Source organism: Oryzias latipes, chromosome 19 (assembly GCF_053564925.1).
Source record: "Oryzias latipes strain Hd-rR chromosome 19, Olatipes_Hd-rR_3.1".
NCBI lineage: Eukaryota > Metazoa > Chordata > Actinopteri > Beloniformes > Adrianichthyidae > Oryzias > Oryzias latipes.
The window spans coordinates 15,320,434-15,377,945 of NC_136255.1; the positions used below are offsets into that span (position 1 = coordinate 15,320,434).

Consider the following 57,512-nt stretch of genomic DNA (forward strand, 5'->3'; position numbering starts at 1 on the left):
TAATTGAGCTTTACTTAACCCTTGTGCTATCTTAGATGACCCCACCCTTACATTGACGTGTTCTCCCTACCATGGCAAAGGTGGATAAAGGGTAAGAAGATTTCATGTAATCCATGGACACCAGTGAAGATCATAAATCATTGAAGAAAAAAGGTTCAGAGCACTGTCTAGTGGGTCTAGATGACCCAACTCACAATATTAAAGAGCCTAAGATAGCACAAGGGTTACAGTGGGACCAGATGTAAAGATGTTTATGGAAATTCATATTATGTATGTGTGCTAAATAAACCATTGCCCCCTGCTGGCTGATTCCGTTGTGCAACTCAGAAAAGCAACAAATCTTGACAATGCAGATGTGACAATAAGATTTGTCTAAAATATATTTTTTCTCCTAGGTATAATTATTACATTCAGATAAGATAAAGGAGTGTGTGTGAAAACAGCACCCATATTTTTGAAAAAAAAAATGATTTCACAGACAACCAGAGCATTTTTAGGTCAATTTAATATTGCAACTCGCATTTTAAAGACAGCGTCTAAAAATGGATAGACCACCCACAGAGAAAGCAAAGGCAATGAGCTGCGGTTGGAACAGACCTTCATCACTATTCAGAAATTTACCACATAGACAGAAAATAAGTCCAGTGAAAAAGTCTTAAGATAGTCTGCTTAATGCAAGTCACATCCCTCACAAATACTTAATGTACAAGTAACTAAAAGACCAGAAATGATCATTTCAGCTTCCTGCTGAATAGCAACTTTCAGGTTAGCACTTTGTCATGTAGCATTTACATACAGCCAAAAATGAAAAATAATTTAATATGAGTACCAGATGGAGTCATTAACTATAAAGAAATACACATAAATTATGTTAAACATTCAAATACTTTCCAAAATAAGTATTTTCTTGATTTTTATCAACAGAATGGAAAAAAACAAACCTTAGTTTTTAAAAATATTAGGAATAAGGAGAACATTTGTTCTATTGTTGTTTTTCTGGCTCAAAGCAGGCACTAAGACACCATAATTATGTGATGTGGCTTTCAAAATCACTTTTGTAGGCCTTTCTCTCTGCTTCAAACTTATCATTCCAGGATTTAACAACTAAGAAAATTATACAAATTTGTGAAAAATCTCTATTACGACCAAACCAGTAAAAAGGTTCTCTTTAGCATAAAAGGTCTCTGTGATGTGCTTTTGGGTGTACAGTCATTTTTAGCAAAAATACATCCTGCTGTCTACAGAAAAAAGGTAGATTTTAGTCCTAACATCTCAATGTTGAATGTTTTTCTTACAAATGCATCTTATAAAGTTGATTTAATGGGCTTTCATCTCTGTTTCTGAACATTGAACAGACATCTGCCTGAACCTGTTGTCCAAAACTCAACTCAGTCTTTAATGTTTAATTCACAAACACATTATGCTTGAAATTATTAAATAACTCTGACAAGTTTTCTGTTAGAGCATCACATTCATGTTGGGCTTGATTCTTGATAAACGTGAACAAAGAATTAAGCCTCAGTGTCTCCTTTAATGTCAGAAGCAATCAAAAGAGCAAGAGTTTTTTTTTTTAGGTTTTTTTCTTTTTTACAAATGAGAAATAAAAATCTTAACCTTAATATAATATTTTGCAAGCAAGAGAGGAATGTCACTGTCAATACATAAATACATTTACAATACCTACAACTTTTAAAAATATGTTGTCACTCCAAAATAACACTTAGATAAACATTTAAGATACAACATATACAATAAAAGTAAAATTAGAGACAAACTGTAACACATTGTGACATGGGCATTTAATATACATTTGGTAACATATACATTATTATTTTAACTTTTTTTCTTCATCATCTTATATACTGTAGCTGGAGTTAATGGTTGGACAAGTGCATAGCAAAATAGAAGATCATTTGGCCAAGTTAAAGAGCCACAAAGAAGACGGACAAAACTGCTTTAGAAAAGAACATTTAAAAAGATCTTTTAAGGCAAATCTCATTTAAAATTGGCATAGTCTGAAAAAATGTCAACAAAGTCTTGTACCACCCTGTAGCAGAAATCATATTGCTCCTGCAGGAAAAAAAAAAAACAGAGGGAGAGATAAGATGATAGGCAATGAAATAAAAAATTCGGAATTTTTCGGTTTACAGGAGAAAGCTTACCACAGTTTGGACCATATGAGGTCTCTGCATGCGTAAACTCTTCACAGTCTGAAACACGTCCATCAGGCCTTCTGCTTTGACTCGTTCCAAGATATTACTCAGTGCAATGAACGTACCTGTTCGCCCTGCACCCGCACTGCAGCGCGAAAAAAAAACTTTCAGGAACAAAAGGTACTCAACTCTCAGACATATGCTGTTTAATATAAGGAGCCGCTACCTGCAGTGTACGACAATGGGATGGTTCCCAGACTGCTGTTGCTGTTTCTGCACGGAGGCGATGATGTCAATCATGCCTTTCCCCTCGGCAGGGATGCCGACCTCTGGCCACCCATGGAAATGAAAGTGCCTGATCGTCCTCGTCTGCTTCTCCTGTGAGAAGAAATGTCCTAATAAGTGAAATTATGACACCAATGGAGGATCATTTATCAGCAGTCCAAGAAAAGGAGGCGAGCTTTCAGTGCTTGATCTGTGCGACTGATGATAGTTGGACTTTCTGGGAGGCAGGGATGTACTGCCAAGTTCCAGAAAAACTGATGTGGGTCTAAGGTAATAAAATACACATGGGATGGGAGTCTCTCATGTCAAAACTATTTATCAGAAGCCAAAAATATTTTAAGCAAAAACTTTCTATTAGTTTGGGAAAATTCCTGTAAAGACCTTAACAACAGAAACAGTTCCACGAATTATAATTTACTTTGAATGTATAAGTAGGACATGTACACAGATGAATGAAAAGTGTTGATTTGGAGACAGCGCTGTTGTTAGAAGCCAATACTATTATACTAATGATGGTATGATAACGAGCTGTTCTATGTGTCACCTAAATGTAAAAACGGACCAGTTTAAAGTATTTTCACGGACCAGACTTTAAGACTTAGGAGGGAAATAAAACAAAACTAATTCATAGGACATTAATAAAAAACGCTACTTCATAAAAATAATAACAGAACTAAATCCACTGTGTTTCAGCAGTGTCTTTGTATCATTACAGAGCCCATGTTACACCAAAAACTGTGACCTGTCAGATGTGCTGAATCCTTCCGCCCCCTTCACCTGTGAGAGCTACAGCTTTAATGTTAATGATGTATAACATAAAAACTAATATATATATATATTTTTTCATTTCAATTTCGGCTCAATGTGTGGAGGTATTACAGTTATTTACCAGTCTAAACTACCAAAAGGAATTCAGAATATTTTCCTTTAGTTTCTAGCTTATCCACAGGATATTTTGTCAATTCTATGCATGTTCTGCAAAATTTGAAAACCTTAGAATGTATTTGTAAAATCAATGTTATGTCTTTAATTGGAACTGATCAAGAAATTTAGCATTCTGCTTATTTATGCTTTTTTTTTAAACTTGAAAGCTTTTGCTTTAATCGTGTTCCTTCAGTGCATCTGTTATGTTTAAAGTATGATAGGAAATTAACATTTAAATCTAAACCAACTGCTGATGGTTACACATTTCTCTTATGAGTAGAGTGTTCAAATTTGACAAATAGTTATTTGGATTATATTATGATATATTTTGTTATCGTCTGATATGAAAAAAACTATATTGTTATATAAAAAATTCTATATCACCCAGCCTTACTGACAGATAGGGCAAGGATTTGCTTACCGGAACAAAGGTGAGTACCAGGTCTCGTAGGCTAAAGGTTTCACACAGAGTGTCTCCCTTCAGCTCCACAATGTAATTTCCATAGGTGACCGAGTCATCTGTGGGCCAGTACTGGAAACATTTGTCCTGCAAAAGACACACAAAAGAGCCCAGAGAAGCTTATTTTTAAAGACGCTTTGTCTAAAATATATATTTTTTAAAAAGGTAATGGAGGTATTGGAAATTACAGCTCACCTGCTCCCTCTCCTGGAGCTCAGTGAGCATGACAATGGAGTGACATTTCCACTCCCACACCATCCTCCAAAAGTCCTCCACAGTGTGAGACAGAGGGCCCTGTGTGGCGATGAAGTAGTCCTTCTGTCTGTATCCCTAATTCACCACAAAAAATGTATTCATTTAGTCATTAAATGTATACAAACTCCTAAATATCTAAAAACTTCAACAAGAAAAACTTACATCTATAAATGATGCATTGATATAATCTGTGAACTCCTGACCTCGTCTCATTGAGAGTATAACTCTATTGAAGTCATCTAAAGTGGACAAAAAGCATAAAAACATGCACATGATGGACATTTTCCATAAAGTGACTAACAAAAAAAACAGTTCCTAAATCCCTTACACGGAATTATTTGAAGAACTCGGTTCTTCTTCATGTTGGCAGGGAGATTCCCCGTTCTCATGTTCTCCTTCATTATTCGCATGTTGGTCAGTTTCTGAGTAGAAATCAAAAAAAGAATTGCCCATGTGTTAGGTTTGAATGTAAACTGACCTTTGCTCAAACAAATCATATAATTAGCTTGTCTGAATTTTTTAATTTTTACAGCAATACTTAATTTTTTCTAGACGTATTCTGTTATTCATCTGTAACTGTGAAAGGCAAATGATCAGCAGTTTTCAATTCCTGCTTAAATGAACTAATTTTGTAAGTAAAAAATATCAAAAATCATTTTGGAGAAACAGAATAAAAATAACTACTTATTCCACAAAACAGTATTTCCAAGTAAATGGTATTTCCTCAAAAAAAAAACCCACATGACATCAAATTGGGACATGATAAATTGTGAAACTAAGAGGCTTTATTAGCATCTCCTATACGTGCGAATCACTTCAACTAATCCCAGTGTGGAATCTAAATTCGTACTTTAAATTCTTCCTCCAGGCCGACCCGGTCACCGTCTGCAAAGGTGTTGTGCAGTTTGTGCAGATGTCCTTCTAGAGTGGACACGTCCAACTCTGTGTCTCCATAGAGGTAGTATTCAAGCAGGGCCTGGTAGACAAATGAGTACTGCATCTGCAGAGAGATTATTTGATGGGCACATTTGTGTCAAATACAACGGGATTATCAGTGATTCAGGAAGAAAACAGTCAAACCCTGACTCACATCTGTCTGGATGAGCTGCGACCGCTGCTCTCGTATCCTAGAAACGAAGCCAAACACGTCGACTTTCTGCTCGGCGTGCATCATGTCAATCATTGCATCTATGACAATAAAGGTTCCTGTTCTCCCAACACCGGCGCTGGAGACACGCAAACAAAGAGCACACAGAGTAAGCACATTGCTCAGCTAATACCTAAAAATATTGGACGGCAAGAGGCAAAAAAAAGGAACCTCTGTGCTTGAAAACATATGTTTCGTCATAGTAAGCCAAAATATTTGTTTGCTAAGGAACACTCTTGAGGAAATCAGAGGATTCCAGTTAACACACATTCAGTTTTGTGAGCCCAGCATTTTGTACCTGCAATGGACCACAATAGGCCCAGAAAAGGGCGGATTCACTGCCTTGACCTTTTTGAGGAACTTTAGCATGCCGATGGGGGAGAAAGGAACACCGAAGTCCGGCCAGCTGGTAAAGTGAAGCTGAGTGACCAGACGCGGAGTCTTAGCGGCCTCGCTGGCTTGCTGCACAAACACAAAAGGGAAGGCAGAGTTTTACCTCATTTCTGAATGTTGTTAAATAAAAAATAATAATAATTTCTGTGAAGAGAGAATTATAAATTTTAAGCTCATGGGAAGCTTGAACATACATATTGTACACAGAACTTTCGAATGGTGTAGTCCACCAGGACAGTGAAGTCTTCAACGGCCACCCTCACATTCCCATAAGTCCAACACCCCTGATCTGGCCAGTATTGGTAACACTTGTCCTGCAGAGAAACAACATACAGAAATCATAAACTAAAAAAAAAACAAGCTTTTCATAACATATTCAATGACTTTTTATAGAATAAAATAAATAGCAGTAATGCACAGGTTCAGCAAAGCTGACATGCCCATGCTTGTGCTTCAATTTCACAGCCAATCAGTCTCCTTTAGGAGTGAGAGAGGGCTGAAAACACTCAATAAGGAGCTCTGCTGGGTGATTACCACACTGCTTTTGAGGACTTAATTACACATTACACAGCCATTGATTTCAACCCATTCACACACTGATTTTAAATGGCCGCCAGTCCTCCTCTTATTGATCCTTTTCCACTTTTCTCCTTCTCTTTTTCTTCGGTCCTGATTCACAACAGAACCGTTGTAATTACAGCAAAGCAGCAGGTGTTAGCAGAGATTAGAGGTGGAGGATGAGGAGTTGAAGTGATACCACTACTAGACTCCTGTTATCAAAATCGAATTTGTGAAGCTGTATTGTGTATCAGGAGGGGAGGTGACCTTACAATATATGATTTTGTAAAAAAAAAAATCTGTAAACTGCAAAAAGCTTAGTGAACAAAAAAACAATGCACCTCTTTTCTTTCTTTTAAATTTGTCAGCATGACAACAGTTGCCACCTTCTGCTCCCAAACCATCCTCCAGAAATCGGCAACGGTGTCTTCCTTTGGACCTAAAATGACAAATAAACCAACAAAAAAATAAGGAATAAATATAGCTTTTTCTTTTTAATAAAACATAAATGAAAATTACATTTTTTCTTCAGAAATACCAATTAAGTTTACCTTGTGCAGCTATGAATTTGTTTTTTTCAGTGTAACCCTAGTAAAAAATAAAAGTCAATAAATGAAAACAATTTCACTAAATATTTACGACAAAATATGAGTGTCAAACTTTGTAAAATGTGCTCAATTATTTCTACAAATGCTGTCAGAATCCTAGACAATAAAGAAAGAACTCACATCAACAAAAGAGGCATTCACATAGTCTGAACAGGGGTTTCCATCCAGTTGACTCAGCACCACTCTGGAATTATCATCTATAATTAAACACAACAGTAAATGTCAATATGAAATATAACAAAATGCTAGTTTTGTGAAAAGCAAAGACCAGAAAAAATACTGAAAAACCCTGACCAAATAGTTGAACTTATTTGTCCTTTTTTTCTATTACTGAGAGATAGGAGGATTTTTTTTTTCACACATCACAGGAAGCTGCATACAGTAGCGCAGCAGACGGGCTTATAGCAAAGGCAACACAAGTTTTGTTTATTTTGACCCTAAAGTATATAAATATTTGCAGAGGTCTTTCGCACTATCATGCTTATTTTCAGTGACTGAAAATAAGTCCTAACTAACCCATAAATAAAAATATGCAGTGACACATAACTGTTTTTAAATTATATAACTATTTGATTTCATTTAGTTTTAGACCCTTAAGTCAATGCTTACAATTATTAAAACATGAAAATGTTGTAATCGCAGAGGGTAAAAAGGCAAACAGATGACCAAAGTGCATGTGAACTGTAACCTGGGGGAGGTGTAAAAACCATTTTGCTTGTACAGGAAACTGTGCTTGGTTTGACTCGAGACCAAAGTTGTGCAAAAACGAAAGTAAACTCACAGGGAAGGATGTTGGGGTATCGGTTTTTCTCCTTGTTTTCATTCTTGTTGGCTTCCTCATATGTCCCTTGGACACTACCTGACGGTAACGACTGCAAGACAAAGTTTCACGCTTTAGACAGGACACCTTATTAGCAGCGAACAACAACTGAATAAATAATTTTGATCATTCATGTACTTCCTCTACTATCTGTGGACCAGTCATCCATCAAAGTAAAACAGTTTCGACTTCCTTTTTGTATACTGACGAACAGTTCAAACCGATTCAAACTTTTAAGCGATTAAAATAAGCAACAAGACATGCATTATTTTGAGTATCTGCTTCACACCGGACACAAATAGAAGAAAGGTACTTTTTTATTTGGTAGTGTGAATGACAACAGTATGTGTCATGGAATAAATGGCGCCTCTTGCTCATGTGAATTTCCTTGATAAAAATGAACACATATTGTACATATTGTATCATGACTACGTACCATGTAAAATCAGCAAGATAATAACTTGTTGTTACATCAAAAACACTTTTATTCTTTTCTACATCATATTCGACGTTGGAGTATGGAGTAATATAAGGTGTAAAATTGATTTCTGCTTATTTTTCTATTTGGTAATAAATGTTACTATAAATCAATGCTTCAATACTAACAAAATGGAAACAAGAGTAACACACACCTCAACCCATAATGTAAAAATTTCTCAAACTCCAACTTCTAATACTACTTTTAAAACTTTGTACAAGTTTATATCAAATTTTAAAAACGAAGCAAAAGAGATAAACTTACAATGTACTCCTCCCTGAAGAGTTTTCCATCATCAGCTGAACGGAGTCTGTACTCTTCCTCGAGTTGCTCAACTGGGATGGGGGTGTAGGTCTTTGAGGATGATTGGGATCTTGGCAGAAGGACCACCGTTTGTTGTTCTGTTGAGATTTAATGGTAATGACATCACTTCTGCTGCTTTCTTGGTGTGGTTGACATGGATGAGTTGTTGTTTGTATTCACATAAATATATACATCAGTGTCGTACTGACCTGCTAATTAACCGCCAACTCAAATAATCAATTACTTGTAGTTTTACTATATTTATAAAGCCAATGTCTGTACAACACTGCCCTAAATGCATTCAACCGATTTCAAAGCATTTTTATTAATTGATATGAAGCAGGATAATAGAATTTTCACTACTGTTACTCTCATTTTCGTTTGATTTTCCCTTCCTTCATATGTTTATTTTAAAACATAGCTATTTCAAACACTCTTCTTTCAGGCTGTGACCTCAAGAGCCACAGTCTTGGTTTTCTTTCCAACCTCTTGGTACTTCTTCTTGGCAAAAAAAGACCTGATCAAGTAAACTATAGGTAAGGCAAGAATGTATGGCAACCCAGATGCTCTTGAGACCTGGAGTTTGACCCCCCTCCACTGTTTGCTTGGCTGGTAGTTTTAACTATAGAACCCAATCCTAAATGCAATTACATTTGTGCTCTGATTGGGATTCACTCAGTTACAATCACACCAGTTTGGGTTAGAGATTCAGAAACTTCTACACTGCATGATGGCACTTTGGTACATGCTTGCCCACACCTGTGAAGCATTTAAAGGTCACAAGCAGGAACCCCAGGGCAGAAACCCTTTCCATCACCCTTCAGAGGCACTTTGTTAATGCTCACAACAGTCCGGAAAAATGCAGAAGGTGTTAGTACCACTTAGCTACTTATACCACCACCCTGTATACCTGACCTTTTGGTATAGTGATGCATAACGACTCTGGACTGTCTCCAGTCTCTAAAACACAGCAAATACAGCACCACATCACATCAATTAGAACAGGAAGGAACACAATCAGATTTTGCCTTGGGCTTGCTTTAGAAAAGTAGAATTTTTTAGTATTATTTAAAAATATATATTTTTTGCTCCTCCCAAATAATATTTAAACATAACCAAGAATTACCGAGATCTTACATTACATGATCACTCTGTTAAAGGACATATAGATCCTTCCAAAAATTCTGTTTTCCATTTATGAATCACCACAAATAAGTAAACCTCACAAATCTAGAGTGTAAATCAAACCCTATAAAAGACAAATTGCTTCAGCTTCAGAGATTAAGAAAAACGTTCTCGGATCACTCCAAAGTATCTGAGAATCAACAGCAGCCCCTCCTAGTTCTTTAACATTTTCTGCATAGCCTTTATTAATCTTGACACTAATTAGGTCTCTTTTACTTTTTTTTAGTGTTTATAAGTAAGAACTGCTTTGCTTTTTGCAAACTAACAGTAGCTTTACTTGGAGAACAAGCAAAAACAAAAGGCATAGACGATTGTGATGATGGCTTCTACAGTTTTTTTTTTTTTTTTTTTTTCATGTGAGCTTCAGGAAATCTCGCATAAGACCGCCTGCAGATGCAACAATTTCTCAGACAATATGTAAGTTGTCTTACCTTGTTCCTCCGAGATGCCATTTGGTACTTTCTTGTCAACTGCTGTGACAACTACTTTCCTTTGGTTTTTTAACCTTAAAATGCAAAAGAAAACACAAGTTACAAAATAACAATACAAAAATATTTATTAGGGATACAACACGCTTTCTACGAAAGGACGACATTGATCTTTCCTACCATCTGAAACTTGAGGTGGTTTTTTTCATTAGTTGATGTCCTTAAAGGTAGTGTAAAAGTCAAAATATGACACACAACTGGAACTTTACTCCCTTAAGTTGCCTGCGAAGCTCTACATTCACCGCCTGCCCCGTTCTCACTGAACATGCGAGGGAGTCAGCTTGCCGAGCTTCCTAGCTGGGCCCCGCCTCGGTGACTAAAAGGAGGAAGTGTTTGTCACCCACAGCTCTGCCCCGGAGGCTGGTTTAGCACAAGTCGGCAAAAACGCACATGGTGCAAAAATGAAGTAACTGAGACTGTCCCGGGTTTCTTTTATTTTTTTCATTTATTTGTTGTTGTTCCTTTTTTTTTTTTTACCTGAGGAAATACCAGACCAGCAGTGCAATGATGATCAGCAGCAAGAGCACGACCAGCACAGTGGGAAGGATGTGGTGGTTGGAGGATGTAACATCTTCTGAGGAATAAAATCAAGGGGGAGGGAGAGGTCAGGGAGTAACGCCAACAAAGAGGCAGGAAGAACGGGCAAGGCCAGCAATATACACACATGCAAATGCCTAGCTGCTATCCAGTGTGCAATGCACAAACTGATTAAATAAATACTTGGCAAAACCAAATACCTTCTGAGTTCTTTTCAGACCACAGAGCCAATTTATTAACTCGCCTCAGCAGTATTTTGTCAACACAGATAAGCATCATCCTTATTTCTTTAGTCGGCATATTATATGTAACAGAAAATTAGAGGCTCTAAAGATAGAGATTTGGCTTGAAGTAAGTTACAAAGTTAGTTATTAGATCTGGTTATGAAAGTTTGCAATAAGCTGTAAATTACTGGGCAGGGCTGCTGAGCTTCATTGTGATCTGGTAATAACAAAGCTGTAGAAAAGGCTATTATTATGCAGGTGCATTCACAGCAGAAGATATGCTCTAATCATATCTCTGCAAAAAGGGATGACTGCAAGGAGCAGGAATTTGTTGTTGTCACGCGTTCTGCAGTCAGGCTCACATGTCGAAGTGAAACTGGCCTTGTCCTTACCTTTTGTTTGGTTGCCATTGCTTGTCGAATTGGATGTTGTTGTGGCTACCACCAGAAACACAAGAGGCACCATTGTGTCTGCGGGAAAACAAAATGAAGGAGGATATTAAATTTAGAAGCAGGCATTTCTGCAATCAAGATGCACGAGAAGACGGTGGCCGGATAATATCTCTATTCAGGGTGTACAAAAGCGTTTGACAGATCTGACGCATGCTCGCTCGTTCATGACTGGAGTTTTCAGGAATGCGCTCCTCGGTGCAAAGTTCACAAGGACACAATGGAACAACACACTCATATCCTGGCCATTTATTAGTGCAGTCATAAATCTCAAGCGCAGTTCTGAACATGTCCATTTGATGGCGCAATGCTTTCGTTTTTGAACAATTGGGCTGCTTATAATAGTATGTTTTACATCAAAGAAGAAAAGAAAAATAGGTTAAAACATTTAAAACTGATTGCTAATTTAAATTGTAGCCATTTATTTTATTGAAGCGCGATTTTAATTACTATTTGAGAAATGCTTTAACTACCTGTGTTCATATTATTATCAGTAAGGAAAAAAAGTAATCACTAAGTTCGCCTGATCCAGCTGATAGCAGCTGTTTTCCTTCAGCTATTTCAGTAGCAATGCCATGCCGGAACACACAGGATTTCCAGGATATTGCTTGTGTAAGATTTTGGAGTGTTTTGCTTTGGAAGTCTGAAAACACCAGCACAGCACAAATACTAGCAAAACTATTCTAAAAATAAGCATTCAAACTAATTTCAGCTGTTAAACACATCTTTTCTTTTTCAGTTTTTCTTTCCTTTCCTTCAATTACACAGAAACACTCACACAAATCCCCATCATTTGAATCGACTTTAATGAGAGTGGTCATCTTGTCATTTTTAGAGCAGTTTTCAGTTGTTCACTCCTTAAATCGAGTTTTAACAGCTCTGCTGTTTGCAGCTTTAAACACTGTTTCTTCTGAAGAATTCAAGGAGCTGGAATGCACCAACAGCGACCACTGAAAAGGTTGCAGGTGTGCTAGCGTGGGTGTCTGCTAGATTGCAGCTGCAGAGGAAAGAAAGCCGAGGCCAAGAGCTTAGTCAATGAAGATACTGTTCAAGCGTCCACGTTGTGCCGCAGTGTCCTGCTCCGCGTCCAAGCGGGACACCGGGGGAATGTGCAGGCAGCCAACCAAAGACAGCCATTGCAGCAGAGAGAGAAGGAGCAGAAGGTCCAGCTCAATAATAGTTCCAGGAGCGATTAATAAACCCTGACATGTCAGGACCAAACCATGTGGGAATGACTGATGAGGGAATTCTAATGAGAAGATAGGAGGAGCACCTCTCCCTGCTGTGCTTTATCTCCTCCTTTGCTGCTAAAATGTGACCAGCTTGCAAGAGAGTGTGAGCATCCTTAAGGCAGGACTATTTGTGTTGTGGTTTATGTGAACATTTGGAATTCCAAATGTTTGTTTGGTTTTTAATGCATGCAACAACTCAACATCCAGCCCAGCGCTTATAGCTTGGCCTATGGCTAAATCTTGCAGCTTAGATTTGTTGCTTTTTAAGCATCTCCCAGATCTTTACCTTCTCCGCCACTGGAGATACCACTCCGCCATGTTTCTCTGGTTTCCTGCCTGCCTTTTTGAGCGCCTCTGAGAATATCTCTTACTTTCCTCCCTTTGTCCAGCACTCTTTCATTCTTTTGGAAATCCTTTGGTGCAGTTTCCTTCAGCAACATAAATCAGTCTAGACGACTTTTCTTGCATCTTTTAATTTTTGCCTTCATTTAAATGGGTCAGACTTGACTACAACAGCTATCACTGCATTGTGAGAGCTCTCATCTATTGTCCTCCCTCCATTTAACACTCAGCAGCTAGTCACCGAGCATTAGGCTAGACATAATGAAAATGGGTCATGGGACATGTCAGGCAGGATGGAGCTCTAGGGCGACCCTATTTTCCGGTAGAAGTCCTTTGCAAGAACCTTTATGGATGGACATTTGTCTTAACCAACTAGACAGCCAATTTTATTTTCTTGTAGTAAAAGTGACATGGGTTACCCAACTAGAAAGACAGCTCTGTGACTCCGGTAAAGTTTTAGTATGTACTACAAACTAAAAGAATCAACTATAGTGACAGGAAATGCACTTCCATTCCAACTGATTATGTAATAAAGAACAAAGTAATGACAAGAATGACAGTAACCATTACAACCATTACCAAACTTTCATACATGTCCGTCTCCATTTACTCCAACATAATGCACCTCCTTTACAATAAAAATAACTACCCTAGTAGCCAAGTTTCATGACCTTATCCCATTTTTATCATTGCATTGTATATTTATGATAACTTTTACCAAAGGTGAATTTTGGAAACTGTTGGATGGTTTTTTTCTTCTTCTTTTTTTTGGAGCATGAATATTGGCACAGGACTACATCTGTTAAGGGTGTACCCCACCTTCAACCAAATGTAGTTGGGAAGGCTCCAGCAACCCCATGACCCCAAAAGGGATTAAGTGGGTTCGGAAAATTGATGGATATTGGCACAAACGAGGTGAAAGATGGCAGACGAAGTCTCAGCTTTACCATGATTTTGTCAGGACTGGTTATGTGCCTTTTTGTCCTTTCTTAAAAAAAAAATAAAAAAAAGTCAGGATTTAGTGATGTCATTTCCACTAAAAATAGCAACAACTGTAAAACTATAAAAATGTTTACCAGTTTTATTCAAATGTTTTGTGTAATCACAACTGCAATATAACTGATAATGTGCCAAGTCTTTAATTTCTACTACCATGTGTGCTAAAATTTCATAAAAGTAGAATTAAAAACCAGGAAACTAATTTTCAAATTCAAATTTCCTTTAAAAATACCAAATTAGTTAAAATTAATTAAGCATTCAATTACTTAATTAAAAAATACTACATGTTTCTAGTACATTGCTGTAAATAGAATTATCCCGTTTGATTAATTGATACAATTTCAAATATCATATTTCTTCTATCACTCTGTAAAAAAAAAAAAAAAATTATTATGAGAAGCGTCTTCAACCAGTGTCCTTCAAATAATTTGTAAAGTTTCATAATTTGACACAACACAGGGCCGTCTGAATCCTCCCTGTTGAAAAAAATATTATTAAACTTTGATCTCTGGGCCCTTGGGAAGCAATGAATCATCAAAGCATACACAGTTAGGAGGAGGAAAAATATCGGCATGATATCAGAAAAATAGCTCCATATAGTGTGTATTGTGTAAATGGTACAAAGGTCAAAAAGATTTTGAGATACTTATCAGGTTTTTTTCCCCTTATTTGTCCGAAATTTACAAGATAGATAATACATTCATTCATTCATTCATCTTCTTTCGTTTGGCCCTTTCAGGGTCACGGGGCTGCCGGGGCCTATCCCGGCCACTTATGGGTAAAGGCAGGGGACACCCTGGACAGGTTGCCAGTCCGTCGCAGGGTCACACATATCACACACCCATGCACACTCACACTCACACCTGGGGACAATCTGTAATTTTTTTTTCTTCAAATTTTTTTTTTAATAATGTCATGAACATGACACAAGGTTCACTTATTGGCGCTTTAAATCATAATTTTCATGCCCAAACGTCAGCAGCTCTGGTGTTTTCTGATGGAGGTTCAGCACCCAGCTGGCTCTACGAGTCACAGCCCGGTCTGCACTGATTACAGTCTGCCTCCTGTAAATACCTGGATATCTCACAGCAGGCACACCACAATGTGGACATGCACAGGTAGCACATTTCATTTCACAAGAGGGCCACAGGAAATTCTTTATCTACAGTTCACATATAGAAAAAAGTGTACATTCGTAAGGAATTTTTTGTGTGTTTTGATTTGGAGGATAAGTTAATCTTGAAGATACTGATGTTTTGAGGTATTTCTGTTTTTTAATTTAGTTTTTTTTTGGTTTTTTGTTAAAAAAGTCACAACTTGCTTCTTTTTCACACTTTTTAGACTGGAAGCATCAAATAAAACAACCTTTTTTGGAACTAAAAGAAAAGAAAGGGAAATTGCACTGCAACTCTGTTTGCTCACATGCTGACGTAAACACATATTTCACTGCTCATCGCCACGGCGATGGCCTTTTTCAGAGTGTTTTACAGATCACTCTGATCCATCAGGTCTCTAAACTAGAATCTACTGCTGTGAGTTTCTGCAGAACTTTGACCCACTTTGCCAACAACATTTTGGCTGATGCTCCGTGCATGAGCCGCTGCACAGCTGCCCTGCTACACTCGTTCTTTCCTGAGCCCGCTACGAAGCACTGCAATCCGCGTTTTTATACGTTAACAACAAAACAAGCTGCTTTTTGCTGAGATCTTGTACTTGTTTTGTGCGGTGTAGAGCTGCTCAAAAAGGCCGAGTGCTGCCAACTAGAGGTCTAGGGTTCAGTGGAAAGCAAGAATCAGCCGCTGAAGGACGTTCACAAATAGTTACATTATTGTAATGACAGCATTTTAAATCTATACAAATTCGCCAAATCAATATCATATATCGTCGAATTTGATTTTTTCCTTCTAAAATTAACCATCTTTGGCAGAAACGGTGCACTGTCAGTCCCACTGAGCACTGATTGTGTCCTATCCAACTGTCCTTTCATTAGGGCTGTAACGAGTATCCGAGTACTCAGATACTCCCAATTTGCTCCTGAAAATACAAGTACAAATATTCGTGACGTCCAAGATTTCTGCTTTGCGATCTTTATAAATCTAGTAGAGTGTAGTAAAAATACAATTAAGGAAAAATGAATGCAGAAAAATGTTGGATTTTAAGTTAACAACCTCAAAATAAGCCAAATGTACAGCGTTACTGTCACCAGAAATAAACAACTCTTCAAAATAGTGTTGTTGAACCTTCCCTTTTTCAAAGTAAAACTAGCGAGTGTCTTGTGTAGGTGAAACAAATGAGACTGAAGTTCCGCTTAGTGACAAAGGTTCTGAAAAAAATGAAAGTGCTGTAACACAAGATCTTTAGCTCCAGTGTTAACATACATAGTGGTATCACAATGCTAACTTGTAGTTAGTCCAAAGACTTTATCATGCTTATAAGGTTGGGTAGTTGTGCAAGAATGTTTGATTAAAAACACAGAATTAATTAAGCTAAAGGTCACAAATCCGGAAGTGTAGAAGTTCGACCCATTCTATTTGATAACCTTTACCTTGTGGAAATGCAAGGCAAATAACCAGAGGTAGTCAAAACAATCCAGTGCTGCAGCATCCTGTCAGATCTCATTAAATCATTTGAAAGAAATAAGGTGCCGGGTCAAGAGAGAATTCAGTTTTGGCCAGTTCCAACAAGGTCACCACACTTGTTTTGGTCGTCCTCAAACCACACTTCCAGGTTTCTGCAGGGGTTACACAGAGATGCAAAACCTGAGCCAGGTCAGCTATTTTAAGGAGACTGCACTAAATTCACAGACTTGACTAAGGAAATAGTGCTGTGATGTCCATCTGCTCCAGCAGATGTTGCATGCCGTGCAACCCACTTGGACAAATATTCCGTTTTGCCCTTTTTTGAACTAATATGACCGTTCCTGCTGGCTCTTCTTTGAGACTAAAATCCATAACAGGACTTCTGAGTGGATAACAGTGCAGACCTTGTGGACACAGGTTTCTTTTATAAATCCACAAAAGCAAAGAAAACTGCTCCAGTTTGTTTAATACATCTAATGTGGATGCATTCAACCTTTAAAAAAACACACCAAATTTTTGATGTGCCACTATTTAATAAGTCAGCTTCCATGGTAACAGAAACAGCAGTGCTGTCACCAACATAACACTTGTGAGATACACAAGAAATCAGTGTTCCCGTAAAATTCACTTAAAGTCTTTAGATGCACTTGTTTGAAAAGCACCAAAGTTAAAAAATATTTGTTTATTAAAGCACCAGATAGACTTGAACTGCTTACATCACATGCAAATTTCAGAAAAGATGTGCAACACATTTTTTAATGTATTATTTGTTTTAATTTTAGTATTAAAACCAGTTAAAGGGCCAAGTCAATATTTTCAAATAGATTCTGAAATTTATTTTAGATTGTGTTTAAAAGAACTTTATCAGGCAGTTTTTATTATTATACCTAGGCTTTTAAAAATCTGTTTAATTAAATCAAGGGGAAATTCAAAATATTAACACAGAAGTTACATGAACTATTGTTTAAGGCTTTCAGTGTTACAATATGTTTTTAACTGGAACTTTTCCATATTGGGTTAAACCTGGGAGAAATGCACAAGTCAAGGTCGCCAATGTCTCAAGCTAAAGTTAACAGGGTGCAGCTGCTGGTGGCAAAAGGTTAGTGCTTGATTTTATTAACAGTTATGTCAGACTCAACACTTACTGTGACCTTCAGTATGTGTACACAACTTTTTCTTTTTGTTAGAGCGATAAATCCACATGAGTTAAAGTTTAAAAAAGAAAGAAAAAACTCCTTTAAAGAAGCTGTAGGTCACTTCAGCAAGTGATATTGGCCGCTCTAAATAATTGTTCTTTTTAAGATGAAATTTTAGGATATAGGTTATTTGAACGTACTAAATTATTTTCTGTAACCATGTGATATATTTTTCCATTAAATATCAAAAATATATATTAAAAGACTTTTAAAAGTAATGCAGCAGTGCAATTCCACTTTAGTCCAGTTACAAATCCTGATTTTGAGTACAGCTCATCCCCACATTAATACTGTGACCAAACAAACCAAACTATTGCAGAGCTAAAGGAAAAAATACATAAATTAACAGCAGAGATAAAACAAAAGGAAACACTCCTAGAAAGCGCTTTCAGAGTAGCTTCCAAACAATCGAGAGTGATCATTGAGCTGTCAGCTGCCCAGGACACTCTTCCCATGGACTCTTCAGAATGTGCTCTGCCTTTTTCCTGCTCCACACTAAAGAACCATCCATCCTGGACTGATGAGGACAGATGAGGCAGACATTGCCTCCCCAGCTTGCACTGTACAACCAGTTTGCTGTTCTAGCGGATGACATGGCAGCCATCTCTACTCCTGGGGGGCTTGGCGTGGTGCAGCATGATCCATCTTCCACCATGTCGGTTTTGATGTTTGGCCCCCCCACTGGTGCAGAGAGCAGTGACATTTGGGGTCCAAAGACAGCTGATGCTGCGGCTCCATCCTCCTCTTCCAGGTCCAGGATGAGGGAACGATCCACTAAAACATCCCAGATGGTACGTGGTGACACCGTCCCTACCCACTGGAGGATTAAGCTCCTCCAGGATGCAGTGGCCAGCCGGTCTTTCGGCCTCCAGGACCAGCCGCCACTGGTTCAGCCTGGAACTCCACTATTCCGCCCAACCACCCTGATTGTTCACGACTCCAGAACCAGAAATAATAGGTACATCAACGCCATTACCAGTTGCTTCCCTGGGGCTAAGGTGAAGGATCTTCTTCAAAAGCTCCCTGATGTTCTGCCCTCCCTCCCAACCAGCATCATTTGGATTGTAGTTCACTTTGGAACCAATGACACAAAACGTCAACAATCCGAAGTCACAAAAACAGAATTAAGGGAACCTTTCATTCGTTAATCTGACACTGGAAAAATAGTTTTTATGTCTGGACCTATTGCCACACTTACTCGAGGATCTACATGTTTCAGCAGGATCCTCTTCCTCCACACCTAGCTGCTGTCCACCTCAAAGATTGGTTTGATTGGCAATTTTAACCACACTAAATCTCTGTCCCTCCCTTAGGCCCCCTACATAGGTTGTCTTCCAAACCTTAAATAACACCAACCATGTGTCCCATACATCCATCATATCAAACCGATCCAGTATTCATGTCATCTCAGATCACTCGCGTGAGTTTTTAACTGTTAAAGGTTTTGTCAGAAAGTTAGAGGGTGTCTACACCCTGACATGGTCGCAAACTTCATCTCACATCTGGAACCCAACCAAACAAAAACTCTAAGTTCATCTGTTGATTTATCTGTCCAAAATTTCAATAAGAACCTTATATCGATTTTGTACAAAGTTGCTCCTTTAAAAATAAAAACACTTAAAACCAAAGCACCTCCTCCTTGGAGAACAGAAGAAACCAAGAGACTTAAGAGAATCTCCAGGAGTGCAAAACGAAACTGGCGCAAAACAAAACTAACAATTCATTACAAAATCGTCAAAGAAAAACTACCACAATACAACAACTTTATTAAACATGCAAAACAGTAATACTATTCAAAATTAATAGCAGACAATTACTCTAAACCAAATTTTCTTTTTTCCAACATTGACTGACTAATCAATCCAATCTCTTCCAGCCCATGTTCTGTTCTCAGCAGTTCAAAATGTGAAGAGTTCGCAGCCCACTTCACTGACAAGATAAATAACATTAGATTTTATATCACCCACCGACCACGAACGGTTCATTCTGTGGCATTCCCTTTGGTTTGTGAAAAGACACTAGAGAATTTCCCTTAAATTGACACTGCAAAGCTTAGGAAAGTTTTCCAACTTAAAACTAAAACCTGTTCTCTCAATCCCATCCCCACCTCACCTTTTATGTCAGTCAGCTCATCCTGTGAGGAAAAAGAGCATCTAGACATAACTTTGGATTGATAGCAGCTCAGACGAGATTTTGTTGTTGGATAATTGGTTTCCCTCTGATGAAAACTATGATCATTTCAGAAAATATTTGTATATATTTAATTTTTTCCTAGTTAAAGAAAATTGCTAATCAGAAAAGATTTCTGAACTTTAAACCTATGACCTCTCCACTAAACCTACATTTGAATCAACAAAACTAAGATAATATCCAATATAAATCAGCATGCGCCATTTTTGAATAATAATTCTCTAAAGCAAACGAATACGTCAATATTTACTGCTAGACGCAATATTCCCGTCTTTTCACAAGAAGTTCAAATGTAGAGAGGTGTTGACATCATAAAAAGGAACAAGCCATAATTCGAATGAAACATGTACCTCCAAATGTTATAAATTTAATTGTGCTAAAATATCCATCAAGTTCATGGGATTACTTGAAAAAGACAGCTCTATCTAGAGCAGTAGCTTGAATATCAATGATCAAAGCTAGGTTATCATGACCAGAATAATCGGGTCAGACTCTGCAGTATTTCACACCAAGACCAACACAGAAAAGCAGCTGCAGCACAGCGCTCCCTCTCATGTGCTGTTTCCTCGCCCTCTGTGCTCACAGCATTGTCATTAATCAATTCTTGCCTCCTTCCCAGTGCACCCAGACGCTGTGGCAATGGTAATGACCTTGGGGACCTGCTGATACCTCTCCACAGTGTCAGCCCTCCACCTCTGTGTGAACAAATATAGCATCTCCCATGGAGATCTGAGCTCGCTGCCTGACAAAACAAAACGTGTACTTGCTGCTGGTCTTGATAGCAGTTATGAGTCAACCAGAGGAGGCATTTTCTGAGTGAAATATTGAAGAAAATGCTCAGTTGGTCAAAGCTCCATACCACGGTCAGTTCTTCACTGAGAAATAAAAACCCACGAAAAACCATGGAGAGAAGGAGCTATGGCTTGGTGATTAATCGATTGATTCGACTTTGTTGTTTTAAACTATTTATTTTGGGGAAAATCGAGATTTTATCTTCCCGGCGCTGTGCTCTCTTGCGCTTCCGTTGTTCGGAGTACAGTGAGTCCACTGGTCTCTCGCAAAGCGCGGATGTGAAAACAGCAGCAAGCAAAGAGAAGCTACTTCCACGAGGCTGAGGCACGCGCTGCGAGAAAAGCCCCCAGACGAGGCAGTTAAATGCAATCAAATTACTGCATACATTTTTTTTATAAAACTGTGTTTTATAAATCTATTAAGAGGCACTTTGTATGAGACTTTATTAGAAAGGCTTTTGTAACATTACAGAGCCAGTGTGTACAATATGTGTTATAGATATGGGGCCACTAGTGATGATGACGTCACACTACAGTAACAACACTTAGACAAACTACTAATAAGCTGTCAGAATTCCCATACTAATCCCCAACTACTAAAAAACTACGGTATATAAAGGGGGACTATGTAGTACCCTGGATTTTAAAAACAATTCAGTCACCATGCCTACTACTACTTTTTTTTAAGGGCCAATATGATGTCAACAATTTCACAAAGTGAGAATCTAACTGATAAAAGCGTTTTGGGACGACTATTTATGAATCAACTGTCTTCTGAAGATGAAGACGTTGATTGTTTATAAGAAAAATAAATTTAAATCGATTTTATTTTTCAGAGACTTCTAGGAAATTTCTCGGGCGCTCTGTTTCGGAATTGTAGATTTGGACAGCTCTACAAAATGGATAATGCACTATATAATGCACTATATAGTGTGCTATTTAGTGAGTAGTGAAGGAATTCAGACGTAGTCATATTGTACATACACAGACATTGAGCTGAAAAAAAGCCCTTGTGAGATTTCTGCATCTTTACTGTCAATGGCAAGAATCCCAAACTGTTTTTTGTTATGTTTTCATGCTAAAATGTATAAACTGGAGGCAATATTATGGGAAAAATTTTGATTTTTCTGTCAATCTGCTCCTCTTTTAGTAATCTGCCCTTGTTTTCTCAGCAGGTTTGAATTTGACTTTACAGTTGATTCAGACTACAGGTGGCTGGAACCCCTCTTCTCATGGGGGCGTTGGTCAGCAGGAAAACAGAAACAACTCATTTGTGATTGAAAATAAACATTTCATAGACCGCATGAAAACACTAAGAGCAGAGAGCAAAGATTGATTAGAAATACAGGAGTTCCTTCATTATGTTGTGACTCCCTCTCTGATTGCATTTACCATAATTTCATATTTTTAAATAAAACCTGTCATTTTTCTTTGCTAAATAATAGAATAATTTGATAGGTAGATTTTTTAATCTACCAGCCAAATTGGCCAGGGAGGCAAAAATTAGATTTTGGTCACTGGGGTTGTGACTTTAAACTTAGAGCATCAAACCACACGCTGCAAAACCGTTTCAAGGCTGTTGCTACCAAACATGCTCTGCTGAGTGCGTTTTATTTTCTCTTTATGAGATGCTGAAGCTAGTGGTAGCTCACAAAACATCTGCTGCATTGTTTTGCAAACATTTTACAGTTTGTATTTAGTTTAGCTTTGTGTTAGAGCTAATTTCCAAATGAGATGTTAATGAGATAAAATAATTTTTGTTAAATATATTCCATCATCTGCATTTTTTGTTAAAGAAAGTAAAAGCAGGGAGAAGAAAATTGATTAAATTTAAAAAAAAAGATTTGGAATGAAAAAATTTGAGATTTAATTTTTTGGCCCTAGTAAGAGCTTTTATCTGCTGTTTTTAAAAATACACATGACAAGATCACAAGTGATAAGTCATAATCCTTTGAAAACATTTAGTCAGTTTAACCAGCTTTCATTTAGTTGCACTGCATGAAAACCACAGCTGCCACCATCAAGAAATGCTGCATGTGTGTGGGCTCATTGTATCTTCAGAATGCTAAAAATACCATTATTAATTAAAAGAAAAAAGTTTTTTTCTCATCCTGAGACACAGATAGATAAATCTGAAAACAATTGCTGTTCTAAGTTACTTTCCCTGAAACATAAAAGTACCATCTTTTAGAACAGGCATGACGAAAGTCCAGCCCATGGGCCAAATGTGGCCCATGTTCAATTTTTCACCGGTCCACTTGCTCCTTTCATAAACTCAATAATATGCGGTCGCTGGCATGTTCTAAAAACTTCTTTTTTTTTTTTTTATAGTACATTTTTCAATTTACAGACATTTACAGTCACTTCTAAAAACTTCTAAAAACTGTATATACGATTTATTTTTTGTTGTTGGCTAAATTGCATTTTAAGTCATTGTAAGCCTGTGGCAATATTGTCATGTCTGTGACACTTTCTAGCTTATTACTGAAATGTTAACAGCAGATAAAAAAGAAAAGTTGACAGTACGGGCCGCCGCTTCCAGGACAAGTGGTAGTTGGCATATTTTTTCTGTGAAGTATGAAACAACTGTGTGTGCCTAATATCCCAAGAGACTATTTTGAAGGAGTTCTAGATCAAGAGGAACTACCAGACATCCACTAAAACACTAACTGGGAATGAATGGTGCAGAAAAGTCATTTAGGTAATGATGTATTTAGATCTATTTGCTTCCTATGTATTGAAATGAAAATTATGCCATTGCAGTAAAATGTTCAATAATTAATTTACAATTAATGTTATTAAAATAATACAAAGAATTTCATACCAAATGGTTGAGCCTCTTATCATTTCATCTAATCCAATCTGGCCTTCTTTGCAGAAACTTTGGATACCCCTGTTATAGAAGGTTGATGAAAAGCCATCAGGCTCTTCCACACGTGCTTTGCGTATGTGTGTGAGGGTGTCACAACATCCATCTTTCTCCCTTCTTTTGACCGCTGGGAATCACCTCCATTTATCTTCCTTAAAAATTCAAAGGTGGGACAATTACAGGTCAGACTCGAGAGATAGCAGGAGCAGTTTTTGGCAGCTGGACTCAAAATGACAGGGTGTGCATTGGCTCACATCTCATTATGGCTCGGCACTCCAACATTATCTTAAAGTTACTATAAATAGATGGCAGAAGAGAAAAAAGATTAAGAGAAAAGCAATTGTGAGAGGCAGAAGAAAATGACAACAGAAAGAAATGGTAACATAGAGGTTCCTCAAAATAGCTTCTTTCCCAAGGCAATAACCATGCTAAACTCCAAAATGCACAGATAAAATCTGCCACAGCACATTTCAATGTAAATGTTTATATATGTATATCTGCTATTTAAGCATTTGTCCCATGAAAACTGTCAACTCTTTCCTACCTCCATGCTGTTTTGCAAATCTGACATGTTTATATCTGTACATACCACTGCACACAATTATGGACATTTTTATATTTGCCCATTTCATATTTTGCATTTTTGCACACTTCCATTGTACACTTTGTATCTATTGTGCATATTGATATTTTTTATATTTTACTTGCTAGATCTTGTCTTAGCACTGTAAATGACGATGACTTCAGTTTTATTGTCCATGTGGACAGTGACAATAAGGGCACATCTGTCTATATACTGTGCTAATCATTTGGGGTTGTTTAAATTGTTCCACTTGAATTCAAATGTCAAAAACTCCTGGCATTCTGGCCATATAATCATCCATTATGGGAACAAACAGAAAGAAGGTGCTCAACTTAGCTGAGATGTTGTCTTGTTTGTTTTATTGTACAAAAGATTATAAGGCACTTTAGTTGTTTACAAATCCTTCTGTCCACTCACTGTCTAATTAATCTGATGGGTGATTCAACAAAATAAAAGACCTGATCAAGATGTTAAATGGTAAATGGCGTGTACTTATATAGCACTTTTCTACCTTAAATAAAGACCCAAAGCACTTTCAGCCACAGTCCCTTTTACTCATGAACACACACATTCACACAGCAGGAGCAATATGGGGGTCAGGGTTTTGCCCAAGGACACTTTAACACATGGCCAGGCAACCTGTGAATCTGCGACCTTCCAATCAGAATTTACCACTGCACCACAAAGTCAAAGAATAATGGTTTGAATACAGACTATTTTTGAAATGTAGTCTTTGTGGTAATATGTTTTCATTATTGATGATTTCAGTCCATCAAATGATGGGTCAAATGCAGGGAACAAATTTGACACACTTAAAGTGAGACAACTTATTAGATCTTCACTTTAACATACAATAGTTCCCAAATACCAACTTTTTTGAGGAAAATGCATCATTTTCACAAGTGTGCTTGCTCATCCTTGTGATTTCAAGCACTTATGAAATGTTCAGATTTCAAAAGCAAGTCACTAAACATCAGGACTGAGTCACTCTGACAAACTGGTGATCTTCTGTCCACCGGGGACTGCTGAAGGGGAGATCCCAGATGTTTCCTGTAGGGCACGATGTACTGCTTGATTTGTGAACCTCCTGTTTTTGTGCCTCATTCTCAGGGAATTTTGAGGGAACTTTCAGTGACAGCAGGCCTCCCTAAATAAACATATTAAACTATTGCTTCTTCTGGCAAAAACTGATTTAAAGGAGACTACCTCTGAACCTTTTTACAGGTGTGGGCTTATTTCCATATTTGTGTTGTTAGCGTTCATCACATTCCTTAACTCAGACAAGTCTACATTTAGAAGAGTGGTCTTACTCTTTTACTTTGATAAAATCCCACTGCAATCATCCTTTGATCTATTGTAAAAGCCTTCCTAGTTGTCTTTTAATTGATTAAATGATTTTGTCATTTTTACCAAAAATCAAAAAACTTCTAGAACATAGTTTCTGCAGAGCGGCAGTAGTTTATAGAAATTCACTTGAGTTGAATCCACCATTGAGTTGTGGGCAGGACCATTGACCCTCCCCTTTCTAATCATTCAACTGTTTACACTTTCTCCCACTAGCACACCCCCAACATAACATTACCGGTGCTACAAAAAAGGTGAGCAATGTTGGAGCTATCCAGCTGTACAGTTTTGAGCCAGATGCCAGTTCGGACGAGGAAAACAAACATGGATGTAGTCGTCTACAAGTAAATCAATCAGTCAATCTTTATTTATATGGCGCTTTAACATCTGCCAGACATCCAAAGTGCTGCACAAGTATAAATACACTAAAACCATAGGTAAAATTCAAAGAAGCACAGTAAAACGATAACAATAAAATCATCAATAAAGGAAAACACTAAAAAAACCTGCCTAATTATCATTCTCTCTGGTGAGGATCTGGCAGACATCACTGACAGGGGAAGACGATTCCAGAGTTTAGGAGCGGCCACTGAAAACGCTCTGTCCCCTTTGGTCACAAGTCGAGTCCTTGGAACCACTGAGAGCATCTGGTCTACAGATCGCAGAGCTCTACGAGGACGATGGCTCTGCAGGAGCTCAGAAAGATAAGGAGGTGCCAGACCATGTAAACATTTAAAAAACAAGAATAAGATTTTGAAATCAATTCTAAAAGAAACAGGCAGCCAGTGCAGAGAGCGCAGTATTGGTGTGATGTGATCACGCCGTCTGGTCCCCGTTATTAGTCAGGCAGCTGAATTCTGAATGCATCAGAATGGAATGAATTTACAATGTTGGTAACAGACGTAAATACACCTTACAAGTGTGAGGTTAGAGGGCATTAAACCCATTCCTGTAGAATCATATATTATGTTTCACAAGGACAGACATACCATGCAACTGAGAATCCCATCATATTGCTTAATTGCAGTGCCACTCCCTGTAAACATTTAAGTAACAATGTTTTCTATTGTGCTTGTTTGAGTTGGAATTTAAGGGAGCTAACAGAGAAAACATACATTGGGATCTGCAAAGTGGGAAACAGGATCTAACCCCAAAAAACTCCTTTTATTACGAGGTGGAAGGTAGGGGTGGGCAGCAGTGGAGAAACAAGCGATCTCACCCCTGCGGGAGAACAAAAAGCCGCTTGGTTCAGAAAGAGGGAGAAAGAGAAGAGTAGGAGGAAAAGAAATGAGGGACTGGAGGGGACAAAAGCCCTTGGTGTGCTGATGAGGAGCCAGCCTCCACTGCCCTGCAAGCATGTCTCCTCTGCAGACTCAAACCAGTAAACCTTCCTCTTTGAAAGGAGTCTGATAAAGTGTCTTCTGAATCATGACTTGTCCCCAGACTGTCTGCAGGGGAACCTTACTTCTACACTGCTCCAGTTGCCATGGCAAAAAACAGCCTTTTTACAGAGGAGGTTATTTATCTTCTCAAATGCCGGCTCCCTTTTATTCTGCTTTATCTCACTCCTAGCGGGATAAAAAAAAAATTAGAAAAACAAAACGTCTTTTATAGCCTGGTTCATTTTCACAGACAGCCGATTTGAGAGGCACCTGAGAAAAATGTAGGAGGCCGAAATAAACATGGGCCACAAGTCTCAACATATATATTTTTAAAACCTCTTTCTCAGGATCACAACCCATGCAGAACACTCTACCGACAACACTATGGTGTTTAACATTGTTGTTGGTCTGCAAGAACATGAGTCATTCAGTGGGGTTTTGGACACCATAGTAAGCTTCATTGTCCTCCATTCTAAGCATGCTTGTTACACAAATGAGGAAAATCCACAGACCCACACACCACAGAGCTAATGGCCAAACCAGAGAGCTTGTTTCTCTGTTTAAAAAGGAAGTGCAACATCCAGCTATCAGACAGCTGCACAGACATTGCATGAGGCAAATGGACAATCTGGAGAAGACCTTTCTGTTGTTAACAGCTTTTGACCTGGGCATGGAAGCAGGTTTGTGGCTGGAGCCGGAAAACCACATCTGGCTGACTTAATCAAAAAAAGATTACAAGAAGTTCACAACTAACAAAATATAAAGGGATAATTGAAAATTCATTCATTTTTTCATTCATTCATCTTCTTTACCGTTTTATTCCCTTTTGGGGTCACGGGGTTGCCGGAGCCTATCCCGGCCCCATGTTTTGGCATGCAAAAAAAACAATGAATGAATTATAAAGTTTTCATTAACAAATTTACTAATAGAAACAATTCGTCATATTTAGTATTATTTAAAGACAAATGCTAATGTGGCCTCAATTATTCTTAAAATTTATGATAAAATCAACTATTTTTCATGGCTAACATTTATTAGGTCACACTCCCCAAAAAAGCGACTGTCCTCCAGCGAATACATAGGCCGTGCACGCCTGTATTTGTGTGTTTCTGCAATGTAAGCACACGCTGTCCTCCATCTGCCGTTTGATAGAGGCCCTTTCCTTTCCTGCGCCGGCAGCCAAGCAGCTAGCTTTCCTTCACTGCTCCAAGACGGCCACACAACCCTCACAAACACACTAAAGACATGTAGACAGACAAACTAACGGGCGCATGACAAAATCTAAACCACAGATTTAACACGTAAAGATATTCCACTCTGCTTTACAAGTTTCTCTCAATTCAAACTATGTTTGCCTGCAAACATTTCCTGGATGCTTACCTCATTGTCACATGCTTTCATCACTAAACGGCTTGGGAATGACTAAAATAAGCCTAATGATTAACTGAGTTACAAGAATAAGTTAAAACCACCGGATTTCCTTCCTTAAAATTTGTAGTGGCTGTAGAAAAATTCCCCACCAAGTAAAGTCAAAGTGGATCTTTATGCCTTACATTTATGGCCCAAATGTTTGTTTTATGACATCATCTTGATTCTTTGTTCAAATGAGAAAAAATCATTTACAAAAATACAAATAAAAAATTCCTATAGTCCAGCAGATAAATAAAAAAAACTAAACAATCAAATCCTGAAAAGATCTGCCGATTTGTATGCATAATAGCCCGGCAGCTGTTGTAAAACAACCATTAACTCAAATAGAGCCTGGCCTGCAAAGTTACAGCATCCTTTTAATAAACAGCATAGCAGGGAGGAGAGACTATGACGAGAGCCGAGGATGATTAAGGAAATGAACAGATGGGAGTTCAAGAAGAGGAGGACACCAGAAGAATATATACTGTCTGTTTGTTGCAAAAAGTAACCTTAAGGAGAGGTAAAGTAGTAAAAAAAAGGGATTTTGGTTACTTCCCCCCTGGGATAAATACTGCATTTTATAATAAAAAGAACCGGATATCCACAATACAGCTGAGCTATGACTGAAGCTAACAATGATCTATTCCTGAGCTTTCTTTCCCTCTCCCATGGTGCCTAAAGCAGTGCACGTTTCTCTGTTATAGCCTGCCTGCAGTGCAAAGCAGCAGAAAGTATAGCTCATATGAAGCAAATTAAGATTAATATCAGTCAAACCTGCAAATGTACCTGGAGCTCAACGCCCTGAACAGAGAACAATTTCAGTTGGTCTGTTTGAAGCATGACTAAATGAAACAGTGCAGACAGACAGCAAAAGGAATACATTTAGACAAACAAATGGCTTACGAGGACTGAAATGCATTTACTGAGTTCTGGGCTAAGCCTACTTAAAGACCCGCTCTGATCATCTGTTGAGTTATTTTAAAAGTGTTCCCAGTGGTCTTTTAATTATAATTATTCCGTTTTTAGCTAAAACCCAAAAACCTGTGTTGTTTTCTAGGACAGTTTCTGCAGAGCAGCAGAAGTTCAAACTTTGATAGCTATTCCAAACAACTGCATCGCTATCCTAAGCATGTTTTTGTACAACGCTCTTAAGATGCAAAATCTAAAAAAAATATTCACTTGTTTAATTAAATAAACAAAATGTAAACACAGTACCTACTATAGTTCTGCTGAAAAAGCCTTTTTTTCTCCCTGCTGTTTCACATCATCAACCACTTCCCATTTAATTTGTATTTGTTAGCACCCCAGATGACATTACCAGATTAATCATGAATCTAAAGAGGTCTCTTTGTGATTGTAAAGCACATAAACTGTAAAAAAATTTAAAAAAAGTCTACCATTGGAAAGACTAAAACTTGAATACCTAAAACATTTCCAGTTCCAGATGCAACCATGGCCAAAATCAAATGTCTTCTTACCCAACTGAGAGATGATTCAATGTGTCCTTTTTTTTGAATCCATAACAGCAGGCCGCACGGTTCTGATCAAGTCCAGCATAGTCACATTCTTGCTGTCTTCATTGATAGAGCTGTAGTAACTGTGACAGCTCTGGGAGGAGAGACGATCCTGGGATCCAGGCGTGGAGCTCTGCACTTTCCAGTGAGCAGTTAATCAAGTAGCAACCAGCTGGAATTCTTAAAGTGCAGCAGTGGATGCCTTAAAGGGCTGCTCCAACTCCTTCAGCTTGAGAGACAGTGAGAGAGACAGAACACATGTCGGATAATTAACAACACACCATGGTAAGGCGGGTGATGAGAAGCTAGAGGATGGGGCAAGGTGTCATGTACTTCCTGTCTAGAAAAGGAACATTTAGTCAAAAGCAGAGGAGCACATAGCTGAGAGAAAATAAATGCTTCCTCATAAGAAGAGACAGCTGTCTGAGAGCCACTTATTCATTTAAAACTATTAGAAGAAAATTCTATGGAGAGCTCAGACATTTTGTTGAAGAAAACAACCTCATTTGTGGAGAAATTCAAGGTTCTCTTGAATAAATATTATCACATTGCTAGAGAGACTTGTTTTCCACCAAAATCAAATGTTCACATTCATGAAGCAGAACTGGATGTAGAGACTACCCAAGCTTCTTAATATACAACTCCCTCCACTGTCTTCACCCATGAGGGAGGAAGATATACTCTGATTAAATAGAGACAAGAACAACAATTAATGTACCTGGGAAAGACAAGCAGCCAATAAATCTGAGAACAATGTTTCTGCTGGAAACAGGTTTGAAGGCAACGACAAGGCTCTTTGTTAAAGTAAAGATGCTTGTAGTAAAGGCCATTAGACGTATAGTTTAAGATGCAATAATTTTACTTCAATGAGAAGCATGCAGGCTGGTTGCTATGGTGACCAGTTTGCTTGTGGCCAGCTAAAAGAAGGTGCAGTGGAAAGGAATGGGTTTTCTGTCTCAACAGTTTGCTTTGTTTTGCTTTTACTAATAGATACTTTTCCTGCCTTAAAGAACTCAGAAGTATGGAGTTCCATGCTCTCCTGCTCAATGACGTGCTTGAATCAGACCACCAGAGCATCCAAATCCTTGCAGGGTTAGGTGGAATCAACACATTGAGGCTCACATTGTTCATCCTCATACAAGTTCAGATTTATGGCTTGTTTCCTGGAAAGAACTGTGTGGGAGTACTTGAAATCAGATATACAGTAATCTCAAAAGTTCATAAATAAATTATGAGGTCTGACATAATAATAGTCTGACACTCAGTAAGAAGGGGAGGTAAATCAAGCAAACTATTGAATAATAGAAGAACCTTTCTCTAATGCAATAAGATACACAGTGATGCTCACCAACAATCAAAGGAAATGACAGCCATACATAAAATAATTGATTATTCATACAATTATAAATTATTATATAAATTCATGAATGAATACATTGATTTGTTCTATTTGCTATTTATTGTAGCTTGCAAATTTAAATCAACCTTCACATATAAACAGACTAAAACATAATGCCAAAGAGGTAAAAAGACATTGCTCACACCTTTATGATTGTTTATTTTTGCTTTCTATTTAAATTTTAAAAGGTTTTTTTGAAAAAACAATAATGAACTTGATCATTTGATCAAAAATCAAAAGGAAATCACAGCAGCGTGTGCTGTGAAAAGAGGCTTCAAAGATGTATCACCTCCTCACAGTCTGTTACCACAGTGCATGTATTAAACACCATATTTGCATGGCTCTCACTTATACTGACTTGAAACATAAAACAACAGAAATTGCTTTCATCTAATACCATAAATTTTCTTAACTGTAATATAAAAGAAAAAACCTCCAAAGCAGAAATGAATGGCCCAAATATCAGTTTATATTTGCCAAAGTAATTAACAAACTTTTCACTTCAAGTGGCAAAAATACCAGTCTTTAAAATGTGCATGGATTTTTTGGAATACTTTTAGGTTCAAACAACTCAGAAGAATGAGTTTTTAATTTAACCAACACTGAATTTGTAACTCCATTCTGGAGATTTGCACGTTTCTTAAGCTACAACTGCGCTTGGGGTCCCTAAAAAATTTAGGAAAAGATTAATCTTTACTCCATACCTGACTGAGAAACCTTTCCTTTAAAGAAAAACTCAGCTTTTATGGTAAACACTTTTACTCTTTTTTACCAATTTTATTCTAGAGTTAAAGATTAGGCTTCACTCAGTAAGTATGTTAATCTATCAGGTTTTAAATTGAATAAAGTTTAAAAAAAAGGGTACTTTGAAGGGAAGAAGTTGCCCATTTTAGTCCCACCAGCTTTTAATTGGCAAGTACCCTCATTGTTTATCATTACATGACATAATAACAATATCGAAATATTGTTAAAGCCCACAAAACTTACAAGTAAACTTTTTTTACATTTTTAAACAGGAAAAAGTGAAATTCTGAATTGAAGAACTAAACTTAAAAAATGTTTTGTAGGAACCGAAATTATTGATTTTTCAAGTCTCTATGAAGATAATACTGAACTTAGGTGATTATCTTCTTTGAACTTTATTTGAACCTCTGTAAGTGTAAGCTCTGCTGTACAGCTGCAAACTAAAAAAAAAAAAAAAGCAGAGGTAAATGAAATCTCTCATGCAAGTGTTATTTCTCCAAGACAAACCAAAGGCTGGCTCACATCGCAGCGTGGTGAGAAATACCAGCTGGACAGACACCTCGATACATGCAAGCAGGTTGACACAAGTCTCTCTTTCACCATCTGCACCTCCGCAGGGTTGTGGTCAATCAGATTAGGCCATCATGCGGAGATATCTGAATACACCAACACAAATCCATTTAAAAAGATAAGCTCTGAGGGTAATGGCTGTGACAAGAGCACACAAATACATATCTTACAGCAGAATTCCTGTGAGACGGGAGAGATCTTTCTTTAGCTGAAGAGTGTGTTAAAGCTCCAGCAGGATTGCGTTAACAGACTTGCTCAGACCCCCAACAACAACAAAAAAATCCAGGATAGTTCGTGAATTCTGTAATAAAAACTAAATATGACTACATAAACCTTTTTTTTTTCCATTAAGACAAAAACATTGTGTAACAGATTGTACTAACTAAAGGCTATGGAAGAGCCTAATAAAATATGTAGCAAAGGAGAGAAAAATCTTTTTGAACCAGGATTTGGATGGGAAAAAACAAGTAGGGCAACTCCAGCACTACTTTCCCTGTCAGTGCTCCAGATATTTTCAAATAGAGGCGAGAAAAGTGATTAATGATGTTTACAGGTGGACTCGAAAGGGGTAAAACAGAAAAAAAAACATTAACTCTCGCCATAAACTGCTAGTGGGGGAAAGAAAATTATAAATGATCATGTTCTTGAGGCATCTTTCTGATATAGAAGGCCATATATTAAGAAAGTTAACCTTAGAATGAGTTGTTGTTTCTTTTTCATCTTCTTCCGTTTTGTCCCTTTCGGGGTCACGGGGCTGCCGGAGCCTATCCCGGCCACTTGTGGGCGAAGGCAGGGGACACCCTGGACAGGTCGCCAGTCTGTCGCAGGGCTACATATTACAAATCCATTCACTCTCACACCTACGGACAATGTAGAGTTTCCAATTAGCCTATGGAGTGGGTTTTGGGCGGTGGCAGGAAGCCGGAGTCCCCGGAGAGAAGAACCCACGCATGCACGGGGAGAACATGCAAACTCCACACAGAAAGGTCCCCCATTGATGTTCTGGTTTAGGTCCCCCAGCCGGGACTTGAACCGGGGGCCTTCTTGCTGCGAGGCTAGAGCGCTAACCACTTTGCCATCCTGCAGCCGTTTCTGAGTATGTCTTTATTCAAATCATTATGAAACATGTAGAAACTGAAATCAGAGGGCCACAAGCTCCTTACTCTCCTCCACTTAAATCAGCAATTCTTTTGGTGAAAGAAAAACAAACAACTACTTTTTTTATGGTCTTGTATATAATATTGATATAAAAAGATGATTAAAATAAACAAAAGAGGATCAGTATGACTTTAAGTCACAAGACCCAGTCATGACTTCTAGTCTAATACTTTTTTAATCCTTGTTTCATCAGAAGCCCTAAATAAAGAAAGATATTGTTTAGGCCCCTACATTAGCTGTCCAATGCTCATTCGCTCTGTGGTGTCTCCCTTCTCTTCCTGTTCTCTCATCCTTTCCCAAAGCTCACCCTCTCAGGCGCCTGGGAGCTGCTCAGACAGAACACAGTTTGGATTAAAAATAAGCTCCCAGAGGAGGATTCCCCCACAACATCCAAACTCCATGAACTCAGTGCAGTAAATATTCATGACAGAGGAATTGTGGTGCTGAACAACACAAGAAGAAAAGCAAATCTCCAGACACAAGTATTTTAAAGCATCCTGTGTTACTGTAAAGATGCAAACACAAAGGCAGGCAATAATAAGCATGTATGTGAACCCACACAAAGAGAAAAAAATCTGTGGTCGACCTCTGCATCTATATGTCTGCCCAAGGCAGTATGTCTAGTCGGCCTGCAAACACACTGGAAAATGAAGATTTCAATTAAAAAAAAAAGAGGAAAAAAACAGCCAAGATAAAAAAGGCAGTAAAAATAATAATAACACACATCTGGTTGCAAACTATAACAGCATCAACCTTTTTATCCGCTTTGGAAAATTGGGTCCCGTTTTGTAGAGTATTAGAAAACAATAAGGAATAAAGACATTTTTATGTACCTTTAACTGCAGTTGTAAATGAATGTGTTAAAAGTTAATACTTCAACTTCATGGCCACTCTTTGAAACCGTGACGCTGATTCCAGTTGCAAATCTTCAGGGAACGTGTGTGTTTTACTTTGTATGAAGCTCTTCTACAAAAGGTTCAATATCAACAAGCAGGAAGTGAAGGTTTCCTGTGTGAACTGTGGTTATAAAATTAGCAGGACTCTGAGAACTAAAATAGAAAGACAAAGAGATTAATGTGAGTCAGAAACACAAAATGAGGAAAAAAAATGAAACATTGAAACTCATATTCATAAATCATATCTCAAACTTTATTTTCTTAGTAAGTCAAAACCAAAACAAAGATTATTTATGTTTTTGAATTTGAAAAGTTTCTCTTTTTGTCATTGCATCCATAACATTAAATAGCATGTGGGACTATTACAGAGTACAAAAAAATACCTTTCTTTTTTCAGAGTTTATTTCATACGCCAATAGTATTAAAGCAATGTGGGCAGTATTGTTACAATCAAAGCATTACTGTGTTTAAAAAAAAGTAGATTAGAAGATTATTTACTACCCAGTTACTATCCATGATTTGAGAACAAGCATTTAGACTTGTAATCCATGTGTATCAACCACACATCAGACTTTAAACTCCTGCTCACTGTTGTCCCTGTTTATACAGTAGATCTGCTTGGAGCCAATCAAGACATGCATTTGTACACTGGTATGATAAAGTCTGACGTCACCCATTAATGAGATACTTGGTGCAGGTGAATCATGGCAACATGAGGTAGACGTCCGAGTTGGAGACTGGTGACATGCAAAGGGCAGAAGGATAGAATCAACATCCAAATCGAGGTCCAATATGCATAGCAAGGCTCATAAACATCCATCCAAAGAGGGAATGATCCAGTCCGTAAAACAAAAACTAAAGTGGAGCACAGCAACTTCGTCAACGCATAAACATACAAACTCAACCAGAACCAGCTGATAGGGAGTGAATGAACCACATGCCATGACAAACAAAAACATCATTGTTGTGACTAGAAAATAAAGCAATAAACGCACACCAACCTTTTTTGGGGTTTTTTTATGAACCAGGTTGTAAATGCCTAATTTCAAAAGAAAACCCTGACTTTTTAACCCTTTTCTAACATGGAAGACAATGGGAAACTTCTTCCTTCTGAAACTAACCTCTAGTGGTCATTAGAGGAACTTCAACATGTGGTATTTCTGTGGGAATGTGGGAACTTGGCATCAGCAATTAATTTTGACTATTTTCCAAATGAGTCCAAGTCACAGGTGCTGAAGTTGAAGTAAAACGTAAGTCCACAACAAAAAAATTCTGTTCACTTTTGACCTTAAGAGAAAGGCATTTTAAAAATCATTGGCCATCTTTCATGGACTAATGGCTTCTAACAAATATTTTATCTTAAAATTACTGTTGTGAATGCTGTTGTTCATTCACTGTATCACTTTTTGAGGTCTCGCTAGTTCACCGATTTTCTTCAGTGCAATTTTGCACAATTTTTGGGGGGTTTTATTTTACAGTGCACTGTGTTCTGTGTCTTGATTGGCTATAAAGCTTGTCGATCAATCTACCCCATGTCGTGTAGTATGGTGTTTTACAGCCTTAAAACATATATGATCCAACTTTGCAGATTAACTGTAGAATGTAAGGGTGTTACATTCTACAATTAATTTGCAATAATCGAGAGAACACTGCACTAAAATATGTCCCATTGGAATGAGTACTGCAATCTTGAAATCATTTCAAACGGAAAATATAAAAAAAAGCTTTCCAATAGATTAAGTAAAATTTCAGAAAAGTCTACTTGGATTTAATAGAAAACTCAAAAACCTTTACAATTTCATACTAGGATTGTGAGCTTAAAAAGATTAACAAACGAAAAACTGAAAAGATCTCCATCTTGTATTTGTATCAAAAGCTAAACATGCTACATGTGGAGAAGCTATCAGGCTAAAATCTAAGCTGGCGTGGAACCCCTGCTGTTGTTCATGAGGTGGCTATCTGTGTCTGCCACGTCTGATTTCAGCTCGATTTTCAGCTTAAATTCTGCTTGGTCGATTTTTAACACCTGGCTACACTCAAAAAAACAAAGAAATCAAGCTGGATTTTTCTAGGATTTATTTTACACTGTATTTAAGAAAAGAAAAACATTTTAGATTTGTAACCAGTTTAAGAGACTTTTAGGGGTGTGTCTCTTTCAAATTACCGTAATGTTTTGTTCAGTTTAATTCAAAGATGGCAGGAAAACGTAGAATTGTTTGCCATCTATACAATATATTTCATTGTTTGTAAATGCACATTTATAAATGAATATTTGGAGATACTTTTCAAGTAGCTTTTGAGGATAACTCTAAAAACGTTTACAGCAAAGCTCAAATATGAGCTTTGTCTGGGACAGGAAGTTAAAGCTCATAGGAAGAGCACCCTGTAGACCTAAATCAACAGGATACGGGTGATTTATGGGATAACGTCCACAGCTTTTAGGAGCAGCAGCCAGCCACGCCTGAAATAAAGCTCTTAAACTTCTTTGTATCTTTTCCTTCAAAGGCATCATGGCAGCTGATCTAAGAGCATGGCTGTGCACATGAGTAAACACTGCCGTCTAGTCACACACACATGGGAATGTGCGGCCCCCGCAGCCTTACAGGAAGAAGCCGTGTAAATACTGTGGAGCATGACCCACTGACATGTAATGGAGGTGCAGCAAAGGGCAAATGGATTAAATGTGTATTACAATGAATTTAGTATCAGAGAAAACAAATAATTTTTCTTTGTTGTAGGGAATTACTGTCAAATATCTGACTCCATTAAAAACAGATATCATCCAGGGAATACCAGATGCAAAAGCTGGGTTTTGTTGCTAGTCTTATAGCGACCCTGAGGGAAATCAGCATGCCAAAAGCTGAGCGACAACCCGCACTACTCCATCTTTTAACGGCCAACAGGAAACTGGCCATTCAGCAGATCATCCACAGGAGCTGCTCCATCAGCGTACATGCTGATGGATGGCAAGTCACACCCGAGAGGAGACCCAATTGATTCCCTCCCCCAAATGCCACAGACTGCTGATACGAGATAACGTTGCTTTTTAATGGCTTTGTGCCGATATTGTGATGAAAAATTCAACTGAAACAAATACAAATGACTCCATGATCACCAACAGGTGAGATTAAGTAACATTTTATTTTTCAAGTCTTGCACATCTGTGAACTTTAGGACAGTGATGATCCTGAAACTACGGTAAGTTGTTTACTGGGACATAATTCCTGCAGAGCGGCAGTAGTTCATTAGAAATGTATCTCTAAGTTGTGGATGGGACCATTGGCGAGATCAACCCCACCCCTCCTTCTCCTCCACATAGCTGAGAGCTCTCTCTTTGAGGCCTACATGGATCTAGTCGTCTTCAAGTGGATGCATCAGAATGTAGCAGAGCAGGGAGCTTGTGTTCCGAAAAGCGTGTTTTCTATGTAACAAATAAGCTCTTTTTCCAAAAGCATGTTTTCATCAGCTGCTCATTCACAACAATTTGTAAAAATAAATACTCAAAAAAATCAATTTTAAGCCTATTTTTCTTCATATATGTCCTTCATCATCAGAAAAATGCGACACGAACATGTTAAAACACAATTTTCTCTGGAGTGAGTCTTTAAAGAGACACTGGATAGAAGAATTAGCACACAAAAAAACAACAAAAGAAGAACCCTTCAATAAGTAAATATGCAGCATATACCTGTTTGCTTGAATAATTTACAAAATATGCTACAAATAAATGAAGAATAATCAACTTTCTCATTGGGTTTGAGTACCGTAATATTTAATTCATTTCAACATTAATATTAACACTTGTAGTTTCTTCAGAGATAATTTTGCTATGCTTCCAAGAAAAACACTAAAAACGTATACAGTACATTTCAATTATTTTAAACTTTAAATAAAAATAGACCTAAACTCACATAAATGTTGTATTTCTAGCATGCTTGTAAGTCTTCTTTTGTTTAATATTTAATTCAAACTGCAGTTGGATTGTATTTGTTTTAGCTAATTAATGTAGGATTGAAGTGTTGTGCCCACAGCTAAACAAAATCGTATACAATATGTTCTGCAGATGTTTTGCTATTTTTTATCTACAACTTTACAAATACAAAATATAAATGTTAAGAAAAAATAAAAATGGAAGAAAAACATCATAAATCATTTTTCATCAAGTCATAAAGCTTAATGTGATTCTGTTTAGAAAAGCTATATTGATGTTGACGTCTACAGAGATTAGGATGTGGAAGGCAGTGTTGACATGTGTTCAGCTCAGAAAAATCATGTGACTACTTTACTCACATTTGAACTGCATCCACAGTTTCCATGGTCACAGATTTTCTAGATTAGATCTGCAAAAATCCCTGATTTCCACATCAATGCAAAGAGGGTTTTTCTTTTTCCTCTCAAGAAGAGATGCACAACAGAGATAACAATCGAACTGAGTGTCTTAATTCCTGCTCCCAGCAATGCCGGTGTCAGAAGCTCCTAAAAAAGATGTTAGTTCAGAGCCTAGGCTGCAGTGCTTTGTGTCACTGGGAATTCTGGGAAAGAGTTGTAAACAAAAGGCAACATGCAAAGCTCTGAGAGAAAGAGATAAGGGATTGTGGGAGGGGTTCTGGTTGTAAAAACAGTGAGGATGGTTTTGCAGAGCTAGCAGCATCCCTCTGAGACGTACAGAGATCGACTTCTAATGCCAATCAGTGCAATTTCACCTTTTCACCAAACCGCTGTGATTCCTAAATATTACAATGCAAAATATTTTTCATTCATCATTCATTGAGTCCCTGGTTGTTTCTGTCACAAATCCAGGAACATGACAGAGCTGTACTCTCAGTGCTGATGTCAACTAAGCAGGAAAGAAAAGCCTGACAGGATGCTAAATCCCTCATGACATAAGCGGAAAGCATGCTTTTCAAACTAAAATCAGCGATACTACACGAGCACGTAACAACAGAGATGCCCTGTCTGCCTCTCAAGAAGGTCAAAAATGTGCGGATTAGACCCTCATTAATACTGAATCTGGATTATTTCAATCCTGTGGCAGCACTACGCCTACAGATTACTTCTATCCCAGCCACGGCTTTAAAAGACAATAGCACTTTTTGTTTCGCTAGAACTGACAGTACCGCGCAGTAACAAAGAGGGACTCATTTCTAATAGGGTCAGGAGTGATTAGAGAAGCGGCGGCACACAGAAGCAAAACGATATCCCAAAGAGTCCCCAAAAATCCGGCAGGATTTGCTAGATTATAACCTAAACAACTCCAGTTAGCCCCTTAGTGCTTTTAAAAGCAGAATTAACTATTGAAAACATATCTTTTTAAAGACATTTTGAAGCATCATTTGACTCAAACACAAACATCTAACGCGTTAAAAACGACTCTCAGTTGTCTAAGACATCTCTCAGTTTCTTTTGATGTTAACCAGCTTGGCTGTGGGGGCTTTTGATGCATAATTTATTAGAATCCCATTAAAAAGACTAAGATGTGATGCATGTAAAGCTGTTGTAAATGTAAACAGATGACACTGCAGTGAGGAGCCATGTTACTTACATGTTACTGTTGTTAAGTTTTACAGTGGAAATTGCAAAATTGTGTCGTTGTTTTTTTAGATGATCTACCTTTTTTTCTTTGTTTTGGCTACAATGAGAAGATAATATTGTTGTCCCCGGCACAATAAAGAGCCAAAAGAGACATTTATTCCCGTTTCTGTCTATCTGAAAAATGAAAAATGTATTTTCATTGGAGGAAAAACAGACAAAAATGAAGAGAGAAGAAAGGGAGCGCTGATCAGTCAGCTCGACCTGTCCGTGTTCCACAAAAACAAATGACATCAGAAATGCTGCCAATCAGCTGATGTGACTCAAAGGGAAGCTGTCAGAAAACACTCGATCTTTCTTTTCGACTCTTGGCTAATAAAAAGGGAAATGGCTCAGCTAAGTCACACATGGATCAGAGCACGGCAAACACAACTCACATCATTTTGATGCAGAAAGAGTTGTTCACTCTGACAAGAACTGACAAAAACGCCCATTGTTGCTATGAGTGAGAAATGTAAACATTAGGATTTTATTTGACATGGCTGATGTGTTAAATTGTCATGTCGCTTTTTGGCAAGAGCAAAAAAAAAACGGCACTGAGAGCGGTGTAACACCGCAGGAGCTCTTGTCGACTGACAATTCGGAGCCATCAGTTTGATCCCAACCCTTAGAGAGAGGTGTGACAACCCACCATTACAGCAAACGACATAATGAATGTATTTACTGTGCCTCTTTGAATGTCAGCAATCGATCCAAAAAGATAAATAAATAAATACACCTTCAAACCACGGATTGTCCCAAAACAGACTTTTTTAAACCACAATAGAGTGGAAAACATCCTTCAACCAAAAGTAAGACTTTACATTATGGAGTTTAGCAAAAAAGAAAAAAAAAACTGTTAAATTCATTGATTTGGTTCGAGTAGAATAGAATGGAATAGAATAGAATTTTTATTGATCCCACAAAGGGAAAATACCTTGTATAGCTATATTTAAAACAGCAGATAATTAAAAAAAACACTTAAAACACACTTAATATTTTTAAAGATAATTACTCTCTATGATGCATTCTAAAGTCTAATTGATGTCAGAAATTTGATCTATTATAGATAAACAAACCAGTTTCAAACTTTTTTTGAAATGCATGAGTTATTTTAGGCCCCCAAACCAGCTACATGTGACCTCAAAGACTTTTGTTCTCTCTTATGTTTCTTGAAACATTTAAAGAAATTACAAATCGCACAAATAAAACGATTACCGGTCAGACATTTAGCATTACTTATTACATAAAGAAATCTGCAGCCTCTGTTAGATTAAGGCATAAAAGGTTCATAGTTACTAATAATAAACTAATTGTTGATTAATTGTATGAGCAGTTTCTAATGTTATTTTTTTTCTTATTTAAAGTTTTGTTATAAATTGACTGCAATCAAATCAGAATTTGTTGACTTCAGAAATGTAAAAACTTCAATTTTAACTGCTATAGATCTTGTAAACTTATTTTGAATTGTTTGCTTTATCTGATGAAATCTAAATTTATTTAAGAACAAAAGTAAATCAAATTGAAACCTAAAATGTTTTTATGTTTGACAGATGGCATTAATATATATTTTAATGCCATCAGTGTTTTATATGAAGGACAGTTTACAAGTATTTCACCTACTTTCTTCAAAATAAAGCAAAATGAATTACTTCAAATCGGGCCAACACTGGCACCATTTCTGGCAAACATTGTGCTTAAAGGGAAAAGGTCCAAGAAGCAGCCATTCGCTGCCATCAGCACCCCAGCGAGATGTAAAGCAAACCTCATGAGGCTAATTAAATAAGTGTTTTAAAAAAAATGTTCTTTATAATGGGGGAGGGGTACAATTTATCACTATATATTTTGCCTACTAGGAGATTTTTCTTAGCTGTTTGTGTTTGCAGTTTTAAATTAGATTTGCATTCACACTTTTTTTCCCCCCTCTGGCTCCTAATCGCTTACACCCACCCCCACCCGCATCAACCTTACTTTGGCAAGAACCCCTTTACAGGCACATGGAAGTGAGGAGAAATCCACAGCCTGAAGCAGGCAGGATTTTATATCAGACTCTGAACCCCAATCTGATCAAATCAACAGGGGTGGGGGGGACCATTAAAACAACCTTTTGCTTTACTCACGCATTATCCTGCAGCAAAAACACTGACAGACATGGTATTTCAATGCTGCAGGCGGAAAATAAACCCAGTCAAGAGGAGGTGTGGCAGTTTAAGTGGGAGGAGCATAGCTGAAGTTCCTTGTGTTTACTGATGCACACATGGTAAAGTGAACAACTCACACTTTTCCACAAAGTCGAAAGTATCTCTCACTTCGCCAAGCGGATTACTGCTTCCTGCTGAGGCCTTCTTCTGAATGAGAAAGGACAGTTCTGCTTTAGTAACACAACGCAGCCTTTCATTTATATGCAGTCGTACTTAAAGACCCACACCAAAAGAAACTGTGTTGTTTGTGTTTTTAACATCTTGTAGCATTTTTCTCTTTTTAAAGAATAGAAAATTCACATTAAAACGGAATTTCTGAGTATTTCCTATTCAAATCATGGTGAATACAGGAGCAGACAAAAGCAATGCCATTTGAAAAAGCTTTTAGCCGTGATCTCCAAACTACAATCGGCAGGCCACAATCTACCCGCCCCACTTGATTCTGATGCATCCACTTGTGGACGACTACATCCGTGTTTTTTTTCTCCGTCTGAGCTGGCATCTGGCTCAGAACTGTACAGCTGAATGGTTAAACATTGCTCGCCATGTTTGTTGCATTGGTTATCTTAGGTTGCAGTTGTGAGGGGCTGTAAGCTAGTGGGATTGAGTGTAAACAAAGGGTTGATGGGAAGTCAGGGCAGGCCTACTCTGGGCCAACAGTCCTGCCCACAACAATTTCTGATTAACTCCTGCAGGAACTGTCTTAGAAAACAAAACAGGTTTTTCAGATTTTGGCTAAAAATGGCATAATCATAATTAAAGGACTACTAGAAAAACGTTGGAAAATACATCAAAAGATGATTGGCGTGGGACTTTTAGCAAAGCCAGACAGGAGCTCTATGCTTAAGCATCAGACTTGCTGTAAAATGCCTCCCTCCATAAATGTTTTTTCTTTTCCCTCAATAATAACCACAGCAACACAGATCTTTGTTTTGAAGAGAAATCCCAAAAATGTTGTAATTACTATTGTTTATCTTTCAGGAGTTCATGTCCGTCATGGGCTTAATGTGTTCAAAAGGGAAAGGCCTTTTTTCCTCTCCAGGGACAGCAGATATGATGTCCAAATCCTTTCCTGCCTCCTTGTTTGTCCTGCCACCCTCTGCTAAAAATGTAAAAAGAAAACCTTTATATTTCGTGTTCTTGTTTACAATAATAGGTCAGCTCAACTGATGACTTCAAGATAGCAGATAAGGGTCAGAAATGTAAAGATGTGAACAAACGTAAGAATCAATATGAAACAGAATTTAGTAAAGTATTTTATGACAAATTTCCTTCAGTCAGTTGCGATCTAAATTTAGTAATTCCAGCTATTACATTTCTGGGGAAATGTAAAATAAACAGAATTAAAGCTTCCTAATAATAAAATACATATATTTGTCATTTCATCTGCTAGAAACAGATGAATAAAATCACACAAACACCAAGAAAACGCTAAGAAATTCAACCCGGAGACACAAATGAACATTATTTTTCTCTGATCTCTAATCTTCTTTTGGCCTTCTGTGAGCAGCAAAAAAACGCACTTGTTTCTTAAATAACCGTCAGTAACCCTCTCCTTGTTCTCTAAGCAAAGCTGTTTCACTGTGTGCACTGAGAGATAGGCAGGAAGTGAGGCTAAGACAGTGTGTGGGCACTTACAGCACTCGCTCAATTATCTCCATATGTAGCCAACTGCTACGTCAAGACATGCAAAGTTGTTAAATGCTTCAGAGCACGGCTCAACCACTTCAGGATTCAGGCTTGAAGATTTGGAATCAGATCTGTCCGTCTTTAACTGTTTGATCCTCTTCCTTACTATGGTTTGGTAGTTTGTTATTTTGTTGCGCTAGAAATCTTCCGAATAAAGACACTTTCCAAACGGAAAGATTTGTTTTTTCTTTTTATATAAAATCTATGAACTATATCTTTATTATTACATCAAAAAGAAACCAGATAATAAAGTAGAAATAAAAAGAAAAACGTATTTTTGAGCAAAGATAATAAAAACATTTTCTTTGTCAGAATGCTTTTTTTGAAAGAAAAAACAGAAATAGTATTGTTCTGTTTCTTATTTATTTTTTTAACATTGTTTTGCATTTGTGCTAATATCAGACCTTTGTGTGGGGGTTAAAAATGAGCGGCACGGTCATTTGATTTTGTAGGGACAATTAACACTCATCATTTTGAATTATGAGAAACCTGTTAAAATGCTTTTTATATATAAAACTGGTAGAAGTTAATAATGATGCCAGAACTCTTTCAGACCACTTGCTGATGATCACATTTTGCAGGAATGACAATAGATCAGATCAGAGCATTCCACATTTTGCAACTTTGTTTTTGTCTTCCTTTCCTGCATTGTACAATGTATTTAACAGCAATCATAACAAGATTATGTTAGCAATTCAATGCCAGTCACGTTTGTTTACCAGTTTTTGTGCATTTGTCTTTTTATTGTATTATAACTTGTTTAGTTATGTCCTAAAATGTGATGCTGATTCTCCTAAGCATCACATAATTTGATCTCCATCTGATTGCTGTTTTTACTAGTGTCCATAACTGGCCTTATTTTGTAGGAACTTTCCAAACTTCAAATTATAAGGAGAAAGTTGTACACGTCAAAATAAAAGTCCTCTTTTGTTTAACTTAATTAAACCTTTGTATTAAAGCTACAATTACAGTCCATTTACTTATTCTTGTCATAAATTTGGTTTGGAAATGTTTCCTTTGGTTGTACTAAATATTTTTTCACACTCTTTATTAGAATTTTTACATTAGATTTAGATCAGATTCAACTTTATCGTCAGTATAAAACATACACATGTACAGGTACAAGGCGACAAAATGCAGAACACCCAAGGACAGGACAAATAGTGGTATCCAGGAAAAATGGGGAGAAAAATGGGAAAAACTGGAGAGTGTAATGAGTGAGCACCACCATTATGGTCTAGTTTACACTCCAAATTGAAACGGATCAAAAAGTACAGTTGAAACAAAAATGAAACCATTAAAATATTACTTTTATGCAGTTAATACAATTTTTCAAAATTGTTACGAAACAATTTTTGTTTAGTACAAATTTTGTTTTAGAGTTCTTTTGATCTGTTTCACTCTAAATTGCAAGGAAAACAATTTTTGTTTTTCATTATGTTTAAAACCAATTAGCTGATGGAAAGTTTCCTAAAATCACCTAACATCCCTAATCCAAATATGTATTCAAAATTTGTAATAAATCAATAAATTTGATGTTTATCACTGTGCAAACACAAATAAGACTAAAAACATCACCTTTTTTTAAAGGATTTTTCATTTCTGTTGGCATCAAAGCAGAGATTGATAATTAAACCCCCACACCCCCTGTGCCTGTAAGTACATGCTTTGGATCTGGCATTGCACAAAGAGGCTTTGGCAGTATTTTTGGGAGTGTTATTGTCAACAGCGTGGTTTCCCAGAGGGAAAACATATTGTATGGCCAAATGCTGCGGTAGTCATCCAAACACAGAGCAGACGATTCCTGTTTACTTCCATTATAGTGTGGAAAACAAAAGAAAAACAGCCAGTAAATACAGCCATGAGCTATTTTACTTCAAATATCTCAGAGTCAAAATGCCTCACAGCATTTTTAGATTTGTTCACCTTTGCTGAAGGTCAGTGTGGCTCAGTTGTGTTTTCTTACATGCATGGATCAATGCAATCCCCTCTCAAGAGACTAACACTCTCCAGCCAAATGTATTATTGATGACTTACTGCATTGGTGTATTTTCCAACTGAAAGATGAAACAAAAACCAAACCAGCAGAACTAGAAATGTACATCAAACACAGTGAGAGCTAAGCAATGTCACCTGTAAAAATTCCAAAGCCTAGACTGTTTTTAAACATGAATATGAGCAGACGCCTGACAATGAACAGAATCACATTTTTGCTGTCATCCCATCATTAGGCAGTTTTGCAGGGCTGCAGCTCAATTCAGCGATCAACAGAATAACACAGGAAATGCATGTTTATCCAAAAAATAAATAAAGAACAGAAAATTTTCAACAAAAAAATCTGCAAATAGATAAAATTATGATGGAAAAAGAAAGCCTTATTATGACAAGTTATAGTATTTTGTGAAAGCTTTACAGATAATTTGATTTCATGATCATTCAGATGTCAACAGTATGACAAATGTAAAGGAAATCTAATGATGGCCAAAAAATCTATTAAAAAAATAAGTGGTGATTTATCAACTTTCATCTTAGACATATGAACACTAGACGCATAATTTCTGATGTAATGCATATTATATTCTGCACAACCAAAATGATGCTTTAAGTCGGACAGGTACTTTGAATTTTACTCCACCCAACTCAATAGCATTACAAAATAGGGCAATTGGGTGGGACAAAGTCAACTCTGGGTTCTCTAGGGTCCACCCATCTGCCAATCAAAAATACACACCCCTAAAATGCAAACATTTGAACGCAAACAAAATATAAACATCAAAAATGCTATGTTACACAGAAAAATTTAGCTTTTTAACATTAAAGTTAATAGGAAACTGCTAGCATCTGACACCTGCCTCCACAGGTCCTTTGAGGAACTGCAACATTTACTTCCTGGTTTGCATCAAATTTGGGAACAGAAGCAGAGCAAGCAGCAGTCACAAACATGTGACTTCTCTGTTCCTTCTTACTCTGTTTTTTATCTAAATCCTACCCCTCAGATTCAGATAATAGCTGCTTCCTTACACACTGGCAGGAGTCCAGAAGATCAGACGCGTTCAAAGTTCAGAGCAGCTCTGGTTTTCATTAGTGCTTTCTGAGCCTGCCTGCAACACGTCTAAGAGCATCTACCGTATGTCAGATAAAGCCCAACTGCAGGCTCTGTCCCTCATCCAACTACATGTTTACACATTTTCAACTCAACAACACTTACAGAGCTTCTCACAGAGCCACAAGCTGGGATGCAGAAGACCTGACCTTGCCCAAAAAAGGGTACAGTGAAATAGGACACCTTTCTGTCGCCGCCCGCCTTTGTGATGCGATCAGCACATATTTGATTACAGCTACACTCAAGAGTTATGGGTGTTAAAAGAAACCCAGAAACCGACCTTTGATTGAATAAAGCGACGTGACGTCCGACTTTTATTTCTGCAAATTCAAAACGAGTGGGGCATTGTTGGTGCGGCGGCTCCAGTGATCGAGGGAGCCGTCATGCTGAATGACACAGTTGTTCTTGTGTGCAAATGTACAGCAGTGGGAGCCCACTGCCATCAAACTGCATCACACTGCTGAGGGGACAATGAAAATATTGAGAAATGACATGACAATCACTACTGCTTTTTACAGCAGGCTTACAAGAATGAAGAGGAAACTGGCCTTTATAGCAGCCATCCATTATTCATAAAGCACAGCACTACTCCCTGTCATCATCCTCTGAATTCTAACAACCAAACCATTATTTCACCCTTTTTTTTTCCTTTGAGGTTTCATCAACTTAGTTTTTTGTGTCTTGCTGGTTATTGTCATCTTTTCTCAGCATGACATAGACTCAAGCATAAAAACATCAGCTAGTACCAAACTTTCAAAGGTAAACTAAAAAGAAACCAATTTAGTTCATGTTTAATGAAAGAATGAACAGTTCTATCAATAAAAAGTCCATCTTTTAATTTAGATAGCTAATTGTGTCATTAGATTTTTTATTATAATCCATTTAAAACTGTTTTCGGGTAGTAATTGTCAAATAAATCTATATTAAATTGAGTCAATGAATTGAACTAAAATGGAATTTTTTTCAGTACTTCAGCAGTGACAGCCAACTCAAATAAAAAAAGAACAAAAAAGTTAAAATCTGTTTAAAACATCGAATTTTACTTTGGAACGTTAAGATAAAACTGTTCATGTTCAAGTAAATTACGTGATTTCTTTTAGTCGTCAAATCGAACTATTTTGCCCTTTGCCTTCCACAAGAGGAATATTTGATTTTTATTGTAGTTAAATAAACACAAGTGTTGAAGCCGAAGATCTGCATGTTTGCTTTCGTTTAATATGAAGTGAGTCACAGAACGCATGAAGTTAATCTTTTCTGCACTCCACCCCGTTCTGTCATGAGCGGGACATCGAATAAGGCCGTCAAATTTCAGCAAATATCAGCTCAGCTTTTTTCCTTCCAAACTAAAACACAGAGAAACTACACCCTGGTCTCAAAATGTTTCCTCTAATCACCCTGTAGTGTCTTTGTACTCAAAACTGACACTAACACAGTAAAGAAACAAAGTGTTGCCTGAAGCGACGACACCCACAATTCCAGTTGTGGAGTGACATCAGTGGATTCCTGGGATAAGTTTTCTGCAGACTGAGATGGTGGTTTCCATCAGGGGCGAACTATCAGACAGTGACGTAACAGAGAAAAACATTGCTGTAGTGCGGTATGTTAGCAGCTGTTAGCCATAACAGGGAAACAGCAGAATCATTGCCCTCCGTATCTAATATCTACAAACTTCTGCTTGAAATATGATATGTGTGTGAATCACAAATGATCATTGATGAAGTTCAGAAAGAGCAGTAAGTCCTGTAGTACATGCACGTTTCTGTCGTTCCCATCCAACACTCTTGCATTCACGCACGTTTTTCAGTCTATTTTGGGGCTCTATGTACAAAATGCGCAGCCACTGAACGCGTTTTGAAAGTTAAACCAGTTCCTTGACCAATCAGGGACTCCGACTTAGTAGTGACGTATGGATAGCATCCCTTTTCACTCACCGAAGTGCATCCTGTTTGAAAATTGATCATGAAGGACAAATTAATAATTGTGGTTTGTGCCCGCCAGAAAATCTATCGTATAGAGCAGTGTTTTTCAACCAGTGTGCCGCGGCACACTAGTGTGCCGTAGGAGATGGTCAAGTGTGCCGTGGAGAAATTGCCCTCATTAATCATTCACTGATCTAAAAACATTTCCCATCTCCAGGATATCAGCTCTTTGTTCATCCAAACAGGCCCTGATAAAACACTGAGTAGTTAGGAATATAAAAGATCTTAAAATTATTTTTTCTTTGTGTTTATTTAATTCTATTAAAGAAATTTTGATAAGAATGACGCTACCGCGATTTCCCTGCAGCTGACAGTTTGCGGAAAAGTCCCGTCCCTTTAACTGTCTCCACCAATCATTCTTGAAGGCTTAATCACATGTTATCAGTCTGACCAATCAGAAGTGCTTAAAGTCTTCACTTCCTTGTTCTTAATTCTCCTGATAAAGTCGCTCAGTTCTAACAAAAATGCCAGCTAAAGCTCTTCTTTAGCGGTGTAGCTTTCCACAGAGTCCGGTGTCAGACCGTGGAACAAGAGAACAAAACAATGAAGCTCAGAGACGCGAGTCTTTCTGCAAGTTTTCGGCAGTTTTCACACTACATCTCCCATGATGCATTGGCTTAAAGGTGTCCCAGCGCAGTGTCCCAGCGCACGATGAGTTGTCCTTGCGAAACGCCTTGAAACCACAACAAACAAACAGTTTCTAAATTTTCTAATTTAACTTTCATTTCATCTCTTAGAAAAAACAGCCGCAACTTCCTGCTTTTCCGGCCACAATTATCACAAAAATGCACGTGAGATTGCGGGGGGGCTGTCGATCAATACAGACCATGAATCTCTGTTTTTTTTTTTTTTTTTGGATGCTGGTGTGCCGCGGGATTTTTGTCAAGGTTAAAGTGTGCCGTGGCTCAAAAAAGGTTGAAAAACACTGGTATAGAGCTGTGAGAGAAAAATCCTGGAGAAAGAGTCGCAAGATTTTCACTGCTTTGACATTTTGCATAAAACCTCCTCCAACTATAGGTACATGCACTGATTATCAGGTATACATGCTCGGTATGTACACAGCATTACAGGTTCACCAATAAAGGGTCGCCACAGCGAATCGTCTGCCTCCTGACCCCATCGTCAGCACCCTCCTTATACACAGCAAACGCCCTTATGTCCCCCTTCTCTATCCACACATCTCTTTCCTTGGTCTTCTTCTAGGACTTTTTTTTCTGGTAGCTCCAATCTCCAAAACCTCAGCAAACCATCTCAATTTGGCTTCACTACATTTATCTCTAAAGCATCTACCCTAATTTGTTCCTCTGATGGATTCAGTCCTGAACATCTTCAGCTCTGCTGCCTCCTGACTTTTTCCCAGAGCCTCTAAACCAACATGGCTGCTCTTTCCAACATTCAACAACATTATTGAAATTATAATAATAATAATAATAATAGCAAATATTTGGCTTTTGTTTGAGGTTTTCTTGGGGTGGAAAAAGATACAGCAGAGGGGAAGTTTGCACAGCTGTGGACAGTCACTGGGACAGATGTGTTGAGTACAGACTCCTCTGATGACACACCCTTTGTGTGTCATGGTCTCTACTCATCATGTGGCTTCATGACTTCTATAAGTCTTCTCAGCACTAAAAATATCCCCCTTCAGCTTTCTAGTTGTGATGCAGTTTACACTTAATCTAACTTAAACCTTTTATTTCATGCTGCTCATTAGTTTACTTAGCTGGTTTAATGTGGGTTCAATCTGTTTCTCCTCTCCTCGAAGGACTTAAAATAAGTGTTATCATTTAATCTAGTCAGAGAGCAGCCAAGAACCAAAGAGAATTCGTCCGCAAGCACAAACACGCCTCCAGTTGCAAAAGAGTGGAACTCTGTGTGCTCTTGCAAGGTTTCTACTGAGCCACAAAAGGGGGCGGCGAAATCTGACAATTAAACAATTAAAATTTATGACACGACGACGTCAAAACACAAGGTTTCAAAATAGAAAAAAAAAACTGGACCATAAAAGTTGTGTTGGATTTATTGCAGTCTTTTTATGTGTGCATTCACCAGTCAATATAAAAGAAAAGAACTGAAAGTGTGGCTCATGTGTTTGCAGTGTCAGGGAGAAAAGCCTCAGCAAAGCAGGTTAAACTTTGAATCTAAGAGTTTCCACCTCTTACAGCAAACAGGAACGAAGAGTGAGGAAAGGCGGGGATGTCAAGTTGAGGCTCATATACAGTGAGTTCTTACAAACTCCAGGTATGTGTATCTGTCTCCATATTGCCTGTGGATTTCATAAGTACCCACATGCAGCAAATTTAATTTGGCATCAAAAAAAGAAAAAAAAAAAGCTTTTATAAATCAGAAATCTGCACCATCTATATTAGAAATTGCACAAAAACACTTTTTTTTCACAGGTTACCAGTAAAGTTGTTCATTCCTTAAATATCAGGATAAAAATGAAACACGGGAGATAAGATTAGAGCATGAGATGGATGAGGTGAAAGTACTTCAGCAGAATTATTAAGGCTGGAAAATGAGAGCCAAACAAATCTGCCAACAGCTCTTGGCAGTCAAATACTGTCACCTTATAGAAGCTCATTTGTCTTGGCGACGCAGACTGTTCATTTCATCGGATCCTCATTACCCTCCGCCAGATCAATCCTTCCTGGAGTTTATGCAGCAAATTGAAAAACGAAATACAACAAACTGTCAAGGCAGAGACATTTTCGCCGGCTGTTTAGAGCGTTAACCCACGTTGATCCGTCTCCCAATTAAAAGCACGCCTGTTTGCTCTGGAGCCAGCTCTGCTCCATCCACATTAACCGAAGCTGTCAGGATGATGGAGAATGACAAATAAAGCCGTGTCCGGTCATAAAGGGTTTCACCACAACAGGAATGATTTGATACTAACAGCTTACTGCCTTTTTTATGAAGTGATAGAACCCTTTTTTTATGTTTATGGCCTAATAAATGAACTCTCAGTCCAGTAGAGCATCATCCAGTCCTTTTAGCCAAGAATCTGCTATTAGCAATCTGCAACAGGGATGCTGAGCTGTGCTGATCCTGACCTCTGACCCCCTCCACTACAGACCTTGCCTAATCAGATTAGTCATCTCCAGTGATTATAACAATTTGACCCATAATTTTTTTTTTTTTTTCTAAGCCATCATTCTACAGGAGGAGACGAATCTCAGCATTCCACACCTGGCAGCCTCATATCTCAAGGACCCAAAAAAAATCGTATTTTTACACGGACACGTCTGAACTGGCTGGGCTGCAGGCCAGATACACGAGGAGGAAAATGCAATCATGCTTTTGTACGGCAGCTGAAGACAGACAGAGAGGATAACCGAGGCGCAGCGCGGCGGCGGATCAGGACCCAACTCCAAACCCATCATGAACCCACTTTGACGCACGGCTTTGCAGGAGTCCCTGCGGGCTGTCCAAGAACTCCAAACGCACGCGTGGCTCCCTCCACTAAACCAGGACTTACCCCACACGTTCACGCGTCACTTCAGCTTATCTGTGTGTAAAAAAGCCGCGGCGCTGCTGTGCGTAACGGACAGGTAACACACGTGTGACTGCGACCCTGACGCTCCCTGTAAGAATCTTTGAGAGGAGGGGGAGGAAAAAACAGAAAAACGACGCCATGAAAACAGATACTTACTATGAAGGATCCTGCATTAATAAGTCCAGAGGCCAGGTTGTGTTGAAAACGGCGAGGCGAGGCTTCGGCGTTGCCGCCTGTCACCGGGAAGGAGGAGTTTCTCCTCCACAACAGAGGCGCTGCCTGCCTGTCAGAGAGCCGCTCCAAACCTGCCTCGGTGAAATAGCGCCTCCCTCTGGTGCCTAACAGTGTTACAATATTAAAGCTTTCACCTATTTATTTATTTATTTATTTATTTATTTATTTATTTATTTATTTGTTTGTTTGTTTGTTTGTTTGTTTGTTTGTTTGTTTGTTTTGTTTTGTTTTGTTTGTTTATTTATCTTTTTCAAGAATACATTTCATGTATATCGTATCAATATTTATCATAAAATATTTTGGATAGGGACCAATTAAATAAGGAGCGTTTAGTTGTTTGTTAATTTATTTTTGCAAATTCACTTTTGTAGCGGTTTATTATTAGAGTAATCTTAAAGCACATATTCTAATATCCAATAACCAACAGCGTCTAGTTGGTGTTCAGAGGCAAAGTTCTAAAAGTGTATGATTGCATTTACTTGTATAGATGATTTTTAATTGAATTCTACCCTTATGTTTATATTCAGTATTAAGGGGCATAAGGTTTGACTTGATTTCTTTTGCATTTTTAATCAAATTAATCTCCTTAAGTGGGAGGATCTTATTTGGCACACGCTGTATTTTATTTTGAAAGGAACCTGTATGTGCTGCTGTCAAAAGTTGAATACATTTTAATAGTTTTATATATATTAATACAACACTGTTATGTTTTAATTAATTAAAATTTTTAGTTTGTTTGTTTTTCAATTAAGTGGGGTTTTGCCACTCTTGCTGGGTTTTGGTCCATAAGAAACCCGCCTAGCTCTTTTAGTGTGAAAAGTTGGCGACCCCTGGTCTAGAAGGTCCTCCCTACTTTCCACCTGTTATCACCTGAAATCTGACTCTTCCGACAGTTTACAGCTTCAATCAAAAGCAGCTCCTTTGACTCATTCTTTATTTCATGCTGTTACTCACTAAAAATCAGCTCAATAAAAAGCTAAAATGATGCCTGTCATGTTGCTTTCCACCATGCCGTCTTGTTTATCACTTCAATTCTATTTATGCTTTCTTCCAGCCATATGACTGTGCTAGAGGAGACACGCCCTTTTCTTAGTTCATCACTGGTTAAGATTATCCTTTTTCTTCCTGTAATGCACAAGAAAGTAAATGATTAATCTAATTTAGGATTTTATAGCCCATCGGTATCAAGACAGAGAAAGGACTTTGTATCCAAAGAGTGAGAACAAATTAAATCACATACACATAAACATCTTAACTACAAGTTTAAAAAGTTTTTTTTTACCTTGTGTTAAATGTTCTCCCGAAATGTTGCAGTATTCAAAGTCAAGGCAGAGTATTTGAAAAAATAATCTTTGCAAAATCCTAAAATGCCATCATTTCCTTATTGAACCTGAAACCACAAATTACAAATTTATTGTGTTTAACAACAGGTGTTCTTACTATGACAACCAGCACACTCTTTTCCTGTCCAACCAAAGGTCAGCTATAAAGTGATGCATTTTATGACCTGCAGTCATCATTTTACCCCACCCTGGAGAGAATAAGGAGGTCTTCAATACCTTTCAAGACTTAAACTGGCTTTTTGAAACACAAAAAGACCATTTCGATTTTTTTTTTTTCACTAAAAGGGGAAAATATAAAACATCAGTCATGCCATCCAGCAAAAAAATTCTCTATTTCATTTCTAGTGCGGTGTCGACAGCAGTTTCTGTTGGACTGTTGGGGTTTGGAATGTCGCAAGAGTGGTCTACAACAACCGTGCTGTGCGCCAGAGATGGAACTGATGAATTCAATGGAACTGCAGCCGTGACTATGGGCCTTTTCAATGGATCCTTATTTAGAGACAACTGTCCAGGGTTTCAAACTGAAGCTTCTTTTTCAGGTAATTTTACTTTGTTTGATTAAGAAAGGAAAAAGAGACATAAGATACTTCTTTATACGGGGGAAAAATTAAGATGAACCTAAATTTTGAGTAAGGACAACAAATTTTCCCTTTGAGGTATAAAATATACGGAGCCCCTAAATTCACATAAAGGTTAAAAAAAATTGTATTGGTTTCTTGTGCGCTGCTGAAAATAACCAGAATGTCCTTTTAGGGCAGAAGTGGGCAAACTTTCTGACTTGTGGGCCACAAAGGGTTCTAAAATTTGACAGAGGGGCTGGACCAGCAGCGGATGCATGGATCCAATTCATTAGAGAAAGAAATAACATGGAATCTGGATGAGAACGCTTTAACCCTTGTGCTATCCTAAGCACTTTAACATTGGGATTTGGGTCATCTAGACCCACTAGACAGTGCACTGAACCTTTTTTCTTCAATGATTTGTTAACCTCACTGGTGTCCATGGATTACATGAAATCTTTCCACCTTTATCCACCTTTGTCATGGTAGGGAGAACACGTCAAAGTAAGGGTGGCACAAGGGTTAACTTTGAAAACTGAACCTTTTGGAGATTTCATTTCAAAATCGGTGGCTTTCTATCCCACTTTAGTGCCAATTGCCGCAATAGGTTGATGAAAAACACAAACTTAAAAAAATGCTGCATTCACGTGCTGTTGGAATGATAAAAAAAAACTAAAAAAAACAATGACAGTCCAACTTGGAAAACACGCTTGGATGTCAAAAAAACAGCAAATCTTCCAGAATCACATGAATGCAGAATAACTTTTTGCACCTAGACAAACATCGATGTTTGTTTTGCACCATCTATGGAAAAACACCAGAACAGGGAACATTCATTGGGATCAGTAGGGATTATCATCATAATTTATTCCAGTTTGGCCGACCAGATTAAATAGTTTAACGGGCTGCATACTTTTTTTTATGTTAAAAAAAAGCAAAGACGTAGATAAATATGTCTGTCTGATAGGTAGAACTTTTCTTCCTTTTGCGTGGACTCTAGATGTACATGTGGAGGTTTTTACAGGTTTCAAAGGTTTAAAACAGTCAAATTACAATTAAACAGAAACAAATTATTAAGTCAAGGTTGTTTTTTAGTATTACCATGCAAAAAAATAGTCAGAACTCATTGCGGATGTTTGGTTTCACACAGCTTCATGTGCATGTTGCTAAATAATCAATGCAACATTTGTTCTAAAACTTACTTTCTTTTTTCATTTTTAAGGAAAATGTCACTTTTAGCTGCAACTTGCATATTTTGTGTACATCTCAAGTGATGTTTTCTTATCATCCTTTGTGTTTTTGTTTGTGTAGCATTTGACAAACTGTTGGAGACAGGAGGTGCCCCTCCAGCCCTGCACTTTCTGTCTGTGATCCTTTTGGCCTTGTGTCTGCTGTTTTCTGCCGGCAGCATCCTCCTGTCGCTCTACAACAGTGTCAGCAACCCTTACCAGACATGCATGGGCTATGTTGGAGTCTACGCCTGCAGCTCTCTCAGCGGTAAGCTTTATTTCGCCCTGTTTTGGAGTTGGAGTATTCCCTTCCTTAATCTGCTTTTCTTTCTCCCTGGCAGCTTGTTTGTCTGTGCTGGTCCTTATCCTGTTCGTGATAAATGTCAGTGTGACCAACCTGGCAGAAGTGGTGGTTTTCACATTTGTCAGTGAAGTGGAACTGGGTAAAAAATCTGTAGAGATGAAGGTTGGATATTACCTGGTCATCCCTTACACGGTGCTCTCTCTGGTTGCCATTGGCTTGATCTACTTTTATGAGCATGCAGCCTACACGCACAAGCAGGAGCAAGAGAAACCCACAGAGGACGCTCCAATGGAAACGATGATGTATTAGGGTCACAGGGGGAACATAGTCAGCTGTCGGCTGATGAATCGATCAATATTCTCAGAGACATTCAGCAGAGGAGCATAAAACATGATGACGGTGATGTGTTCAGGGAAATGTGGACATCCAGCTTGTTCCGTGAAGAAAATCTGACATGAAAAATGCTCATTTTACAACTGAAATGTTTTATCTTAAATTAAATATTTGAACTGAACAGATTTTGAGACGATAAATCAATTTTGGTCTGTACAAAATAACACTTTATGTATTTATTTTGTGTGTGAACAATGGAGTGGGTGCCATAAAACAGTTTATGGCACTAAAAATAAAAAAATCAACCAACCAACAGGCTTTAAAGTTAAACAATTTTTAATTAAAAAAAATCTTGGATACTTTCAGTGTTGCTGTACAACATTTTACATGTGATTATCAAACATAGTGCATCAAGATAATAGTTGTATTTCAAACATTTATTTGCCTGTCATTTGAACTTGATTGAATTTGCTGCCCTCTATCGTTGACATGATGTAAATGCACTTTCAAAACTACCAGGACCAAAAGTTTGTTTTATTTGCTTTGCACTTTGAAATTGTTTTTGTCAAATAAAAAATATTATTGAGGGATTCATTTCATTAAATAAAATCCTACTTCACAACTGAAGCTTTAACTGTTACCCCCTGAGTTTAAGTTAATCACATCTAGGATCATTCTGATTTGAACACAAAGTCTAAAAATATCAGACATTTATTTTCTATGTTTCCCTTATATAAAGTTAAAAAAAAATAATAATGTTGTTATTATTTTTATCCAGCCTTGTGATGGAAATGCACAAACACCTCCATCGGCTTCAAATATTTCTGATAATGTTACTGAAAATGATAAATGACCAAATAATAAGATTCATTATTTGAAAATTATAATTTTATATCAGATGTTGCTCTTTTCACCATTATTACATCTCTACTTACAGGATAAGATCAAAAGTGATGTTTTTTACTCTTTATTTTTTTTCCCACCAAATCTCTCCTGGCTGCCTCCTGAATG

At 37.7% G+C, this 57,512-nt stretch overlaps 2 protein-coding genes across 11 annotated transcripts; one reads left to right on the plus strand and one right to left on the minus strand.

Annotated features, from left to right (window-relative positions):
• Positions 1-487: 487 nt before the first annotated feature.
• ptprea (protein tyrosine phosphatase receptor type Ea) lies at positions 488-52,792 on the minus strand. Of its 10 annotated transcripts, none has more exons than XM_020712358.3 (22): positions 52,655-52,792; positions 29,663-29,927; positions 11,211-11,288; positions 10,535-10,628; positions 10,001-10,074; positions 9,300-9,344; positions 8,346-8,482; positions 7,565-7,655; positions 6,904-6,980; positions 6,727-6,763; positions 6,517-6,614; positions 5,812-5,931; positions 5,523-5,686; positions 5,168-5,303; positions 4,928-5,077; positions 4,406-4,499; positions 4,240-4,316; positions 4,018-4,152; positions 3,784-3,909; positions 2,380-2,531; positions 2,163-2,298; positions 488-2,070 (listed from the first exon to the last, which is right to left on the minus strand). In XM_020712358.3, exons 3-22 carry the CDS (start codon positions 11,281-11,283, stop codon positions 1,996-1,998), a joined length of 2,091 nt encoding a protein of 696 aa, XP_020568017.1. In that variant the 5' UTR covers positions 11,284-11,288; positions 29,663-29,927; positions 52,655-52,792; the 3' UTR covers positions 488-1,995. The 10 variants fall into 10 exon arrangements, with proteins under 10 accessions (XP_020568017.1, XP_020568015.1, XP_078793984.1 ...); XM_020712356.3 differs by having other exon boundaries at positions 10,535-10,631; XM_078937858.1 differs by lacking the exon at positions 52,655-52,792 and adding an exon at positions 52,481-52,592 and having other exon boundaries at positions 10,535-10,631.
• Positions 52,793-54,244: 1,452 nt separating this feature from the next.
• On the plus strand, positions 54,245-57,091 carry clrn3 (clarin 3). Its single transcript, XM_004080447.5, has 3 exons — positions 54,245-54,614; positions 55,947-56,132; positions 56,206-57,091. Exons 1-3 carry the CDS (start codon positions 54,383-54,385, stop codon positions 56,475-56,477), a joined length of 690 nt encoding a protein of 229 aa, XP_004080495.1. The 5' UTR covers positions 54,245-54,382; the 3' UTR covers positions 56,478-57,091.
• The last annotated feature ends 421 nt before the right edge of the window (positions 57,092-57,512 follow it).

Bases quoted from the DNA above. Each gene is read 5' to 3' on its own strand.
- clrn3 (XM_004080447.5), top strand. From the start codon at position 54,383: ATGCCATCCAGCAAAAAAATTCTCTATTTCATTTCTAGTGCGGTGTCG. The intron at 54,615-55,946 runs GTAATTTTACTT...TTGTTTGTGTAG, and splicing joins AACTGAAGCTTCTTTTTCAG to CATTTGACAAACTGTTGGAG. The intron at 56,133-56,205 runs GTAAGCTTTATT...TCTCCCTGGCAG, and splicing joins CGCCTGCAGCTCTCTCAGCG to CTTGTTTGTCTGTGCTGGTC.
- ptprea (XM_020712356.3), bottom strand. From the start codon at position 11,283: ATGGTGCCTCTTGTGTTTCTGGTGGTAGCCACAACAACATCCAATTCG. The intron at 7,656-8,345 runs GTAAGTTTATCT...TTTGTCTTGCAG, and splicing joins TCTTCAGGGAGGAGTACATT to TCGTTACCGTCAGGTAGTGT. The intron at 5,932-6,516 runs GTGCATTGTTTT...GTTTCTCTGCAG, and splicing joins ATTTAAAAGAAAGAAAAGAG to GACAAGTGTTACCAATACTG.